This window comes from Delphinapterus leucas, chromosome 11 (assembly GCF_059928025.1).
Source record: "Delphinapterus leucas isolate spDelLeu-1000000601 "Yukka" chromosome 11, BTC_Dleu_Yukka2, whole genome shotgun sequence".
In the NCBI taxonomy this organism is placed as follows: Eukaryota; Metazoa; Chordata; class Mammalia; order Artiodactyla; family Monodontidae; genus Delphinapterus; species Delphinapterus leucas.
Window position 1 is genome coordinate 92036448 of NC_143139.1, and position 69451 is coordinate 92105898.

Genomic DNA, 69451 nt, shown 5'->3' on the forward strand with positions numbered 1-69451 from the left:
ACTTGTAGGGATTTACCCAAGAGAAGTGAAAGCATGTGTCTACACGGAGACTTGAGCATGAATTCTCACTGCAGCTTTACTTATCACACTCTGAACAGAAAACAGCCCAAATGGCCATCAACAAGTGAATGAATAAGCAAATGGTGGTATATCCCCACAATAGAATCTTACTCAGCGAGACAAAAGAATCGACTACTGATACACATGCCACAACCTGGATGAATCTCACAGGCATCATGCTAAGTCCGAGAAGCCAAAAGAAAGAAAACACGCTCTATGACTCTGTTTAAATGAAGGGTAAGAACAGGCAAAATCAGTCTCTAGTGATAGAGGTCAGGGTAGTAGCTGCCTTGGGGGAGGAGGGGTTAGTGACTGGGAGGGAACATGAAGGAGCCTTCTGGGGTGCTGAGAATATTTGATAAACATATGTAAGTCCATCAAACTATACATTTAGAATCCAGGCACTTTCTTTCCTTTTCTGGATGTAAATTATACCTCAAGTTTCTCTTAATTTAAAATAAAAAAGAAATGAGCGAATTCCCCCGGCAGTCCAGCGGTTAGGACTCAGTGCTTTCACTGCCGGGGGCCCGGGTTCAATCCCTGGTTGGGACAGCCAAAATAAATACATAAATAATAAAATAAAAAAGAAATGAAGAGATAGTACATTTGGAATATGTACTCAGACCATCTCTCACCCACCTCGGAATCAAAGAACCTGGGACCCATCCCAGCTTGACCACGGTGTGACTTTGAACCCATGGTTTAGCCTCTCTCAGCCTCAATTTTCACATCTGTAAAATGGGGGTGAGACTCTCTGTCAACCTCACCAATATGTGGAGAGGATCAGTGAGGAAATGGAGGAATGTGCCTTGAGCAGTTAAATGCTCCCTCGGATGGTCAGGGCCCAGCAGAAATGGAGGAGCATACACTTGGCCCCTGGGTCTGGGTTGCGGGGGCCTGGCTGGGCCTGCTGGAGAGGGTCAGGGGGTCTTCCCAGACAGGGCACCCACATCCTCAAGACACCAGACTAGGGCTTCCCTGGTGGCGCAGCGGTTGAGAGTCCACCTGCCGATGCAGGGGACACGGGTTCGTGCCCCGGTCCAGGAAGATCCCACATGCCGCGGAGTGGCCGGGCCCGTGAGCCATGGCCGCTGGGCCTGCGCGTCCGGAGCCTGTGCTCCGCAACGGGAGAGGCCACAACAGTGAGAGGCCCGCGTACCGCAAAAAAAAAAAAAGACTCTGGGCTACCCCATCCTGCCCTCCCAGGTGGATCACCTGGACCTCCCAACTCAGGGCCAAGCTGTACCATAACTGCTGCTCCACAATTCCTTCTGGAACATACCTGCAAGGCACAGAGCCCCGAGCTTGGAAGCTTCCTCCCTCTCTCCCCCAAACCCCTCCATGGTTGTCCAGCAGAACCTGCCTCTCCAAGGCTGGCACCACTACTGGATATAATAAAGGGGAAATAAACCCCCGAACTAGTAGGCCTCTGGAGGGCATGGGAACTGGCACTCACTGCTGGGGCTCCTTCCCCTCACCCTGTCTGGCTGTTTGGTTTGAAACAGTCACAGAACCTGGAAAAAGAGACGGATTTCACCTTGGGGTGCACAGGACTCTGCTATACCCTGTGGCAAAGACTTACAATATCCTGTCTCCCATTTACCTTAGTGACAAACACTCGCTTGGGCCCAGCCAGAAAATTCCATTTCCCAGCCTCCATTGCAGCTAGGAGAGGCCAATGAGGGAGCGAGCATAACTTGTTAGGTGGGACAGAGGGGGACGGACATTCAGCCAGTCTGTGCCCACCACACCTAGATAGTAGATGTGATAGTGGAGATCCAGCAACCTTCTTGGAGCGTGAAGTGACCTTAAAGATGAAACCCACATGCTAAAGTTGGCGGGACTAAAAGAGAGACGGAGCCCAGGTTCCTGATGACACCGTTGAGCCCCCCACTAGTCCTGGACGCTTTTCTCCTGACATCCTTTATGTAAGAGAGAGATAAGCCTAAATCTAGTTTAAGCCACTGTCGTTTCCAGTGTCTATTATCAGCAACAGGAAGCAATCCCAAACTAAAACACAAAAGCCTTGTGAGGTAGATATTACTGTGCACCCTCATTTTCCAAGTGCACCCCCAGCCTCCCTGCCTCCCTCTCAGATTTCCATTATGCCCAAAAGACTAGCATTCAAATCCCAGCTCCCAGACACTGTGAATAAGCCTTGGTCTGGGGGCTTCCCTGGTGGTGCAGTGGTTGAGAATCCGCCTGCCAATGCAGGGGACATGGGTTCGATCCCTGGTCCGGGAAGATCCCACATGCCGCGGAGCAGCTAAGCCCGTGCGCCACAACTACTGAGCCCGCGTGCCACAACTACTGAAGCCCGCGCGCCTAGAGCCTGTGCTCTGCAACAAGGGAAGCCACCGCAATGAGAAGCCCACACACTGCAACGGAGAGCAGCCCCCGCTCACCGCAGCTAAAGAAAGCCCGTGCGCAGCAACGAAGACCCAACACGGCCAAAAATAAATAAATTAAATAAATAATTTTTGTTTAAAAAAAGCCTTGGCCTGACCTGGAGGGCGCCCCACAACTCAGGGTGAGTGGTGCTCCACGCTGGTCACTGCATCTGGAGCTGTCGAGACAAGTGTAGTTGAGAAAGCAAAGCACTGGGCTGAAACTCATGCCTGTTGTAGAAATAAAGGAGAAGCTGGAGGATATTCGCAAATCACGAAGAGCAAACAAACAAAACGAATACTAGCCAGGTGGGGTAAAAGTCTCTTTTAAACTTGTCCTCCCCTGTCTCTGCCATGTGAAACTAAGGTTTGTGGGTCTCCTGCAAGAGGGGAAACCATTAAACTCACACTGAGATCACCCTACAGGGCTGTCCTACAATCCATGGCCTAGCGGCTGGGTACTAAGCAAGGGTACCAGCCAGCCTGGGCTCAAGTCCCTGCTCCATGAACTGTGTGATCTCAAGGCAAATTCCTTACCCTCTTTGTGCCTCATCTATAAAATGGGCACCATAGGTGGCTTTGAGGGTTTTCGCAGCTGACCTGGGAAAAGCTCAGTCCTGATCTGCAGGAGGAGATATTAAGTATCAGTCACTGTTGACATGTTCTGCTGAGAACTTTCTTTATCGTGTGTCTGTTACAGGAAACTGAATTTACTCACCAGTTTTGGAACATTTCATTCGCGGACTTCACACTCACCTCTCTGATCATAATTAACCCTGTGTGGAGTCTCCCGGCACCAGGAAGAGCAACGCAAAGCTTTCCCTCTTGGTTAAGTTTGTGCAAGTAAAACTAAGTGGTGATTATACATGGTTCATTTGTCAAACACAGGGTCAAAAATCTCAACTTGTCCATGTTACTAAGGCAACACCAGGAAGCACCCTATGTCCCAAACCGTGGCCCCCTCTGACACTGACTGAAATGCCACCATTAGAGCCAGAGAACCCCTAGGAAGAGAAGCAATTTAGGAACAGAGCATCTTGGAGTAAATGCACATATCCAGGTCAGAGCGAGCGAATCACAGCAAGGAAAGGGAGGGAAGGAAACACCATGGGAAAATTTTTGGAGCTTCTTTGGGGTAGGTGAACTGTGAGCTCAGTCTCACCCACCTACCCAAGTGTGTGTGCATGCGCACACACACACATGCACACATACATGGATAATCGCTTTACCCCACCAGTAGGGGCTTAAGCTGCTATCTAGGCTAGCACCACCCCCCCAAGCTGCACCAGCCACCTCTGTCCCAAGGTGAGGTTCCCAGAGGTTCAGAAAGGAAACCCTGCAGGGCTGGAAGCTGAATCCCACAGAGCCAGCAGCTACCGGTAGTAACAGACAACCTCACTCTCTGTCACACACACACACACACACACACACACACACACACACTCATGCACAGACACACGGTCAGAGACAAAACCCCAGACACAGATGCACACTGAACTGTCCTCCCAAAGGCAAGACAAATCCAGAAAGAACACGGGGAATCGTCCTGTCTCAGAGAAAGCCACAACTGTGCACTCCCAGAAACAAGGTGGACACGCACCCTGAAACACACTCACCAACAGGCCTGCTCCCCTGGGGTGTCTCTGCCCTGTGCCCCCACTCCCACCCCTAGCTAGCTCTGCCCTCCTAGTCTTCTACCCAAGAGTCAAACCCAATCAGGTTTCCCTATCCTCACCCATCCCCTTTCCCAGATATGCAGGCCCCCCAGGAATATCCACCCTCCCACGTGTCCTCCTTTAACGCAGCTCCCAGGAACAGGGCTGCAGGCAGTAGGTGCTCGGCACACCTCCCCCTCCCCCTTGCCTGGGGCTCACTCTTCATCTCCCTTCCTCCGTGGAGCTGGCGACTCTTCTCATTTTCCAGCGAGTGCGTGAAAACATAGATTAGAGCAATTAGAGAAAAATCATCGGAGGGCAAAGCAGGAGCTACCACCGCACCTAATTACCAGCTCCAGCAAGGCATGGTGAAGCACAGACTCACTCGCACAGATTACAAATTGGCACAAATTCCAAACAGGAAGGGGTGGGGGGGGCGGGGAGGGGAGGCTCCAAGTTCCATCTTAGATTCTCTTGTTTCTGTTTAAACCTCTTCTTTGCTGTTTGCAGCAGTTTTCACAGCCGTGCTCCCAAGAGAGGCAGGCAGGGCAGAAATGATTTCAGTCCCATTTTACAGAAGGGAAAACTGAGGCCCAGGGGAAGAACAGTTGTAGAAGGTCCACCTGGACTGGTCTTCCTGGCTGGAGGTGGGGATCAGTGTGGCCTCAGACCCCAGGAATGGCCTCAGACCCCAGGAAAGGCCCCCACCGACCCCCATCAGCCCTCTCCTCTCCCTGGAAAGAATCAGCAAAGGGTTGAGGTACAGGGCAGGTTCTGGATCGGCCACAGGCATGCTGTCTGGTGATCACGGTGGGCAGCATCTGCACATGGGGTAGCCTTGCCCTTCACCAAATGGCAGGATTATTTAATTGATGGCTGCTGTCCCCAGGTGCTCCTGTGGGAAAAGATGTACTGTGTGCTCTTTTCCCCTGACGGGGAGGAGGGGAAACTTCCTAGAATCTGAGTGCAGGGGGCCCATTTCTACGCCTCCTTATCCCACAAGGCTCTTCCCAAGCCTGGCCTGGTCCCCGCCCCCAGCAGCATCCCAGGCATCCTAACCTTCCTGCTGGGGCCCACCTGGCCGGTCCCTGGCCTGGGGGAGAAGCCAGCAGTGAGGCAGGAGTGCCCCCTGGTGGTAACAGCCTACACTACCCACTGGGACTCCACCCCCAGGTCTAACATCTGGGCCTGAAGACATTGGGGATGGCTCCATTCCTGTTCCAGCCGCAGGGAGCTCGGGAGGCTCCTGGGTGGCAGATGGACACTAGGTATGGTCAAGAAAGAAGGCAGGGGAGGATGCCCAGTATCAAGCATGACCCATCAGAGGAGCTCAGGCAATGTGGGATGGATGAATGAAAGAATGAGTGAACAAATGTGGAAATGAATTCATTGTTTCCTAAAAGGTGGTGTAAATATCACTAGTAATATACAAGATACCTTTTAGATAGTAGTGTACTTTTTAGATAATAATTCTTGTTTATTTTAAGAATTATGTACTTATTTTGATGTATGTTAGATATAATAGATCCGGCCCATCAAATCCGTTACATAAACTTTCTGTTTAAAACAAATGTCTTTAGGTACAAAAAAAAAACCATTAAGTAAGCAACATATGGGTACTCTCAGGACCTAGCATAGAAAGTGTCCAATTAATGCTAATAAATGAATGAGGAGACGATCAGCAGGTTATGATGTTCTTTGTAGAGCAGAAGGTAGACAGTCCCAAACTTTGCTGTAAACAAATCACCGGGGGAGCTTTTTAAAAAGAATATGTCTGGGCAGGGATGTGTCTTTGAATCTCCGGTGGCTGAGGAAGAAGCCAGTGTGTCCTGGACAGCTCCAAGAGGAGGCGAAAGACACAAACCACCCGATTTAGGTGACTTATAAGGAGCAGCATGGCTTCGCTACCATTTGAGATAGTAAAACTCATCACTGGAGGAAGCAAGCTGTGCTTGGGTGACCTGGGACTCCTTTGCTGGGTAAGAGATTGGACTGGATGAACTTGAAGTTATCGTGCAAGGAAAGAGAAGCGAGTTATTCTTTATGGGAACTAGCTTCTACACTGACACACAGTCCAAAGTTAATGTGTGTTCACTATGGTTTTAACATACTAATTAAGTATTTCCCATTTAGTCACCCTGCACATCATGTTTTATTTGACATATGTCTTTATTATCAGTTAATATAAATACTACATTCGTTGCCGTACAGAGGATATAGAATTTGCTGTCCTGAGTTGATTTACAAGTTAGTTCATTTACGGGAGTTTTCTCTCCTGAAAAAAAAAATCCCCTTCTTCTTGAAAACTGTGTCTAGTTAATTATGAACATATATTAATATAATGTAGTTAATGTGGCTACAGTCTGTTTATCTGTTTTAATTGGATCCCGGTTTGATCACATCTTTCAGTTACTTTCTTAATTAGAAGTTGGAGGAGTGAGGTGTTCGGCGTTGGCTTTGGAAAGGGATGCTGTTTGCTTCTAAATCCACACGTCATCTAAAAAGCGCAGGTTGAGTTAATATTTGATGTGTGAGTTGTTCCATTATCTTGTTAGATACCACTGATAACAGAAAAGAATTTCCCATCATGAATTTTCATGGCTATACCTCTGGGAAAATATTGATAAAAATAAATTGCATCCTATTTGGAAAGATTGGCATACCTATTGAGATTGAGTCTAATTTTTTATATCATTTTAATAGTATTAAGGAGCAGCTTTTTAAATTTGAATAGATTTTTAAAACATAAAACATGAATAGGCCTTCCCTGGTGGCGCAGTGGTTGAGAGTCCGCCTGCCGATGCAGGGGACGCGGGTTCGTGTCCCGGTCCGGGAAGATCCCACATGCCGCGGAGTGGCTGGACCCGTTAGCCATGGCCGCTGAGCCTGCGCGTCCAGAGCCTGTGCTCCGCAACGCGAGAGGCCACGGCAGTGAGAGGCCCGCGTACCGCACACACACACACAAAAAAACCATGAATAGATTTGTCATAGCACAGGGTCAAAAATCAGTTCTGTTGATGACAAGTTATTCGATATTAATTCCATTTTATGAACAAATGCAGTTGAGTTGCAAATCCCTTAACAGAGGGCAGTGTTAGGCCAATGTTTTAATCGGTATTAGGAAATGTCAGACTAGCATCCCCAAGGAAGAAGAAATCTTTGGCACAATGCCGAAAACATATGTGTTAGTTTTAAAGCTGCACCTTGCTCTCTTACATAGCTACAGGGAATATAAATCTGTACATCCTCTCTCAAGGGCAATTGGACAGTATCTACCTAAACGATAAATGCAGCTTCTCTTTAATTCACCGATCCTACTGCTAGGAATTTTTCTTTCAATATACTCACACATGTGCATAATAACATGTGTACAAGAAAATTCATTGTTGCATTGCTTGAACAGCATATGATTGGAAACAACCCGAAGAGCCATCAGCAGAGGACTGGTTAGTAAAAGAACTGTATAACTCTTTGAAATGCTACATGGCTGCAAAAAAAGAATGAGGGCTCATCTACAACAAAAAACAACCCAATTTAAAACTGGGCAAAGGACTTGAAAAGACATTTCTCCAAAGAAGACATACAAATGGCTAATAAGCACATGAAAAGATGCTCAAAATCAGTAACCCTCAGGGAAGTGTAAATCAAAACCGCAATGAGATGGTTCCCACCCACTGACGAGACCTCACACACATTAGGATGACTATTATTTTTTTAAAAAACAGAAAACAAGTGCTGGTGAGGATGTGGAAAAATTCGAACCCTTGTGCATTGCTGGTGGGAATGTAAAATGGCGCAGCTGTTGTGGAAAACAGTATGTCAGTTCCTCAAAAAAAAAATGTACACAGAATTACTATGTGATCCAGCAATTGCACTCCTGGGTATATTCCCAAAAGAATTGAAAGCAGGAATGCAAACAGATATTTGTACACCAGTGTTCATAGCAGCATTACTCACAACAGTCATAAGATGGAAGCAACCCAAGTGTCCACGGATGGATGAATGGATAAACAAAATGTGACATATACAGACAAGGGAATAGTATGCAGCCACGAAAAGGAGTGGAGTTCTGATACATGTTACAACATGGATGAAACATTACGAAGATGTTTTGGTGGTGATTGCACAACATTGCAAATACAATTAATGCCACTGAAGTACACTTAAAATGATTAAGATGGCAAATTTTATGTTTTATATATATATATTATATTTTAACACAATTTTTTATATTAATAACGTAATTTCTTAAAGGCAAGGGTGGGGCGTCTAAATCCCCTCTTTGAATATGGGCTGGCCTTGGTTGATGCTGCTGGACTTCCTAAGCTGGGTCATAGGGGGCAACCCAGCTTATACCTGGGACCCTGAGCCAGCATGTAAGAAGTCCCTCTACCCCGCAACGTCATACCAGAGAGGGCTCATAGAATGAAAGCAGCAATTTGAGTCTTCCCCAGACACGTGGAAGAGCCTTCAGATAATCATAGCCCCAGCCGGGGCCGCCCCAGCTGACACCAAGTACAACAGAGACAAGCTTTCCCACAGAATCCTTCCCAAATCTCAGATTCATGAGCAAAATAAGCGGTGTCACTGTTCTAAGTCACAAGTTTTGGGCTAGTTTGTTATGCAGCGATGGGAAATGGAATGGTAAACATCTTACTTATGTATTAGAATTTATTTCAATTTAATTTAAAAATAATCAGATACAAATACAACAGATTTGGACAACATAAATATCTCTTGCAAACCAACTGGTAGATTGGATGTTTTCACTCTCACGGTCTGTATCCTGCCTCTGTAAAGTCATTAAAGGTGCGAATATACTTTCTCCCAGATACTGAACAAAGCTGGGGTGGGGGCGGGCTCAGTGGGCTGGAGAGATGGGAACACAGGTCCATCTGGAGACTCTTTTCCCAGAAGGCCAGGTTACAGGAGAGAGAAAGGTCACTGGAGCTATGTAGCATGAAGGGACAGGTTTCTGACCCAGCAGGGCCAGACTAAAGACAAAACTTGGTCAGAAAGTCCTTGAAATAAAATCCAGAAGGTGGAGTTATGAGTGACATACATCACACAAGATGGGGCTTCAGGAGGCTTGAGAAGGAAGTTATATAGCCAAAGCTAGAGAATTTCAGACCTGGACAATTGAGGGGCTAAAGGTTTATTTTTTAAGCTTAGAAGAACTTAAAAATAAATCCATCATGTATCCTCCAAACATTCCCCCACTGTCTCCTTCCTCTGTGTGGCTCTCCTCAGTCCATCAGCTTCTAGAACTCCTGCTTATTTGTTTACTTGTTTGCTGTATCTCCCTGTATTATTAGCCAGGGCAGGCTAAGTGCTGTAACGAACATCCCCAAACCCAAGGGCTCAACTCAACACCAGTTTGCTTCTGGTTCTTCTAACACTTCAGTGCATCTGTCTGATGGACAGATTCCCACGAAGAGATTCTGGGACCTGGGCTCCTCCCATCTCCAGGCTCCTATAACGCAAAGTCCTCCCCATCCAGCCGGTGATGAGGACAGAGAGAGATCATCTCGTGGGGGGCGGATTTTATGGGCCAGGCCTGCAAGTGGGGCACATCCATCAGCCAGAACTCAGTCACATGGCCACCCTCTCACTGCAAGGGAGGCTGGAAATGTAGTCTCACTGGAGGCCAGGAGTATGGCCCTATCCCCCAGTTTACTCCCCCTGTGTGCCAGTTCTCATGCCCCTTGTTCACAGTGACTGTCACCATGCCTGGCATAAGTGTGGAGCCTATGAGTGAATGAACGGTGCTGGGGCTGCACCGCTGGAACCGGGCTGAGTAGGCATGTTCCTTATAAATGCTCTGGGAGACGGAAGGACGTAGTCACTCCCATTTCTCAGATTAGGAAACTGAGGCTCTGAAAGCTAAACAGCAGGCACAAGGCCACACAGCTAGTCGGTGCGCCAGGGCCAGGTCTCAAATCCAGGAAGCCTCTTCTGCCACGTGTCTGTCCTCTCCACTCGCCTGGCAGCCTCTCCAGTAAGCATACTCACTGACTCCGGGTCTGGTTATCTTCACGGCAGCTCTGCTTTCTAACAGTCAATGAACCATATTTGGCAAGCTGCTGGCTCCTTGGGGTGGCAGCTGTATCTCACCCATCCCTCTGCCCCCTGGCTACCAGCACAGCCCTTGAACACAGTAGGTGCTCAAACCACGGTTGGGGGATTAATTTGTTCACACTGGCTCAGGCTTCACGCTTTGCCGCTTGCACAGTATGAGGGTCGCTTACAACTTACAAAAGAAATAGAGGGGATATTTATTATCCTGCCTCTCCCTGTGCAGTCAGAGCTGTCTCCCACAGCAGGACCAGTGTCCACCCCGACACGTGCTCCTGAGGCAAAGACAAGGGCTGTGTCACTTGAGGGCCAAGGCCACAGATGTCTCACGGCCCCCATCAGGGTTAGACCATTAACTCCCGCCACATAATACATAGAATGCCCTCGCCCCATCTAGTCCCAGGAAGGAGAGTAGATAAAGGCAGCAGTGTGAGGTTCTGTCCATGGTGCTGAACGCACCTCAAATCCTTGTTCTCTAACCCAGCAGCCACATAGATCCTCTTGGGAAACCAGGTAAAAATGCAGATTCTCTGGCCCCTTCTTTGGAGACTTGCATTCTGAGGATCTAAGATGGGGCCTTGGAATCTGTTTTTACCAAGCACCTGTGATTCTAATACAGCCAGGTTTGTACTAGCCTGAGGTTGACTCACCCACCTAAATAGTCATTGGTCTTCATGAAGTGCCTGCTATGTGCCCAGCACTGTGCCAGATACTATAAGGCACAAAGCTGCATCGAGCAAGGTCTCTGTTCTGGGGGAAATTTACAAAGTCATTCAGGAGGAGATGTAGGGAGGGAAGGAGGGAGAGAACTTGTTCTGTTTTATGTGGACACGGTGCCAGGTACATACTTCACCTTTGTCCTGCAAGGTGAGATAAGTAGGCACGTGAAAACAGTAATCATAACCATAACTAACATTTATCTTTCCTTAGGGTCTCCCTAGACCCATCTTCAAGGCAATATGTGATGCACTCTGTTCCTTCTTACCTCCTCATGGCTCAAGACCCAGATCTTCCTGATTCCTGCTGCCCCTTATACCCCCTAGAATTTAGTCCTCCCTTCTTCTGTCCCACGGTCACATTTCCTCATCGATTACATGATACACCATGTTTTCAATATTGTCCCAACTGGGATTCGAGTTCCCTATTGAGGGTAGGGCTTACACTTGACTCCCCTGTGTAGCCTCTAACACCGGGACCTCCCCATGCCCCCACCAGAGGAGGTGAACAGTAAATTCTTATTGGATGGATGACTAGGGGGAGTGAGAAGTGGGCGGAGGAATCTGCCCAGTGACCGTGCCCAAGGAAAGTGCTGCTGGGTTATGAAGCAGTTGGGACAAGTGCTCAGAACCAAAAGAAGTCAGGATGGGCCTCAAGGAAACCAGAAAACAGGCAAAATGCAAATCAGGCAGGGGCCAGCTTCTGGTCAAGGCCTGCCTCTCCTTTCTCTGGGTGTTTGGGGAGAACAGGAAGTAGACTCAGGACAGCCGTGTCTGTTGAGAACAGATGCTCTCTGGGCCTGACTGTGGGGCATGGAGGAGGGGACAGGGCAGAGAGAGAAAGGAAAAGCAAAGGGGGAGGGCCATAGCTAGCAAAATGGAATATCCACAGGCCCTCTTATTTATTTAATTTTACTTTTTTTAATGGAAAATTTCAAACACACACCAAAATAAAGGGAATAGGAATAATGAACCCCCATGTGCCCATCACCCCACTTCAACAACCGTCCCCATTTTAACATCCTTATTTAATTCCTTCCCCCAAGCGTCTCTTTAAAGAAAATTCCAGACAATATATCATTTCAGAATATATTCAGAATGTATCTCTCACATATTAGAACATTTCTGAAAAAGTAACCTCATTATCACACCTAATAAAATTAACAATTTCTTAATACCATCTCATGCAAAGTCCACATTCAAATTTCCTCATTTTTATCAAAAATGTCTTTTTAACACCCGACAGGAATCTGGGTTCATTGTACTAGGGACACAAACCTTGTGGCCTTCCTATGAACAAATACCCAACACATATCCCCCTGCACCTCCACGTGGCTGCTGGGCAGGACCAGTGAGACAGGGCTCAGTACTGGAAGGAAAGCTACAGTATTCAGTGGGGGAGTTTGCCACCTACAGCCTGTCCTGTCCACACGTGGGTGAGCCATGAGTGGTCTTATAGGCATATAGGCTTTGAACCCCTCCCTTCAAAGAAAAACGAAAAACAGATTCCAACTATATGCCATTCTGGAAAAGGCAAAACAATGGAGACAATAAAAAGATCAATGGTTTCCAGGAGTTTGAGGGGAGAGGGGAGATGAATACACAGAGTACAGAAGTTTTTATGAGCAGTGAAAATACTTTGTATGACTTTATAATGATTTTATGTCAACTTTTTTTTTTTTTTTTTTTTGCGGTACGCGGGCCTCTCACTGTTGTGGCCTCTCCCATTGTGGAGCACAGGCTGCGGACGCGCAGGCTCAGTGGCCATGGCTCACGGGCCCAGCCCCTCCGCGGCATGTGGGATCTTCCCGGACCGGGGCACGAACCCGTGTCCCCTGCATCGGCAGGCGGACTCTCAACCACTGCGCCACCAGGGAAGCCCTACGTCATCATACTTTTGTCCAAACCCATGGAACGTGCAACACTATTCACTTCATAAAGTGAACCCTAAGATGAACTAGTAACTTTGGTGATTATGATGTGTCAGTGCAGTTCAGCCTTGGTTTAAAAAAAAAAAAAAAGTCTTAAAAAGAATTAACACTGAGGGTAGACGTTTCTGGCAAAACTTTTGTTTCACTTTTATATATGTATACATATTATATACGTGTGTTTGTTGGATTGTGATGTAAAATGTACTAAACAAGCTCCGTGCACTGCATTTTGTTGCTATGACTCTTAAATGTGTTTTAATCTCTAACAGTCCTTCCTCCTTCCCTTTTTTATGTCATTTTACTTGTTGAAGAAACCAGGCTCTTTGTCCTGTAGAATTGTCCTCATTGTTGATTTGGTGGATTGAGCCCTCCTGGTGTCCTTTTACATGTTCCACTGCCCGCCCCCCGCCCATTTCCTGGACACTGATATTTAGACCCAGAGGGTTGATCTGTGTAGGGTCAATTATTTTGGCAAGCAGACTTCCTGGGTGAAGCTGTGTCCTTCCTAGTGCACCATATCAGAAGCAAGTAAGGTCAGATATTCCTTTCGTGTGTGACACTAAAAATGATCAATGTTACCAGCCTGATGCTTCCATTATAAAGCTTCCCCATCACCTGGTCCCCAAGGGATTTTAGCACCTTTCGTAAAATCTTAAAACTGACAAAGCTGGAATAGCTCTGAGAAACTCATTCACTCATTTTTCAACTCATCCCACAAATATTTGTTGAGCATCTACTATGCACCAGGAAGTGAGCAGGAGTGAGAAAAACCACCACAATCCCTGGGATCACAGAGCCAACAGTCAGATGGGGGCGAACAACAAATACACGAGCAAGCAGGTACACCAACAAGAGACGTTTACAGCCATGTAAAGAGCTACCCCAGAGCAAGGTGATGGTGGTCTGGCAGCCACTTTGTGGTGGGTGATCAAGGACAGCCTCCCTAGGAGAGGACACTGGAGCTTGACAAGAGCGATCCAGTCGTGCATTCCAGGGAGAGGGAGAGCTGGGGCAGGCAGAGAAGCTGCGCAGCCATCAGCAGTAACGAGGAGGCGAGTGTGCTCAGCACCAGTGGGCAAGGGTGAGGGGGCCTGAGGGGAGGCCAGCGAGGAGGCTGCTGTGGTAACACAGGAGAGACTGACCATGACCCAGACCAGACGGCGGAGTGGAGGTGATGGCCAGTCCAGCGCCCCTTCCACCCCCTTTTACAGAACACTGAGCCTGGGGAGGGCAGGGAGACAGTGGTTATTGAGTAACTACCCGCCACAGGAGCTTTCTATGCAGCACCTCAAAACCGCCCCTGAACGCTATGTAGAGGTCATTGTGCCTATTCCACAGGTGAGGCCAGTGAATAGTAGTGAAGTCACCTGCCCAAGGGCATAGAGGCAGAGGGGGAAAGGAGGATAGAGCCCCGGCCTGAGGAGGCCCTCTGACCCTGCAGGGTCATCCCACGCTGTGATGACCGCTGTGGAGTCTCAAACCTTGGCCCTGGCACCTGAAAGCCCTGCGACCTGGACCAAGGGCCTTCTCCCTGTGCCTCAGTTTCCTAACCTGTAAAATGGAAATAATACTTGCCCAAGGTGCACAGCAAAGCCGAGACAAGGTGGTCCAACCTTGCTCCCAGTCCCTGCCTGTGGGGCCCACACAGGTCACCTTAGGAGAGCCTACAGGCAGCTTCACACCCTCCCACACGGACCCACAGAGGGTTAAACTCAGCCTCCCTCCTTCCTCCATCCCAATTCTGATCCTTGCTGACTCTACAGCAGCTATTCTGGGACAATGGAGGCAGCAGATGGCCCGAGTCCTGTTCCCTCCACCCGACCCTCAGAATCTGGGAGCAACCTGCAAATCTGCTGCTGCTTCTAAAAGCGGTCCAGCCAGCAGCCTTCCGCGTACAGGGCGGAGAGGACGGCGGCAGTGCAGCACACTGTCCCATCCCCACCGGGCTGTGGGCCCAGGGGCCGCCCCACTCGGCTCGCATCCCACAAACGCAGCATTAGGTCAACCCAGAAAGAAAGGAAGCCCTGCACCTAACACGCACAGAGCGGCCTCCCTCTGGGTCAGGCTCCTCCTTGGAAAAGAAGGTGCTAAGGCTCCAGTGCTCAGCGGTTCCATCAGCCCAGACAGAGTTGCGGCAGGGACAGGGTCCTTCGAGGGCTGGAGGACGTGCTCCAAAGGAGCCCCCAGCCCCAGCTGCCTGGGTCAGAGCCCCTTTGTCCTCCCTCCCTCCTCCCCTCAGCCCTGATCCCCACTGTGACGCCAATTACACAACATCTCTGAGCATGATGCTGGCGGGGAGCAGACAACTTCCCTTCCTAGCCCTCCCCACAGGTACCATCAGGCCTGAAATTTCACCATGATCACTTTCATTCAGTCATGCAACCTCTTTGGGACATGAAATTCTAAGGGCATTTACCTTTACTCAGCTCCTACCTGGGCTCTCAGAGTGTCCTTTTATCTGATACCAGAGGCTGAATCCCTTAGCTCCATTCAGCCTTCCTTGATTCTCTGGCCACACCAACCCAGGCCCTGAAGACAGATAAAAGGAAGAATCGTCCCCAGCAAACCAGCACCTCATAGCACACAGATATTCACATGCGTGCACATCACACACACACACAGGTGTGACACAGGCACAAACACATCCATACACCCCACATACGTCCTTAGGCACAGACGAGCGTAGAAGGGTGTACGGCACATGCGCACTCTTATGTGCCCGGCATGCAATGACACAGCACACACTACTTGCATCACTGTTCACTGAGCCACTCCTTTCTCCAGGCTGCGCCCTCTACAAACTGCATCATTTCACCTACAACCCGCGAGGTAGGTATTCCTTTTCTCATATATAAAATGAGCAAACAGGCCAGAGAGACCAAGTGGATTCCTCAAGGTCACACAGCCAGCAAGGGTAGGGCAGGGCTGTCTAGCCGAGGGACCCAAATCAACACCACTACGACAGACAGATCAAAGACCCTACCTCGGTCAGGAACGACTTTGGCTGCACGTAACAGAAAACTGAGCCAAGAGAGGCTTAAACAAATAAGGGTTTAATATTCTTACACAACCAGATGTTGGAAGGGACAGCTGTGGATGATTGTCTTGGCCTTTCCTTCATGGTAGCAAGGTGGCTGCCCTAGACCCAGACATCACACCCACATTCACAGCAGGAAGATGGGGTCTGGGGCTGCAAAACCTTCCCCAGAAGCCTCTCTATTGGCTTTGCTTTATTTGCACTAACAGACAGAGCTCTGGCTCTGGCCAGAGCTGGGTCATATAGTAGCTCCTAACAGAAAGGGAAGCTGGGAAAGTGAGCAAAAGGATCATCGTGATTGGCTAGGACCCGTTCTGATTCATCATCTGGGTCTGGACATGCGGATGCTCCAAACAAAATCGGGGGGGGAGCAGGGACCGGAGACTGGTCAGCGCTAACAGTATCTGCCACAGACCCTGGATTCTGCCCTTCTTGCACCTGCATCCCCGCGGTGGCTGGGGATCCAGCCGAGGAAGCCAGGAGTGGGTGGCCCAGCGCTTGACCCCGGGAGAGTAACTGAGGGACCAGAGGTGGGGGCTCTGACCACACCAAGGGACCCAGGTAATTCTCTGGAGAGTGAGGACTCCTGAGCCCAAGCAGCTCAAGGGCCCCTACCCTTGTTCAGTTCAGCCACCCAAGGCACATGAAGTCCAGCCCCTGAGGCCTCTCTGGCCCTCACACGGTGCACCTGGTCCTGGGCTGTCCAGCCCACCTCCCAGGGGCTTGGGATGCCTTTACCGCCAGCCACCATCCAATCCTGGGCCTGCCCACCACAGAGGCCCTGCCAGGGACTGCTGCCCACACAGGAACTGCCACGGGCCCTCAAGGCCGCCTGGGAGGCTAAGGGCAACCAAAGGCTTCAGCTCAACCTTTGCCCGGAGGTTCAGGGTTCATCGGGCAGGGTTCAGCTGTGGGCACCAGGGAGTATCCGGGTAGAGTAGACAATGCAGGGAGCGAAACCTGTGGAGAGACCAGAAATGGACAAGACGGGTCACTCCCACGGGTTCCTGGGGAGCACGTCACAGAGATGCTCTGGAGCACGGTTTTTCCACCTCAGCACGATGAACATTGGGGTCCAGATAATTCTGTTGTGCGGCTGTCCCGTGCATTGTAGGGTACTTAGCAGCATCCCTGGACTCCAGCCACTAGATGCCAGCAAGCATCCTGAGTCTTAACAATCAAAAATGCCCCCACACGCTGCCAACTGTCCCTTAGTGGGGGGCGTGGGGGGGGGGAGTTGCCAAATGGTCCCTGGTTGAGAACCGCTGGTTTATAAAGACTTCAAAAGCCAGAGAAACCATGAAGAGGCCTCAGCTGAGGCCACACCCTCTGACCGCACATATCTGAGTCCCCAGTTGGCTCCAGCCCTATTAGGTAGCAACCTTTAGATTCTAAATCTTCAGGCTTTGAGAGAATTTAACACCAATTCTTAAACGCCTTGGCAGTATAGCCATAGCTTGCACACCTCCACTGATGGGGAGCTCACTCTATTAGAAGGCAGCTCCTTTCCTCTTAGAAATTGAGCCACACTCTGTCTCCTTGTAATGCCCGACTTGTTCAACACAGCCCTGGTCCCGGCAGCCTTGGGATAGCTGTGACTCCTCTGCCCCCAGCCAGACAGCTCTGCAGAATTTCAGGGGCAGGAGTGCTGGCTCCCCTAAGGATTACCCTACAGATAAATCCGAAGTCCAGACAGAGCCCACAAGGCCTTTGGGGGCATGCGGGAGGGTGTTCCCTGCCACCTCCCCAACTGAATCTGACTCCACTCTCCTCTCTCCTCTCACATTCCAGTCACACTGGCTTCTTTTACTTCCTTAAGCAGGTCTTGCTCCCCTGCCACAGTGTGTCACAGGCTGTGCTCTGAGCTGCCCTACAGCAATCGGGGCTGGGGGTGGGACGGAGGGGGCTGGGCTGAGCAGCCCTAATGCCCCCAGGGAGTCTTTGGGGACAGAACTGGAAGGTGCCTAAGTGACATTCTAGCCCCCATTCCAACCCTCTATCCATCGAAAAGTATCATCAAAGAAACAAAGAGCCTAAGAAAGATTTTCTTTTCATTTCCCCATGACTGCCTGGAGCTCCTCCATTAGAGCATCTCCTTTGCTCAGTGAAGAGAGCTCAGTCTTTCACAGTCTCCCAGAGGATCAGGCCTGGGAGAGCCCTTCAGATCCACATAGCTCAGCCTCCTTGTGTTACAAATGGGGCAACTAATGTCCAGAGAGGGCAAGGCACCTGCCCAAGGTCACACAGCAAGCCAGTGACAGAGCGGACACTGAAATCCACTCCCTCCACTCCCAGCTCCGCTCTGTCAGTCACTGGCCTCTCTCACTTCCCTCCCTCCTGGCTCCCCCATCTTTGGATGCCTGGACGCAGGCCCCACTCCTCCCATCCTACAGTTTCAGCCTCCAGACCCACCTGGAGGAGTCCTCCTCAGGGGAGAAGGGGCCATGGAGCTTAATGACGTTGAGTTTCCCCTCAAAGACGCCATAGCTGAGGGTGACCTGCGCAGAGAGACACAGAGAAGAGAGTGAAGGGCGCAGGGCGTCCCACTGGCGACCCCACAAGGGGGCAGCATTTGGGCAGAAACAGAGAAGGCACAGAAGGCATTTTGAGGGGCACAAAAAGCATTCCTCTGCACCTGAAATTCCACCGTCAGTAATGGGTGTTCCGCTGAGGGCCTCACCCCACTCCCCTTTGACCATAATCCCATTTGTGCCGCCAACGGTCCAGTTTACTAGGGAGGCTGGAACGATTCCCTCATCTACAGATTGGGAAACTGAGGCTCAAGGCGGGAAAGCACCTTTCCAGAAAGTTGCATGCCTGAACGGAGGTTTCCTGAGACCCACTCTAGGGCCTGCGCGATCTGTCTCCACCCGGAGCCTAAGGTCACTCCACGAGAAATGAGGATACAGGATGTTGATACCCGTCAAGAGGTAGCCAAGCACAGTGGTTAAAGACTGTGGGCTTAGGGGCCACCCAAGCAGGGTTCAAATCCCTCTCTGTCCTCTACTAGCTGTGTGCCACAGTTAGTTCCACTCTCTGGGCCTCAGTTTCTCCACCTGTAGAATGGGAATAATGTTAGGACTCACCCCCACGTGAATGCTGTGGGGAAGCAGAGAGTTAAAGAAGTTAAGGCCCCAGTGTGGTGCCTGGCACAGCGGGGGATCTGAAAACCCCACCTTTAGGGTGCCCTGGTTTCGGCGGTCCAAAATCTGCCCCTCTTTCCCGGCTGTGATCCTAATGGGACCAATCTGCATCCCCGTTCTAGGTCTGGCCAATCAACTATAACTCTAGGCACTGGCAGGAGACAGGTCATGTGACCCAAGTGGGCCATGTGACCAATGAGCACCGGTCCTGAGATCTGGTGGAAGGAGGAGCTCTCTTCCCATGGGTGGGGTGGAAACCAGGGGCTGCCACCTTGCCAGCATGAGGGCTGAGCCTGCCTGAGAATGAGGCCAACAAGGGGGAGGGCACATGAGAGAGGGGACAGGGTCTGAGCACCCAGACCCTGCCAGATCTAGCAAGTCAGGCCAAGCCCTCAGCTTCTCAGGTACGCGAATTAAACAGACCTTTTCTGTTTAATTAGTCTGTTGCCTGTCACTTGCAGCCAAAAGGGCTCTGACTCACTCACACCATGAGGCAGAAGATCCCAGGGGCCTCCCAGCCAGGACGCCCTACGGGGCTGGAAACCCATGAGTTGGAGGGCGTGTCTGCAAGGCAGAGCCAGTTGGACCTCAGCAGAGTCATTCCTTGCCAGGTGGTGGGACGGGTCCCTACCCCTACCCCAGCCTGACATTACACTTGGATGTCCCTACTGAAGACCTGGTCCTTCCCAGTGACACCTGGGTGAGAAGGAAAAGCAGCAATCAGTAGACGGGTAAGCTTTGGTGAAGGAGAGGGCTGCCGATAGGCAGTTGAAAAGGACTGGCCCCTTCAGAGGGTGCGGGGAGGATGGGAGGTTGAAGAGAGGAGAGAGGGAAGGAGGTAGCATGTGGCGAGCTGGGTGGTCTGAACCTCAGGACGAGCTTCATCTCATGTGTGCAGGTCCCTCCAGCTGGCATTTGGGAACCAGATCAAATAATTTTAGCATCATAAATGCAGACCCTTGAGGGTTAGAGGCGGAGAGAGCTGAGTCACTGCATGCCCTCAAGGGGATCCTTTACCACCCTGGGCCTCAGTTTCTCCATCAATACGGGAGAGCCCCCACAAACACCTTCCCCAGTGCCACCTGCCCCAAGGCTGGCTCACCTGCCTTGGGAGCTGGGCAGCCCCCAGCAGCTGCAGGGTCTCCAGGTGGGAGTGGAAGAGAGGGCTGGGCTGCAGGTGGCCGCCCAGCTTGCACTCGACGATGTAGCCCACAGTGCAGTCGTCAGGCAGCCGGATGAGGGCAGATGTGTCCACGAAGCGGGGGCCACTGAGGGACACAGTCATGCTGCAGCCACTGGCCTAAGGCCCTCGACACCTAAAGCCCTCCCTGCCTCCCTGAAGACCCTGCCTCCGCCCAGGCCAGCTGGGAAAACAGAGCTTGGCTCTAGCATCTGCCTCTTGCATACTGTGTAGCCTTGTGCAAGTCACAAGCCTCGGGGAGCCTCAGTTTCCTCTTCTGTAAAATGGGCATGATAATGGCCCTGCCCTCACAAGGCTGTTGTGAGGATTAAGTGGAGGAAAGGTGAAATGCAGCCCTTTATAAAAATGTATCCTTTCTTTCTCTCTCTTTCTTTTAATTCATTCACTCACTCATTCATTCATTCTTGAGTTTGAGCATCTACCTGCTGCCAGCCACCATGACACAGAGGCTGAGGACAAAGAGATGAGAAAGAAATGCTTCCTGCCCTCAACAGCAGCCCCGATTCTGGAGGGAGACAGATAGATGAGCAGGTCATTTCAGAGGACTGGTACTAAGTCAGGGGGAATCACGAGGCGTGGGGACACAGGGAGGACAAGGTGGATTCCCAGAGGATGTGGCAGTCTTTTGTTTTGCTCTTTACTTAATCATGGCAGTAGCAGTGTTTAAACAGAGGATGAGCTGGAGTCAGCCAGGTGCCGAGCAGGGGAGGAGCAGTGTTCCAGGCAAGGGCGTCACCTGACTGCGTACCCCACGAACGCCGCGGGGGTGCCAGGTGGAGCAGCTTGCCCCGCTGTGCAGGATGCCTGACCGAGGGGTCGAGTGGGTGCAGAAGCCCAGCCGTTGCCCCCCTCCCCAGGCTGCACCTGCCCAGGGTGGGTACATTTTTCTAATTCACACAAATGTACCATAGAGGTGGACAGAAGCCTAGATGGGGGCAGCCCAGGCACAGGGATGACCCCGGTTGTGTGTACATGCCTGCTGTTAACAGATGCTAGGACAGCACTCCTGCTCCCAGCCAGGGCACAAACTGGCCCCGGAGGACCCCTCCCGTCCAGGGCAGGGCACGGCAGGCTGGTGTAGTGACAAAGCACGCAGGCCTTAGAGCCAAACCCAGCAGCTGAGTGACCTTGAACCAATTACTTTGCTTACCCTCTCAGCACCTCAGTTTCCTCAGCCAAGTAGAAATAAGGCCAACACCCCTTCCTCCCTGGGGACTGTGATACTCTTAGCAAAGCACAGGCCTGGCTCAGAGTCAACCCTCAATTCAAGGTAGTGACACTGATGTGGCTGCTAATAACAGCCTGCTTGGCAGACCTCAAGAGGCTAGACCTTGGCCACGTCCTCTCTAGAATATCAGTACCCCCACCAGGTACTGAGGGCTTCCACTACTCCCACGATCCCCCTCAGTCTGAGCCCTCTAGGACCATCCCAGCTCAAATTTCACCTCTTCCAGGAAGCCTTCCCTCCTTTCCCCAAGCAGAAGGCCCTACTCCCTCCTCTGAGTGCCCCTCCAGTTGGCCTTCACCTCCCCTGTGACAGTGACCAGTCAGAAGAGGGCTGAAAACAGGACCTAATGTTTGCCGGGCTCCTGCCAGGTGCCAGCCCAGACACTTTTTCATTTAACCCTTACAACAACCACTGGCCATTGTATTATCAGGTCCATTTTACAGATGGGGGCACTGAGGCTCCTGGAGATTACACAACTTGCCTGTGTGTGGCAGAGTGCACTAGGCGGTGTACCCCCAAGGGCATGGTGACAGGTGGCTTGCTCACCACTAACTGTGTAACTCTGTGATACAGCGGGAATGAGGGGTAGTTTCTCCTGAGCTCGCTCTCAAGCCCTTCCTGCTGCAAAGGCCCCACCCACACACCAGCCAACACCCCCTCTCTGCACCCCCCACCTCTTCCGCCAGTCTCTAGGTCTCTGCTTACCTGGCCCATGGGGCCATCTTCAAAGCCAGTTTGCGGTTGATGCAGAAGCCGGCGCCCCCGGTGGCAAACCAGAACTGTACCAGCCTCTGCGGGGAGAGATGGGGAGGGCCAAAACGTAGGGTGAGCCTGGGGTGGGGGCAACAGCCAGGGCCCCCCTTACCCCCAACAAGCATGGCTCAAAACTTTTTATTTCACATCTCACTAGAGTCTTCCTACAGCCTGACATTATTATGCCCATTTTATAGATAAGGAAACCGAGACCCAAAGTCACATAGCTATTTAAGAATGATGGGGACAACAATTAGACCCCAATCTGGCTGGATTTCAGTTAAAGAGGACACATATCATATTTGTCCACCCAGTGCACCTTATCCCTATCCTCAGAGAAACATCCCCATGTGGTTCAGGAGGGACTGCCCAACACAGCACCTGCTCCCATAGGTCACAGATACAGGCAGGTGCCCCAGGAATGATGGATCACAAGACCACACCTTTGACCCAGTGACTGGCTCAGCAACAGGCTCATGACTCAGCCAGCCAATCAGAGTCCTCGCCTGAGTTCCATATGCTGTGAGGGAGAGATGCTTTTACAGGGTCACCAGTAAAGATAATCCTGATGCCATTTACACCGGGCCATGAACACTGGCCTCGCCACTCCCAACTCCTGGGACCAAGAAAGCTTTTCTGCAAAAGGAGAGAATGAGGTCTCATGGAGGAAAGAGAGAAGGGCAGGCAGGCCTGTGAGCCCCTAAGGCCAGCAAACCCCTTGGCATTTCAATCTCAGCAACCAATACCACCCCTTTGGGGTGTAAACCACTTTCTGCCCTCACCCAACATCACCATGGCCCAAGGCCTCTTCTACCTCCTCTGTGAGGACCTGTGAATTCACCCATGAATTTCTTTAAGGCTTTTGAGAAACACTGAACCTCTTCAGCTGTATCATCTCTTGGACAAACAAGTGCCCTAAAGTTACCTTCTCCCAAGTACAGAGTTGGTGCTTCATTGATGCGTGTTGCATTGGGTTGGGTCACCTCCCATGATGCAGCAGTGAGAAGAGCCGTGGGCAGGGAGCTGGAAAGTGGAGGGGCCCCCGCCTCCTCCACTGCACAGCTGTGTAACCTTGAGAAAGTTCCTGCCCCTCTCTGTACCTCAGATTTGTCACCTGTGAGTACAACATTGGCTCCAGGTCTGAAATCCGGTGGTTCTCCTGGCCCAGAGGTGTCCTCCTCCTAAAGACCTCTACGAGCTTACTTCTGGAAACTCTGCCCTCTTAGAGAGAGGTCGGGCTTCAACCAGGCAGAATGAATGGTTTCTTGAGGACCTGACACACAGGAGGTGCCCAATAAATGCTTGTTTAATGAATTAATGAGGGCAGGGCTTCCACTCCCAGAGAACTGTAGCAACGTCAGCAGCGACCATGCAAGTGCCTAACCCTGAGCACTGACTATGCAGAGCCCTGTGCTGCAGGTGAGGTGACCAAGGTGCACAGCACTGAGGTCACTTGACTGAGGTCCCAGAGCCGGGACTGACTCCAAGCCTGAGCCCTTGCCCCCTTTGCTGTCCCACCCTGGGGGATGCCAGGGTCTTAACAGACCAGGACACTTTGGAGCGGAGTCCTGGGATCCCGCTGGTGGGGCGTCTGACAAGGAGGGCATTCATGCACGTTGTGAGGTCGGGGACTGGGTGTGTCCCGAACCAGCACAGGAAGAACACAGCTCAGAGATGAGGCTGTGCTGAGTCGGGTGCTGATTGATAACACTCTCTAGTGTCCACCACGTGGCAGATCCCGTTCCAAGCGCTTGGATAGATGACCGCATTTAATTCTTTTTTTGCTCACAACAGCCCTATGAGGTAGTGACTGTTTTCACTGATTTTACAGATAAGGAAACCAAGGCACAGAGAGGTGAGGTGACTTCATTCAAGGTCACAAAGCCAGGAGGTAGCAAAGCAGGGCTGGTGTGTGAACCCTGGGAGTCAGGTTCCAGAGCGGAGCTCTCAAACCCTTAGGTCAGGGGTGAGGAGGTGTGGGAGTCTGGAAGACCCCGCGGCTCACCTGGCATCAGCTCGCTCACACACGCTCCCCCAAGGCCCAGGAAGATTTAATTAGGGCTCAGAGGCTGATTACCTGCAGGTAATTAAGGTTCTGTGCTCCCTGCTCTTGGTTTCCCTAGTGAAGCAGATGGTGACCCTGGGAGGGAGAAAACCCCACAACTGGCCCAGCTCCCGCTCCAGGCACCACGTCTAGAGAGGGGGACCCATGGCCTGACTCTTCACAGGGGCCAAGGGAGCCCTAGGGGCAAAATCTGGCGACCTAAACCTGTCCATTCAGGTCTGGAGCTGAAGCCGGTGCTGGGAACCCTGTTGTACCAGGTGTCAACTCAGTTGCTGGTTAGTGAAATCTGGAAAAAGGAGGGGTGTCTAGAGGAGAGGAGGGGAGGGGAGGGTTCAGGGGCTCCCGGCAGCCACAATTTACTACCCGGCCCAGCGGATTCAGCATTTTAACAATCCGTACAACTACATGGTGATGCCAGGTGGCTAGGAGCCCCGCCGTGGAGTCAGGAAGCCTCAACTCACCGCCCCCGTGCTCACTGTGTGACCAGGACGAGCCACTGCTCCTCCGTGGCCGAGGCCCTACTAAGCGCCAGTCTCTGTGCCTTACCTGCATTGTCTCAATCTCCCCATTTCATAAAGGAGGAGACTGAGCATCACAGGCGAAGCCACCAGCCCTGACACACCCGGATGCAGCCAAATCTGAAACCCAGAAAACCCATCGGACCCCTCCACAGCCCCGCCCCCGCATGGCCCCGCCCCGCATGGCCCCGCCCCCGGGGCCAGCGGCCAATGCACAAAGGAGGCAGCGAGGGAACCGACCGTGCGGTTGTTCGGCTGCGGCTCAGAAGCGTGGATAGGCCGGTTCAGGCTGGGCCGGCCGATGTAGACGTCGCGGGTCCACGGGAAGCTTTTTAGCAGCTTCAGCAGCGCCCTCGGGTTCAGATAGTTGTCGTCATCCACATGACAGAACCACCTGTGGGGATGGAACGCGGGACAGTGAACTTGGAGGGGGTTCCCAAGGGCTGCCAGCCAGCCAGACTCCGCCCTGCGCCCTCATAATAAGTCAACAGACTTATGGGGTGGGGGAGGCTAACACTGAAGGCACTGGTGTGTTCTGTGCCAGGCAGCGTCTGGTGTAAGCTCATGAGGAAGTTGTGCCCACTTCACAGGTGGGAACCAAGACTCAGGAAGGTTAAGACACTTGCCCAAGGTCACACAGCCAGTGAACAGCAGAATTTGAATCCCATCTGTCTGTCCAGAGACAGATCCCAGCAGGCCCTACATGTGATTAAATTCACAGGGCCCGGACAACCTTACTTTTTTCACAAGACACCTCATTTAGGAACTGGCCCGAGGCAAAGGTCACGCCTGCCCCCAAAGACCAAGGTGAACTCACCTCAGTCCGCTGGCCAAGAAGGCATCAAACTCAGCAGCCATCTTGCAGGACAGGGCAGGGTGGCTGTGCTCTGCAGAGCAGTTGGTGACCACGAGGTGGGACCCTGAAGAAGGGAGGACAGGTCAGGGGCCCCTGCCCAGCTCCTCCCAACAGCCCTACACAGTGTGAGAATGCAGAGGAAGGCAGGGCCTCAGAAAGCCTGGAGCAGTGCATCCAGTCCCATTTTACACATGGGGAAGCTGAGGTCAGGGGGGGCTGACCTGCCCAGGACCCTGGAGCTAATGGACAGTAGGCCGGGCTGGGACCCAGGTGTCCAGGGTCTTGTCTAGCACAGTCCCTCCCCACACCCATACCCGTTTCCAGGGAAGAAGCCTGCTCCCGTCCTGGGCAAAAGGGGAATCCCCCTGTGACAAGGGTGGGCAGCCGTGTTTCCTGGGGAACCCCAGGCCAGGGGACAGCCACCCCAGCTTTCCCTGGCAACAGCCGAGGGGCCCCCAACCCACCCAGAGTTACCCAGTCTCTCCTGGAGGCCTTCATCCAGGCTGTCGGTGAAGATGAACGTCTAGGAAGGAGAAAGGAATCAGGACTGGGGTTGGCCAAGGAGAGTCCCGGGCAGCCCACAGCCCACCACAGCCAAGTCCAGGTGGATACACACATGGCAGACCTCTGTCCTCCTTCAGTGATGGACACACACCCCTCTCACAGTCACACGCTCCTTTAGGACAACATGACTTTCTCAACTACCCAACCCACCCCCCCATACAACACACACAACCCAGCTTTTGTACAACTTCGCGGTACACACCAGCCCATCAGTCTCACACTTAGCCCCCTTACAGACCAGCACCCACCGGGTCCCTACCAGAGTCACACACCCTTAGCAGAATCACACCTTCATCAACCACACACACACATCACATCAAACACACATCACACATAACACACATCACACATCACATCACACACACACATCACTCACACACACATCACAGTCCCGCTTGGCCCCTCCACATATACAGAACCCTAAACACTTGTTCAGTAGACAGACCCACACACTAGGACACCAAACTACTTAGAGAGACGGTCACGACTTTCACAGCCACGCAAACTCCCTGTGCAAGTGTCGGGGCCCCTACACATCTGCCAGGTAGGAGAGGTGACCCACCAACAGCATTCATACACCTGGTCCCCCATGACCTCACTAAACCTCCAGACAGGTGTTATGATCTGTCCGCTTCGCAGATGGCAAAACGGAAGCTAAGTGATGGAGCAAGGCGGTTCGGTTGGCAGGAGGAGAGCTAGGATTTGAACCTAGCCTGGACCTCTCCCTGCCCTCAACTCCCACTACAGCCAGACTTTTCCCTGGGGGTCTAGCAGGCACCTCAGACTGAGGGCGACAACACCAAGCACCCAAGCACCCCCGGACCTGGGCTCCTCTCACTCTTCCCCATCTTGCTGGAACCCAACACCTTGGGGTCACCGTGCCTCCTCTCTTTCTCTCACACCCACATCCAGTCTGTCAACAAATTCTGTCCACCCAACTTTCAAACTGCCCAGGGTGCACCCTCTCCCTCCAGCCTCCACGGCCAGCCCTCGGTCCAGCCCACCCTCGTCACCTCCTGCCCGTTTTGCTGCAGTCACCTTTTCCCTGCTCTCCCTGCTCTGTCCTGCCTTACCCCAAGTCTGTTTTCAACACAGCCCCCGGGGGAGCCTGTAAAATAAGTCCGACCTTTCTTGCCCTGCTCCCTGGCAAACTTTTGCCACCAAACAGTCACCCAGATAGCGGAACTCTCTCAAGTCTGGAGCGTGGGCCAAATGGGCCAGGGAATGCCTGTGAATGAAGCGGTGGGGGGAGACGGAAGGGAGCAGGGCCCGGGGGCTGAGCAGGGTGCATGAGGCTGGTGTTTCGGTCCCTGGGAATCCTGAGGTTGGCACAGAGCGGCGGGTAGTTTCCTTGAGCTGAAGGTTGCATTTGATTTGTTCAAGGAGGGACTCTGACAATGGTTAAAACCTCGCGGGAGAACAAAGGGACAGACAGCCTGCTGGGGTCAGGGGAGGGGTGGCCGGGGGCCATCTGCTGCAGAGGAGGGGAGATGTGGGGCCATTGTTCCTCCCCCATCCCCCACCCGCCCTCCTCGAGGACTGTGGGGAAGAGGAAGACCCCCCCTGAATCACAAAACGTGCCTCCCCCGAGCCCACCCCCTTTGCCTGGGACAAAGGCCCCACACGAGCCCCAGCTCGCTACCACAAAGGCCCACCTGCCACCCGGCTGCCTTAACCAGCTGGGGCGGGTGCCCAGCCCTGGAGTTAACCAGCTCAGGACCGTTGCTGATAGCAGAGCTGAAAGAGGCTCCGAGACCCTCCTGCCCTGTGTGGCTGGGGAAGCTGAGGCTGAACGGTGGAAGGCCTTGGCCAAGGTCACAGGAAGAGATGAGCCAAAGGGTGGAAACGAAGGGGGCCCAGATGCAGTGGCAAGAGTGGGTCTCTCTGTCTCCTCTCCTCTTCCTCTGAGTATCTTTCCTTTTTTCAACCCTCCCTTAAAGGACAAGATTTCTAGACTCTGCCCCTTGTGCTAGGGGCAGGGGTGGGGTGGGGGGTGGGGTGAGACCGTCCAACTGAGTGAATTCATCTCCTACCTCTGCTTAACCTTGCTCAGTTTCCTCACCTGTAAACTGAGAATGTCAATACCTACCACTCGGGTTATTGTGAAGGTTCCATAAAGCGATGAACCCGATATGCTGTCACTTAGATGCTGAGCTGCCGGCAGGCACTCCCTCTGGCTGCCTGGTTAGCATCTGGGATTGAGCTCAGGGCACAGCGGGGGGCTGCTTGCCTCTCCTCTACCGGCCTGGTCCTGCCAGGCCCAGACACCCAGGCTGGAGGCCCAAGTGACTAGGCAGCTCTGGGATCCCGGGTCTCAGCAGAGAAGGAGGGGCCCCAGCGGGAGATGGCAGCCGGCTCCTACTGGGCTCTGCCCCCTCAGGCCTTCGGGGCAAGCACTTCCTCCTCTCTGGCCTCAGTTTCCTCATCCGGAGCAAGCACACCACCATAGTGATCAAGACGAGACAGGAAAGGGCCTCTGACCACGTGAGGCCATGCTCCCGGGTACACACAGACACAGCACCATAAACAGGAAGGTCTGCGGGGAGGGCCAGGCTTGGCGACTTCCGCAAGTGGAACCAGAATCTGCCCAAGATGAGAAGCTGTGCAGAGCCCCAGGGAAGAGCCTGGGGTGCTGGGGGTACAGCAAGGAAAGGGTTAATCCAGGGTGCTAGGAAATCAGGGCAGGGGTGCCCCCTCCCCAGGGGGCCCTGGCCTCTTCCAGGCACCACCTCCCCGCTCCTTGGTCTCCAGGAGCCCCCAACCCCCTCCGAAGGCTCGTCACTTCCACTGAGCCGAAGTGGGGACAGTGTGTGTGTGTGTGTGTGTGTGTGTGTGTGTGTGTGTGTGTGTGAGAATCTCCCTCCCCCAGGGATGACTCCCAGCACCCCCGAATCACTGACTTTGCTTGAGGAGGGCACTGGATGTGAGGAGGGCAAGAGCCAGAAGGGACTCGGCGTGTCACAGCCACCGCCCCAGAACGACAGAAGCCACGCAGCCCTGTGGCACACACGCCTCTTGTCACGGCACATCTAACACTGACACTGGCTCCGTGCAGGTGAGCATGCACGCGGGTGTACACACACACACACAATCCCACACGCCAGGCAGACCTCTGCCCTGACCTCTCGCCCACCACTACCTCAGCCGCCACCATCACAGCGCACACCCCGCCTCCCTTGCTTCGAAAGTGCCCCGCAGGAAACGGAGCACAGGAGATGAGGTGCCACCGCCCTGGGCACACCCTGGGCCGCAGAGGCGTGGGGGCAGGGCTCTCAGGAGTTCTGAAAGGATGCCCCCCTGCCGCTCTCCCTGAACAGCCCCCCCGCCCCCTCCCCGAGACTGTCCCCTCTTCAGCGGCTCAGTCCCTGTGCTCCACGCTCACAGCCAGGGCAGAAGGACAGCACCCAGGGCCTGGACAGGGGGCGGGCTGGCCTGGGCGCATGTCAGAGTCAGGACCTCTCGGGGGCCTCTGTCGCAGCTGCCCAACACCCCCCATTGCCCCCGATGCCAGGCTGGGCCAGGGTGGGCAGAAACGGAATCTGTGCCAGGACAACCAGGGAATAGAGGGACCACCCCCCAGAAGGGACCCAGGAGCCCGGGGTACGGGCCCAGCCTGGCCCCAAAAGAAACGAAGCAGTGGGCCTGAGAAGCACCTGGCTCTGGGGCCAGCAAGGGACACAGTCAGGGCCGCAGGAGCCCCCGATCCTCCCAGGAAGGAGCGAGAACACAGCCCAGGTGGGGCAGGTGGGTGAGCAGCTTCTCCCTCGAGGCCGCCAGGGACCCCAGCTCGGTAGAAGGTCCTCTGTGAGTCCCTCAGACCAGAGGCCACTCCTGCGGCCCGCAGTCACCCGCTTGTCACCTGTTCCCTGGTCCTGGAGACCCACGTGTCGAGCAGCAGCTCCAGGCGGGAGCGATGGAAGGCCCGGGTTGTCTTGACTGCGATGAAGACATCGTGCAGCTGCAGCTCCGGGGGCCGAGGGCTTGGCGGGCTCAGCCCGGGGGTCTCCGGCACGCCCTGCGGGGATGGGCTTGAGTAGTACCGTAGGGAGAGGAGCCCCATGCACAGAAGAGTGAGGAGGACTCCAGCCAGGCCCCGGAGGAGCCGGCACTGCATTGGCCCTGGGACCCCAGACGGCTCAGCCCCCAAATCCCAACCAGACGGGGAGGGGAGGCTGGTCAGGCGGGAGCCCCGGCAAAGGCAAAGGTCTGCCAGGCATGGGGGGCAGGCCAGGAGGGGAGAGTTGGGAGTCGGTGCTCTGGACCCGGAGGCCGAGCCATGGCAGCCCCGCTGCCGCTGCCGCCAGCCCTCCACCTGCTCCCGGGCCCGCCCTCCCACTGCCGGCTCTGGGGCGCCTGGCCCCGCCCCTGCCTCCAGGGCAGCCCAGGGGCGGGGCCGGCCCAGGGGAGCCCAGAGGTGGCTGAAAAAGTGTCACCGGCGGAAGGGACAGCCCGGCCCTGCCCGCTGCTGCAGGGGGGGTGGGGGCAACAACAACCCCTCCATGCCATGGACATATATACACTACCAAACGTAAGGTAGATAGCTAGTGGGAAGCAGCCGCATAGCACAGGGAGATCAGCTCGGTGCTTTGTGATCGCCTGGAGGGGTGGGATAGGGAGGGTGGGAGGGAGGGAGACGCAAGAGGGAAGAGATATGGGAATATATGCATATGTATAACTGATTCATTTTGTTGTAAAGCAGAAACTAACACACCATTGTAAGGCAATTATACTCCAATAAAGATGTTAAAATAAATAAATAAAAATAAAAAAATTTAAAAATAAAAAAAAGCAACCCCTCCATGCCAGATGGAAGGGAGGGGCCCTCCAGCCTTCCCACTCCCCAGAGACCCCCGGCTAAGCTCACTCAATACCCAGTATCTTCTGGTGTCCAGCCTCCCAGCTTTTGCTCACACTGTCCCTCGCCCTGGATGCTCTTCGCCAGCCCCCACCATCCTCACCCACGTTCCTTCCACCAGGCTTAATTCTATTTGGACTTCAAGGCTCAGCTCAAGGGTTCCCTCCTCCAGGAAGCCTCCCAGCCTCTGGGGCTCCCACAGTAGTTAGCTCAGTTCCTCTGGTCTTCACAACAGCGTTAGAATTATTTCCAGTTCATAGCTGGGCACATAAGGCTGAGAATGATCTAAGATGATCCAGCAGCTCAGCCACAGAGCCAGGTAGAACCCAGGTCGCTGGCCCTCGTCTGGCCCACCAGAGGCCCCTGAGGGTGCCTGTCCTGCTGTGGCCCACTGCAGCCCATCTTGCTCAGCAGTCTTTATTGCTGCCTCTCTCCCAGCCAGGCCGGTGGACAGAGGACCTTCTGCAGCTACCACCTCCGTCTTGTTTTGTACAAGGTCACTCATATCTTGTCCTCCCTCCGCTAGAACCCTGATGGCTCCCATCTCCCTCAGAACAAAAGTCAAAGATCAGACACCAGCCTACAGGCCCTGTGTAAGGGGGGCCCTGTTACCTGCAAACCCATATCCTACCATCTTCCCCTTGCTTCCTCACTCCAGACCCAGTGGGCTTCTGGCCAGTTCAGGGACACACCCACCTCAGGACCTTTGCACATGCTGTTCCTGCCTGGGTCTCTCCCTAGAGATCCATACACCTCACCCTCACCTCTTTCAAGTTTACACAAAAATGTCTTCTATGTGAAGCCTTCCCAGACCACTTTATTTAAATTGGAATCCCTTCTCCCCCGTCCTTCGCAGCAGGCCCCTTTTTCTGCTGTGTTTTCTCCATAGCACTCTTCATCTTCCAACATCCTGTACATTTTATTTATTGTCTGTCTTCCTCATGAGAATATCAGGGCAGGGATTTCTGTTTATTCACTGAATCCCCAGTGCCTAGAACAGTGCCTGGCACATGGTAGGAGCTCAATCAATATTTGTTAATTAAACACAAGAAAGTACCAGATGGCTGGTGAATTGCATTAGCCCCACAAAGGAAGAGGAAAGGAAAAGCAACCCTTTTGAGTCACCCTTCTATGGGCCAGCCCCGTGCCAGGCCCCTTCACAGTCTGTCTTCTCAGAATGGCATCACCAAGGGATGAGCCCGCGCTTCATGCCACACAAACCAGGGTTCAAATCCTGATTGGGGCACTCCCTAGCTGTGTGACTCTGGGCAAGTTACTTCACCTCTCTGAACTTTACTTTCAGTTGTCAGATGGGGACAAAAATAAGACTTGGTGACGATTAAAGAATTGGTGGGCTTCTCCACCCCCATAGAAAGGGCACCTAAGATGGGACCAGCTGCTGGGCTCCTGCATCTTCACCCAGACTCATATGTCCATAGACCAAGCACTAGGCCAGGCACACAGCAAGGAAGTGGGGAGGTTTGTTTACCCAAATGAGCATGACCCAGTCTCCATGGCCAGGGAGCCCAGAGCCACCCACAGAGACCCACCATCCTGCCACAAAGCAGAGCCTGGCATGGCCCAGGAGAATTCCCAAGGGCTGGGAGAATCAGGCAGGCTTTGCGGAGTTGGTGTCTGAGCCTGGCCTCCAATTTAAGCAGCCCCCGACCCCTGGACTTGGACTTCTCAGCCTCATTTCCCACCACTCCCCAGGTGGCCAATCTCAACCCATTTTCTGCCTCTGAGCCTTTGCTCTTGAGGTTCCCTCCACCTAGTACACCCACTCCCCAAAAACCTCCTAGGAGCCTGCCCAAATTCATCACTGCGACTGAGGAGTCACAGGAGGACCAAGAACATATAGGCATGTAAGTCCAATAGGTGCTTCCTGAAGAAAGGAATCCCACAATGCAAGCTCAAGCAGCACCTCCTGCAGCAAGGCCACCTAGATTTCTCCCATTGGAGGTGATCATCCCGTCCAGTGAAGCAGTTTCAGGGACCTGGTAATACACTGAGGGTTTGCCCTTAGTCAGCAGCTGGGCCCCTTAGCCTAAGACCACACCCTGCTGGCTTGGCATCCCCACTCCAGGGGACACTCCTTTGATGATCAGACACGAGCAGAGCTGAGCGCAGGGGTGGCCCATCTGTGGGGCAGGTAAGGTGATGCCAGCACAGATGGCAGGCAGCTCCGGGATGAGTCAGGAGCGAAATCTGACCCTCCCCACGGGAGAGTGGGAACCTGAAAGGTGGTATCAACCTGAGCTCGTGGTGGCAACAAGTGCGGGGGATGGAAAGGGGGCCCCGGGCCAGGGATGCAAGCAAGCAAAATGCCACCAGCTTCTATGACAAACTGTTTAATGCTCCATGATGTGCAGCTTCTAAGTGAAAAAGGCCCGTTAAAAAATCTACGAGCTGTACATTCTGGTAACGGGGCAGCCGGCCCCCTCCCCGGCCGTCCCTCCGGGAGGCAGGGCCGGGTACAGGCGCGGTGAGAACATGGTCCTGGGCGTGCTCACCAGGAACACACGCGGGTCAGTGCCCAAGGGTCACGGGGGTGGGGGCATGATATTTACACAGGGGAGAACCACGGACACACGTGTGACAGGAAGACACGAGGGGCACAGGAGACAGTGGACCCGGGAAGCCACAACGCCCCCGTGGAGGTATACACAAGAGATGTGAGCTGGACGGGTGGGCACCACGCATGACGGGCTCAGGGCTCCTGTGAGCAGAAGAGGCTGTGGAGCCCGGAGACCTCGTGTGCCAGGGGGAGGGGCAGACGCGAGCCGGCCCCATGGGAACTTGGGTGTGCAAACCAGTGCACAGGGGTGAGAACGCAGATGCTCCAAGGTGAGCGACAAGGGAGAGGACACAGACGTGTGCATGAGACCCATGAGATGGGTCCGTGGAGACATGGGGCCAAGGGAAGGCCCAGAGCAGCAAGTACAGGGATGGGAGGGAGCTCTGCCCCGGGGGCTCCTCCGGGTGAGAGAGCCCGGAGCCCAGAGCCAAGGGCCCCACGCCGAGCGTCTCAGGGTCTAGGAAGGCTCAGGATGGGGAGGACCCAGCTCCACTGCACACACCAGGGTCCCCGCCGGGGGCCGTTTCTGAAGTGCTCGAGGAACGCACAGGCATCGGAGGGGACGCCTCAGGCCTCGCTGCTGCTGCCGCTGCCGCCTCTGCCGCTGCCATGCTCCACCCACACGAGGCGGGCCTGCTCCTGCAGGATGCGGCCACGCACCACCTTGGCCAGCTCCTCTGAGTGGCCCCACTCGTGGGACGCCACCTGCACCCAGGAGCAGGGCAGCCCCCAGAGCACCTGCTCCGAGCCTCGGCATTGCCGCAGCAGCTCTGAGTCCCGCCAGCCCGGCCGGCCCAGCAGACCCCTGCCGAGAGAGAGGAAGGTGGGCGGTGGTCAGAGTGGGGGATAAAGATAGACAGTGAGACAGAGAGAGAGGGACAGACTAAGATAGGAGAGTCAGAGGGAGAGGATGGACAGCGGGAGACAGAGAGAGAGACAGAAGGCAAGCAAAGAGATGGAGAAGAGGAAGAGATGGAGAGAGAAGGACAGAGACAGAGACACAGGCACCCAAAGAGGGGGAAGCGCTGGGGTCCTTCCCATCCTCCCGGTCCATCTCACCTGACTTCCCGGACATTCTTGTCAGTCACCTCCACGTGGATGACGATGGGGTAGATCTCGTTCTGGACCAGCTCCCGCACGCCCCGAGCACCCAGCTCCAACAGGCAGTGCTTCTTCTCCGGGGGTCAAGGCTACATTTTACTCTCAGGCCAGAGACCCTAAGCTCCCTGCCCCCTGACTGGGCCCCATAACACAGCCCCCTACAGGGTCCTGCTTCTGCATCCAGGGGGACCTTGGCAACAAGGAAAGAACTGGAGGGGAAGGGCCAAGACCCAGGGAAATAAGTCACTTCCCCCCACTGGACCTCAGCCTCCCTATCTGTAGGATGGAGCTGACCCCGGCAGCCCCAGCTCCCAGGGAAGAGGCAAGTTTGAAGGCAAAGACAAACAGGTGAAATGTATCAGCCAAATTCTCCAGGGTGACCCACATGAGGTCGACTGCCCCAGGCCACCCATCTCACAGGTGAGGAAACAGGCCCACGGAAGGAAAGGGACTTGCCCAGGGTCACTCTGCAACTGAGCGGCACAGGCGTGCACTCAGGCTCTGCTCTTGGGCCCAGAGGGCACCCCCCCGCCCCACCCCAAGCACCTACCTTCCCGACAGACTCCTGGATGGCACGGATCCTGCTGCCCAGCCCAGGGGTGGCAGGTCGGGCCTTGGGGGCTCCGGGCGCTGACGATGTGCACTGTTCCTCCCCAGAGAGGCTTTCTGCAGGCAGGGAAAGGTAGGAACGAAGGGCCAGTGGGCCTGGCTGCCCCAGGGTGCCACCCAGCCCTCCCCTCTCCGGGCGTGCAGGCTCACCTGCTGGGCACACTTGAAAGTCCAGCCGGGAACTGGGCAGGTCTAGGAGGTTGCGGATGAGCCTGGGCGCCAGGCACTCAGGCAAGAGCACCACGGGCCGCAGGGCAGAAACCAGCAGGGGCCGTACCAGGCTATAGGGTTTGAGGCTCCGCTCTGGCTCTGGGCAGGGAAGGCAGTGTGAAGAGATGGGGGTGCAGGCAGGGCCCCAGCTCCTCTTTCCTGGGGCAGCCAGTCCCCTTGATACTCTCAAGGCCCCTAACTTTTTTCCCTTCCTAAGCCCTGCTGCTCCTCCTACACACAGCAGAGCTGCCCCCTCCCTCGCTGGGACCTGGGACGCTCGCAGGAGGCTCCACCCCATCCCCTGCCTCACCCTTGTCCCCTACAGGCCATTATCCTCTCAGCAGCTACAGGGACGCTTTAAAACTGAGGTCAGATCCTGTAACTCCCCTGCTTTCAACGTACCAGTGACTCCCACAACTCTCAGGAAGAAAGCCACATCCTCCACGTGGGTGAGCCAGACCTGCCGGGGCCTGGAGAAGCAGCGAGCCACGTGCCCCCTCACAACAGACTCCATTCCTGCCTCACAGCTCAGCAGCTCTATAGTCACAGGGCCTTTGCATGCCCTGGGGTGGCCCAGTTAACTCTCCTTTCAGAGCCCAGGTCATGCTTTCCCAGGTCCCCGGGTGGGCGGGGACCCCTCCCCCCTCCCCCCTCCCCTCTCCCCTCTCTCCTCCTCACTGCCACACACATGACAGAGTTATGCACTTGCTGTACTTAGTATCCTCCAAACACAGTACACGCAGCCATGCCTCTGAGCCTTCACACAAGCTGTGCCTTCTGCCTGGCACAGACTCCTCTTCATCAGTGAAGGCCCCAGTTCAAACAACCTCCCTCCCAGGAAGTCTTCCCTAACCACCCTCTCCTCCTTGCCCCTCAGAATTGCTATTCCCTCATCTGGGCTCCCCCAGCCCCTCTTCCCTTCTCTGGCCCAAGGCCTCACCCTCCTGCCTCCAGAAACTCCCTCTGGGGTCGTCACGGCACCTGCCACCACACACAGGCAAGAAACACAGCTACGCATGCTTTGCAGGATAAGGAGAGGCCCGTGCTCGTGCGTGCCCTAAACTCACCCAGACCCACAGTCACACCTGGACATAGACAGCTCCCTCAACCCTGGTGGCCCATCTCCCACCAGGCCCCTGGCATGCGCCCTGCCCCCCACCGGAACCCAGGCCCTTCCAGGCCAAAGGGCCCACCAAGGCCGAGGACACCCCGATGTGCACCCCGTGAGCAGTGCAGGCTGCACCTTCACACCTGCGCACGCACCTGAGCAGGGCTCCAGCAGCAGCTGTTCCGGGGAGTCCCCAGCAGGACTCCCCACATGCTTGGGCTTCACCAGCCGCAGCTGGTCCAGGGCTCGCTTCTTCAGCTGGGGAACGGGTAGGGAAAGAGGGGCACCTGAGAGCTCAGCTGCATCCCACCCTCAGGGAGAGAGGGCCCCGCTGCCACTACTGTCCAGGCTCATGGGTCAGCACAAGAGCCCCCTCCCCACCAGGCTTTCCCCTGCCCCCACCCGGCCCAGCACAGCCCCCGAGGCAGGGAAGGGCAACCATCACTACGGACCAAGGGAAGCAAGACTGTCAGACCCAGTTAGAGCTAGAGGAGCCTTAGGTCTGCCCCCACTTTAGAGACTGAGAAACCGAGGTCCAGAATAAGACATAAGAGACAAACTCTGGGGTCTCTTCCAATGAATTAGCAATGTGACCTTGGGTAGGTAGATTACAGAAACCAATATGGACAGCACTAATTATACCAATAGCTGACAGGTGTTGAAAGCCTACAACGTGACAGACACTAACTAGATCCCACGTGCACGAACCCAAGAGGCAGGCAGCATAATCCCCCCATTTTACAGATGAGGAAACAGAGCCTCAAGGGAGGGTCCCGTGGTTGTCCAAGGTCACAGGCTGAGAAGGAGCAGAGCAGGGATGCAAATCTGGGTGGCCTGGCTCCAGAGCCCAGGCTCTCCACCTTCTCTCTAGCACCGTGGGCTCTTGAGACCGCTTTAACCTCTCTGAGCCTCACTCAGCCCAGGCGCACGGTGGGGGCCATCACCCAGCCCAGCCCTGCTCCAGGGATTAGAGAAGGGGTGTGACTGTTGTTCCGTTAAGTGCTCACCACGTGCCACACATGCTCCCGGGCAGCGGGCACACTACCTCACCTCCCCCTCTCAACTACCCAGACGGGAGCCCTGTTGTTCTCTTTGCTGGACACATCGGAGAGGATCAACCAGTCTGGGTGGAGAAGAAACCAAGGAGCTCACCAAGAAGATGAGCCACCAAGCGTGGGTGGGGTCTCCTCCCCCAGCTCCCGGATAATGGAGCCTGTCCTCTCCCTTTTGGGGGCCCCCTCAGTACCCCTTCCCCAGGCCCTCGCCCTGCCCCCCCAGCCCTGCTTACATTACTGCGGGGCCCCCGGTGTCGGCTGGAGGGCAGGCATTTCTCCTGAACTTCTAGGAGCTGCTGGGCTCTGTGTAAGGGGGTCGTGTCACGCGTTTGTAGGGAGAAGGGGAGCCCCTCACCTTCTCTCCTCCAGTCCCCCATTCCTGTCCCAGAGGATGGCGAGGAACTGAAGGAGGGAGAAAGAGTCCCCCATCCCAGTCCCAGCTCCCAGGGCTGCTGGAAGTGTCACCTCTGATAATTGGGCACAGTGCCCCGATCCAGGTCCCGCAGCGTGAGGGGGTCAACCCGCGTGCAGAACCACTCCTGCCGCCGCTTGTACGCCGGGTCCACCAGCCGCAGGATCTCCTGCGCTTTCACGCACAGGGCATGGGGGTCGGTCCGCTCAGGCAGGGTGAGGTTGGCTCGAATGTAGAAGGGCTCGGCCCCCGGCCTCTTCACCCAGGCGTCTAGGGCCTCATGGAAGGACTGGCACGCTGGGCGTGGACAGGCAGGGGGCAGCAAGGAGGACAAGGAGAGGGGAAAGTCAGGCATCAGCCTCAGAGAGGCCACAGATGTGGCCCTCTCGAGGCCTGAGCGGCCAGGACCCCACCTTCCCCTTCTTTTTTTTTTTTTTTTTTTAATATTTATTCATTTATTCGGCTGCGCCAGGTCTTAGTTGCAGCATGCGGGATCTTTACTTGTGGCATGCGGATCCAGCTCCCCGAGCAGCAATCGAACCCAGGCCCGCTGCATTGGGAGCGAGGAGTCCCAGCCACTGGCCCACCAGGGAAGTCCCCACCTTCCCCTTCTTAAAGTGAGAGTCCAAGGCTCAGAGAGGGTGGGGCCCTTTGGGCCTTGGGGCCCAAAGCCACCAAGCCCACTCGGGACAGAACCAGGACCCGAACCCAGGTCTCTGGACTCCTATCCAGTGCTCCTTGCACTGTAAGCTGTTTACTGAGGAGAAGACAGAGGAAGGGCACAAGGACAACCGGCAAGAAGGCAGGGGCGTGGGAGGGAAGGGAACTGCCAGGGGTCAGGAGGCGGAGCATCCCCCTCTCAGGCCTTGGCTGTCCCACCCACACTATGGACCAGATGAGCCTTCTCTTGGGCCCTCAGTTCTGACCTTCTAGGACTCCCGAGTCCTCAGTCCCTCCCCCCAGGCCAGATTTACCCTTGAAGTCCATCAGAGGGAGTGTGGATGTCTGGTTCCAGGGCAAGTTTCTCTGCTGGGCCTCGCCTTCCAGGACTGCCCGCTCCAAGCCAGTAGCCTCTGCCCTTGGCTGGGAGAAAACCCAGGCAGGGAGGGAATTGAGTTTCCCAGGGCTTCCGGAGACAGCCCTGGGGCTGGAGGACATCGGGTGTGGGGGTGACCATGTCTCAAAATTCAGCTGCCCCCACCTCACAGGGTGGTGCCCAGTCAGACACTGCTCTTGGCAACTGCCCTCCTCACCCAGCCTGTCTCAGTCTGGTCTTTCCCACGTGTAAGGGTGGGGATGTGTCCAGGTTCAGTCAATCTGCCCCACCTCCCAGCCCCTGCCCAATCAGATTTCATTTGATGCTGGCTGAGGCGGGGCAACCAGCCGCTAGTCACTGAGCCCGCCTCAGCTTCGGCCAATCCGTAGAAACTCCGCCCAGTGACCTAGATCCACCAATCAGAGGGTATCCATCCCCAACTAAAGCACTGACTCCGCCCCCAGCTCAGAGGGGCGGGGCCTCACCTCTCTTGGTTCCACCCTGGCCGATCCTGGCCCAGAGAGCACCCTCCGAACGACAGCCCCAGACCAGCTGTCCCCGAGGAATGACAGGCCATCTAGGCCCTTGTCCTGGGGCTCAGGTCCCCCCGGGGGGCTCCAGCCAGACACTCGGATGGCCAGAGACCTGAGAAGAGAGAAAGGAGATGGGAATTAGCGTTCAGTATTTTGATTCAGTTCAACATTCTTGGAGAACCATAGTGATTCCCCAAGGATGCCATGACTCCCACCCCGGGCCACTGCACCTGCAGGGAATGCCCACCCCCTTCTTCTCTGCCTGGCAAATTCTGCTCATCCTTCAAAGCTCAGGTCAAAAGCGACCTCTCCCTCCCCAACCCCTGCACATGGTGAGGCGGAGCTTCCTGCTGAAGCCCCGCGTTTTTGTATTTTCCCATTTGTTGCCTCGCTCAGAAAGAACGCCCTGAGAATAAGCCTGCTGTCATGTTCAGCTTCAGATCCCTACCACCAAACACAGTGTCTGGCACATAGCAGATCACTAATATAAGCTTGTTATGCTCATAGTCTAGGGCGGGAGGTCACCTTTAGATCACAACAGATCAGAGATGGTTACTGCTGGCAGTGGCAGCACACAGGGGAGGGACTTCCCAGAGGAAGCAGCAGCTGGGCTACATACATCATGGTGAAAACTAGAAGCACTTCGGGACCCAACAGAGAGCACACGGCTCCAGGCTGAAGAGCTGGCATGGGCAAAGGTGTGGAGGACAGGATACAGTGTGGAAGAACTTAATAACAACAATAATAATAGTAGCAGGAAACCCTGGGTGCTTCCCACGTGCCAGACACCGTGCTAAGCTCCTTGCCCTAATTAACTCCCAGAAAAGGCAAGCTGGAGCCAGCCTATGGAGGGCTCGGAATGAAGGCACCTGGCCTTCCTCTCATGGGCAGTGAGTCACCAAACCCCCATCATGGCAGGGCTCTGCCTGTCCCTGGATGAGAAGTGGTGAGGCCCTGTGGCCAGACTAAGTGACAACTGACCACAAGTCTCCCCATGGGCCCCCACAGTTCTGGGGAAGAAGAGAGACCAGGGTCCATGGGTGTGCCCCAGCTGGAGAGGGGGCCCAGGAAGAACCCAAGCGTTCACTCGCCTCCCCACCCACCCTGGCAGCTGCAGCCACAGGGCCACACTGCCCCCTGCTGCCAGCCCGGGGTGGGCAAGGCTGCAAAGACCTTAACCCAATCAGCACCCATGCAGGGGGGGAACCCTGGCCCTGGGGAGTCCGACTTGGCTCCTGCCCCCTCAGTCCAAACAGAGAGCCAGGCCCCAGGGGCTGGGGCTAGACATGGGTGCTAGAGGCATCAGGGCTGATTTGACAGGCTCCTTCAGCCCCAGGACTGTCCTGGCCACATCAGTGTGGCACAGAAAGGCCTCAGCAGAGACAGGAGGCCTGAGGCCAGGCCTGGCTATGCTGCGCAATGGCCCGATGGCTGAAGCCACACAGTCCAGCTCCAACCCCAGCATTCGCTGTGGCCTAGCCTTGGACAAGTGAGCTGGCCACTTGATTCTGTCCCTGCATCCCTAAAGCAAGAACGATGATGGCACCCGTCTCCCACTGTGGGTGTGAGGGTCAAATATAGAGATAATGCAGGTAGAGGTGGAAACCAGAGGGCTGCAGGGCCTTCCAACTAAATGGGTTGTGAAATTCACTGGGTCATGACCAGCACTGTTTTTTAATGGAATGGAATAGAAAACAGAAGCCTGCCTCCCTTCAAGTAAATCCAACTATCTTCCTGTAACCCTTTTGTTTCAGGCACATGTACTGGGTTTCTCGCGTGGAGGGCTGTGGTCAGAAGAGTTTGAGAAAAGTGGCATGGAGGGCACCAGCAGGAACTCCGGGGCCAGGCGGCCAGGTTGCTTGCCTCGTTCTCAGCAGTCCCACCTGCATCTACCTACCTCATTGTACAACTCAATGAGTTAAAACATGGGACATGGGACTTCCCCGGTGGCGCAGTGGTTAAGAATCCGCCCGCCAGTGCAGGGGACACAGGTTCGATGCTTGGTCTGGGAAGATCCCACATGCCGCGGAACAACTAAGCCCGCGCACCACAACTACTGAGCCTGTGCTCTAGAGCCCGTGAGCCACAACGACTGAGACCGTGTGCCTAGAGCCCGTGTTCCGCAACAAGAGAAGCCACCACAATGAGAAGCCCGCACACCGCCACAAAGAGTAGCCCCCACTCGTCACAACTAGAGAAAGCCCGTGCACGGCAACAAAGACCCAACGCAGCCCATCAATCAATCAATCAATCAATAAAATAAAATTACTTAAAAAAAAAAAATGGGACGTTGTTGGAACAGTGCCCAGTGAATCTAAGTGCTCAATAATAGATACTCACTGTCATCAGGTGTGAGTCAGGACCAGTCACCTCCCTGTGGCCCCATTTCCCCACCCATTTCAAACCCACAGACAACTGACCATCACAGCTTCCCCAGTCGAGGGCCCAGCGGGCAGCCCGCATCCAGGCCCTCCAGGACCGACCTGCTCACCACCCACCCCTGCCTAAGCACGCCCCCTCCCCTCCCTGTAATTCCAGGATCAGGGCAATTTCTCAGCCACCCCAGGTTTTCAGGCTTTTCTTGCCAATTCCTGCTGCTCTGAGACCCAGCTCAGGCACTGAGACCCAGCTCAGGCATCTCCTCCTTCAGGACGCCCTTGCCCACCTCCCCAAGGGACCAAGTGACTTCTCTGAGCCTCCACAGCCCCAGGCTACTACCTGGCGGTTCATTGGGGGCAGGGTCCAGGCCAGGTCCCTCAGCCCCAGGCCTCAGCAGACAAGTGGGTTCGGAAGAGAAAGGAATGCGTAGGGGGCAGGGGCTGCCTGCTCCAGCCTCTCAGGACTCCTGGGTCTCGGGCAGCACACTCTGATTGACCCCAACCCTGCCTGTGGGGGGTGGAAAGGATGGGGTCCCAGGACACTTCCCCAGTGTCAGGTCAGGAGTTGGGTCACAGGGGAATGGGGCCAAGTCCTTCACTCTGCCAGCCCTGAGCAGTGATGGGCTAAGTGGCCTGGATGAGTGTTGCCCCACCCCAGGGCACTGTGGGAAGATCCCTAGGCAGGCCAGGGACCTTTGAAGTTGACACTTAAGCATGTCACACAGATTGCCTCACTGAATCCTCCCGACAACCCTCAGGAGCCACCTGTTATTCCCCCCACATTAGAGAAGAGGGAAACTGAGGCCCTGGGGAAGTTATAACTTGACAAGGGTTACACACGTGGTGAGTGGTGGAGTCAGGTGATGACCTATCCAAACCCTCCCTGTGCAAGGTCGGCCAGTGCTGGAGACCCAATGTCTACGTGACAAGGTCGGACAGGGGTGGCCCTGCCCGGGAGACAGCACCCCAATACTCTCCCAGTGCCCTCCCCATTCAGCACCTCACTTTCACTCTTTTTCTGCCTGTCCATCCATGTCCCCCATCCTGCCCTGCCCCAAGGCCCTGGGAGCCAAGAGGGGCAGGTGAGAGCAGAGGGCTGAAATGCCCAGAGCACAGTGGGCACTTAACACGGGTGCGAGGTTAAAGTAGCTTCGACGGGAGGAAGGGACAACAGAATCCCCAGCTCCACCACCAAGTGGCCATGGGACACATTCCCGACTCTGAGTCTCATTTTCCTCATCTGTATAATGGGGCTTGCAGGGCTACCCTGAGGGTTAAGCCACAACAACACCAATAATAATAGCTAAGAGCTAGCTTCCCGCTCACCGCGAGCCAGGCATGTGCTAAGCACTCGAGTAGGAGGACCGGAACCCCCAACAATGACCCCAGGGGACAGGCACTATTGTGAACCCATTTTACAGAGCAGGAAACTGAGGCACTGAGAAATTAAATGACTTGCCCAAGGCCCCACAGTAGCGAGTGACAGAGCCTGGACTTCAGCTGGCTCCCAAGTCTGTTCTTCCCCCTGTGCTCTGAGCTGTAACCCTGCCTCCAGCCCAGGACACATGCAAACAGCACTCGCCAGCCCGTTAGGGCACTCGAGTCCCTGACCTCCCATCGCTCCACCCCCTTCTCTCCCGGTCCACCTCAGTCTTCGTTCTTCCCCCATCTCCCTCCTCCCCAGGAACTTCGTGGGCAGCAGAGGTGGCCCCACGTGATCATGGGGCCCAGGTGGGGGCTGGGCCAGAACCTCCAGCTCCCTCTGCTGCATCCCAGCGCCCCCTGGACAGCAGCCAGGACCCCTGCTGCAGGCCTGAGCAGAGGAAGGGAGGAAGGGCCGAGGCAGGCAGGAAGGGAGGTGCCTCCGCCCCTTCCCCCAGAAGCACGTCCTGCACAGTGAGAAACAATGTCGCACTGGGCCCTGTGCCGGAGGGTGAGAGTGGGGGCAGGGACCTGGCCAAGCTGCTTCCAGGAGGCAGGAGGCCCCTGGCTCTGCTGTGCCCTGATTTCTTGTGTGACCTGCACTCTGTGATCAGCATCCCCCGCATTCCAGCTCTGACACCAGCGCTTCCAAAACCCAAATCTGATCAGGTCACTCTGCACCTTGGCCCTGGCACGTCCCAGCTGTGTGACCTCAGGCAAGTCAGTTAACCTCTCTGAGCCTCGGTTTCCTCTTCTACAAAACAGGGGTAATCATAATAATGCCTGCCTCCCAGGACAGAGGGAATGCTGTAAGGCAGCCAACAGCCGGCCCTGCATTTAGTAATAGCTAAGCTCCCCCAGCCACCACCAGGTCTCCCAGGGTGCACAAGCCAAAATCCACACTTCCCCATCCTGACTCACAAAGCCTGCCCTAGCCTTTCGCCTTTCCCCTCCCCCACCCTCACACTCCAGTCACCACCAAACTCCAGGTCCATCCCTGAACAGATTCTGTTCTCTCTTCTTCCACGTCACCCAGCGGCACCCCCATGCCTGCTCCTGAGTTCAAAGGCCACATTCTCAGACCGGCCTCCTCCATCTCCTGCCCTCCTGAGATCACGGACAGTCTTGAGCAGGGAGACCACGCATCCACCGAAACGGACAGAGCACATGGCCTGCAGCATGCTCTGGGCCGAGGTGATTCATGACTTCAGTTGTGGGCCTGGGGCCAGCCCAGCTGCAGGGGCCCCACCCCACCCTCAGCGTGAACTTTGCTGGGAGGCTCAGTCCTGCTGGGAACCCCAAGCCGGGAGGACAGGCAAGCAGCACGAGTAACAGCTACCATCTACCCACCACCCGCCTGGCAAAGTGGGGGGCTTTGCTGTCACGAGTCCTAAACCTCCGAACACCACCTGTGGAAGACATCACTGTGGCCCTTTAGCCAGTGAGCAAGCTGAGGCCCAGGGAGGTGAAGTGACCAGCCCAAGTCTCCCAGACGATAAGCGGTGGTGACGGCATATGAATCCTACGTGTGACTCTGTCTAAAGACCTCAATGGTGTGACAGCCGTGAGGCGAAGGCTTCGCCCCTGCTCGCCCCTCTCTGGGAACCCGAACCAGCCTCCCAGCTCCACCCCCACCCACCCCCCCGGGCAGCTGCAGTACCTGTTGAGGAGATCCAGGCCACAGCCTCTGGCCAGAAGGCCCTCCGGCTTTCCCAAAGGCCACACGCTGTCGGAGGACGAGGACGAGGAGAGGCCAGGGGACCAGGGCTTAAGCGTCACACTCCCTGGAGAGGAGGAGTGAGGTTTAGGGGTGCCAGACTGAGCAATGGGGTAGGGCCCGGGCTTGAGCCCCTCAAGCCCTGGGATGGCCCATGGCCCAGAGGCCTGGGGATTTGGCAGGTTTGAGGCCCCTGGAACACGTTGGACTCACGGGGCTCAGGGCTGGGCCCGGGCTGGCCAGGGTGACCCTTCAGTTTCCCAGAAGAGCGTGGAGGACAGGCTGGAATTGAGGAGCCTCATAGAGCACAGCCGGGACCAGGAGAGAGGACCAGGGTGGGCTCGGGGTGAGAGGTGGGAAGCAACTCCCCCAGGGCCTCCCAAGCAGAGCCTCCCTGCCCGGCCAGAGGACAGCAAAGCCTCAGGGAGGGGGATGCAGGCCAAGGGCAGAGCAGGCAGCATAGCCCCCAGATGAGCCCTCCCCACGGAGTCCCCGGGCCTTTACCTGTGATGTCCGACATGCTGCTAAAGGACCTGCGCAGAGAGAGGGCGAGAGGGGCCCGCACTGAGCACGGCGCTCCGGTGCCTCCCAAATGTCCTGCAACCCCCAAGCGCGTGCAGGCTAGACCCCGGGAGGGGCCTTGGGCACAGTGCACTCGTGCCACCCAGTCCCCTAAACACACAGAAGAAGTTAACACCCTGACCTCTGTCCAGCTCTTCCACCTAGAATGCCCTAGCCTGTCCTTTAATGCCACCCCCTCCCAGAAGGCTGCCCTGACTTCTCACGCCTCATCTCAGCCTCGCTTTCTACCTTCGTCATTCGTGACTCTGGGCTCTGCCTCCCTCCAACACTAGACCATGATCTCCCCATCACACACCTGTCGTGGCAAGTTCATCCATCGGACCAAGCCCATGACGGGGGACACATGCCAGGAGGCGTCTCCTGCCCTTGGTCTTGCCATCAGTGATACGGTTCAGTTTTTCTGGCCCCCATTTTCTGCTGCTGCTTGAATCTGGGGCCTGACTTTCTTGCTTGAGGTCCCTGACCCCTGGGAACTTCCGCCATGTCTCCTAGCCCTGAACCACCCAGGCTTCCCCCTGGATTAAGGATCTTTGAGGCTTGACCTCCAGTGACTTTCATGTCAAGGTGCTCAGCAGGGACTGAGCCCACTCTGCCCTTTGACCTTGTCTTAACCCCTGACCTCATTCATGCCCATGACTCCTGCAACCTGGGTTTCCAGAGCTCCAGCCATTTAAGGGCAGTAAAGGGAGGTGACAGCCTGGACCTGACTCTGGCATCAGGGATCCTGGGAGGAAGCTGTTTACCTCTTAGGGGGTGCGGGATCCTCCTCCCGCTGCCGGCGGAGGATGGAGCCGGCGCTGGGGGGGAAGGGCAGGATGGAGAGCCGGTTGATTTCCTTCTCGCTGTCCGTGGCCTCCTCCTGCAAAGCCACAGCAGGGCCTGATCACCCCCACGGGACCTGCCCACAACTCATCATACCTAGTTTGTGCCCATTTCACAGATGGGAACTAGGGCCCAGAGCCGAGGGGTAGGCTCTGCAAGGTTATGGGCATGTGAGTGGCTCCCCAGGTCTCCTGGCACCCAGGCCCAGGCCCAGCACTGAGCTGGCTCTGCGTGCGCTTAAACAAGGCACTTGGCCTTCGTGGGCCTCGACAGATGGGAACTAGGGCCCAGAGCCGAGGGGTAGGCTCTGCAAGGTTATGGGCATGTGAGTGGCTCCCCAGGTCTCCCGGCACCCAGGCCCAGGCCCAGCACTGAGCTGGCTCTGCGTGCGCTTAAACAAGGCACTTGGCCTTCGTGGGCCTCGATTTCCTCTCGTGTGAAACCGAACTGTCAGCAAACTGGAGAGTACTCTACGTGTCAGTAATTCTACGATGGCCATCCATACCCGCCATGTCCGGGCTAGGGCAGGTGTCTTACCGAGGTGTGGGGCTCAGATCCCCCTGTGACAGCCGCCTCCCCAGCTGTTTCAGGGCCTCCCAGAGGGGAGGGGAACTCGCTCAGGCTCCAGGTGCTGCTGAGGTTGGAGCACAGGGAATGGGAAGAGGCACAGGCCTGGGAGAGGAAGGGGGTGGGGAGAGGTCAGCAGCCCTGGGCCAGGGCCAGCCCCTGCCATTTTCTCAACACCTGCTGGGAACAGGGATGTGGTGGGGAAGGAGGGCTGGATCTCTGCCCTTGTGGAGCTCACACCCTAGTGGAGGAGATAAGCTATAAACAAGCAGATAGATGAAGGAAGTAAGGCTCAGCGGCCAGGAGGGCCAGGCAGGAAGGTAGCCAGGGTGGGGAAGGGACTCAAAGGCCCCACCCAGCCGGGGGCATAAGAGCGCTTTCCAGAGAAAGTGTGGTTGGAACTGAGAACTCAAGGATAAGGAGGTGTGAAAGTTGGGGCGGATGGTCTAGGCAGATGAAACAGTATGTGCAAAGGCTCTGAGGCAGCACTGTGACACATTCCAGGAATTAAAAGGCTGAGACCGAGAGAACCAGGCTCAGGGGCGGAGGGGCACCCTGTAGGGCCTCTAGGGCACGGTAAGGGGTTTTGCCTTTACCTAAAAGCCACTGAGGATTTTTAAAAGTCAGAAATCACAGATTCACACTTCCTTTGTTCTATTTCTTCAAGCATTAAACTCAACTGATCATCTTTAAGCAAACCCAAGATAGGAAAAGGCAGAGTTCCAGGCAGAGATCTGAGAGCCAGTGTCTGGTTTATAAGGCATCTGGGGGCTCAGCTCCACTGTTGGCTGGCTGTGTGATCTCGGGCAAGCCTCTGACCCTCTCTGGGCCCTGTGCAATGAGGGAACTGGACTAGCTGGTCTCTGAGGGACTTCTAGGGCCCACATTTTGCATTCTAAGATGCTCACAGGCCCTCAGGCAGCCAGGCTTCTCCAAGTATATGCTAAGCCAGGCTTCAAACTATTCTTTGTGCCCCAGGTGCAACTCCAGAAACTCAGAGACTCCCATGCTCCTGTCTTGTTCCCTGATACACCAACCCACAACTACCCGAGCGACATTTTGTTCACCCTGGCCAACAGGGCCCTCCAAGACTGCCATGTTCTTGACCTTGGGTGAGGGCTCCAGCCAAGACCCATGTATTTCCTCCCAGAACCTGCATCTTCCCAGGCCCAGCTGAGGACTCCCAATGGGTCCCCCCTGTCCCCACCCCCGGCTGAGTTCTCCCACCAGGTCCCACCCTGGCCAAGAGCTCCAGCTTGGGTTCCTGACCCTGCTCACCTTGAGGTAGGGGCCACCCTGGACCCGCTGCAGCTGCGCCTCCAGCAGGACCTTGGCACCCTCCAGGCTGGTGAGCGCAGTCAGCAGCTCATCCCGCTCGGCCTCCAGGCCCCGGACCTGCTTCCGGTACTGGTCCTTCTCGATGAGGCTCTGTGAGTACTGCAGCTGGATCCGGTCTCGGCTCTGGATGGCCTGGTGAGAGAGGGCAGGGAGGGTGTTGGGCCAGCAGCTGAAGGAGCCACATCGGCTCAGCTGTCCTGGCCTCTGACCTCTCAGATGCGGGGGTGGCAACAGGAACAGCAGCTAACGTTTCTTAAGGACTTCCTGGGTGCCAGGCCCTCTGTGTTAAGTATCAGCTCATTTAATCTTCACAGTAACTCTCTGACTTAGAGACTCTCACTCTTCTCATTTTACAGACGTGGACACCAAGCCAGCAGGGACAGAGCTGCAGAGTCCAGGCTCGTACCGTTTCCCCGAAACAACTTAGAACTCTTCTGTGGGACCCACTGGGTGCAGGGGTCTTTATTCCCAGCCTTCACGGTTCAAATCCAGCCCAGTGCCCCCGAAGTGCCTTTCCCCACAGTGAAGACCAGGGTCCCTGAGAGCTGGGCCCATGGCCAGGACCTGCTACCCATTGTCTCAGAGGGAGCTGGGGCCAGAGGCCCACAGGCTGGGAGCAGGCAGGTGAAGCGCACATTCCTGAGCCCACCCCAGACCACACGAATCAGAATGTCTGGGGACGAAGCCTCAAATCTGAGCTTTCACCAGGCCCTCCAGGGGATTCTGAGGCCCATTCTCACGTGTACACTTCAACTCCTCTAGTGGGATTCAAACGTGGTCCAAGGACAAAACCTCCTGCCCTTCCCGCTGCATGGGGAGCCTCACGCAAGGAGGGCTGCGGGCCCGGAGGAACTGGCCCGAGGTCCTCAGCCTACCCTATGGCCTCAGGAGATGAGGGCTATGGTACCCAGGGCCTGGGAGCCAGAACTTTTGAGGATTTCTTCACCAGCAAATATCTGTAAGTACCTCCCACTGTGTAGGCCTTGCCCTTGAGGCAGGGAGAACAAGGGATTCAGATGCAAAGGCCGCCAGGACCAACTTTGTACCTGTCACAAGAGCCCAGTGAGGCAGGTGTGTTGAGGGGATGGGCTGGCACATCTCAGGCCCCCTGACTGTTTCTCCTGGCCTACTTGTCCCCTCCTAAACTGATAAGGGTACTGCTCATCTCTGTCTACAATTCCAGTCCTGTCTGCCTCTCGTCATCTTCCCCTGGACGAAAACCAGGGCCGGGCACACCGCAGGCCGGGCTCACCTGGTCCCGCTCCTTCTCGATCTCCTCCAGCTGGGCCAGGACGGTGGCCATGCGGTGCTTATACAGGTCACAGTCTTTCTGCAGTGTACGGTGCTTCAGCCGCAGGTCCTCCATCTCCTGCAGGTACTGTGGGCAGGCGGAGCGGGGTGGGACACGCCCAGGCCGGACCCCAGGGCTGGGGACAGGGGCAGCTAACCAGCTGGTGTCCAGCAGGTCCAGGGAGAGAGGCCTGAGCCCCAATAATGAGTGCCCACCTCCCCAGCTGGGTGGCCTGGGCCACTGACTGACATCACCTCACTGGGCCTCAGCTGCCTGATCTGTAAAATGGGGATAACAACCCCGTCCCAGCCAACCTGGGCCTCCCCATTTCAAGTGCAATCTGCCCCCTTACCCCGCTCTACTTGTTCCACAGCACTCATCGCCCTCTGTGACATGAGGTAACGGACTGCGGATTACGTGTATGGAGTCCTGTTTGTCTCCCCTGCTAGAATCTGCCCTCCCCAGGAGCAGGGACCTTTGTTCCGTTCACCGATCGATCTCAATACATATTTGAGGGCAAATGAATGCACAGTTCTTGGCACAGGACTTGGCGTACAGCGGATGCTGGGGGAAGGCTGGCTGAAGTAAACTGGTGATGCCCTCCCCAGGCGGTTAGCAAGAAGGCAGGTGGGAGGGTGGGAGGGAGGGAAACGCCAGAGGGAAGAGATATGGGGATATATGTATATGTATAACTGATTCACTTTGTTATAAAGCAGAAACTAACACACCATTGTAAAGCAATTATAAAGATGTTAAAAAAGAAGAAGGCAGGTGGGGGCAAGGCAGGTGCGAGGGGAGGGGGGAGATGTGGACATTACCTTGTCCCGCAGCTCCTCGGCCCACTGCAGCTCCCCCTGCACGGTGTGCAGCTTCTGACACAGCTCCTGCCTGCTGTCCTGCGCCTCCCGCCAGTCATGCTCCAGGATGTCTAGGAGGATGCGCTCTGAGCCTGGGGCCCCTGGCCGGCTTGCCTCCTGTGGGGTCAGAGTTCAGGGCTGCCTCAGCCCCTGGCTCAGGGCCCACCCTGAGTGTGGGGTAAGGGGGACAAACAGCCCTCAGCCCTCAGCCCCACCCTACTAGCTCTGCCACCTTGGCCAAGGGCCTTGACCTCTCTGGACCTCGGCTTCCCCCTCTGTAGAGTGTGTGTGGCGCCAACAGCCCTGCCCACCCTCCAGGGAGCATCTGGGGGTACAAATGAGGTAAGTGGATGTGGGCGTGCTCAGACAAGTTGGACCAGGACCTTATTCTTCAACAAGAACCAGGCCTGTTCTCTCTTGCTCTGGGCCCTACCTGCCACCCAGGACAGCAGACGGGTAATATTTCCAAGGCCTATTCCCCCCACCCCGACAATGGGTCTTCACAGGGTCTGAGCCTGGCCCAGGGAGGTAGACCGAAGGCTTAAGATCCAGCCCACAGACCCACACCCCAGCCGGCACGCCCAACCCTGTGAAATACACCAGAGCCCCGGCTCCCTCCCCCACTTCCCACAGGAGCAGTGGCCAGGTGGTAGGCCCACACTGCCCCCGACCTGCCACAGGACCCTGAGCAAGCTCCAGGGCCACCCAGGGGTCTCAAGCTTTCCAGGGTCAGACTCCTCTACAAAGCCAAGGAAAGCTGAGGCCCTCTCCCCGGAAAAATGCTCACACACAAAATCAGGTACCCAGTTTCAGGGAGTTTAGAGGCTTCCTGCCCCACCTGACCACCCCCCCCCGACCCCCGCAGACCCCAGACTCAACACCCAGCACAAGCTGAGCACTGAAGGCCCTCCACTCAGAGCTTAAGACAAGGGGCCAGCCAGGACTCCATCCAGATCTTAGATCCCCGGATCTAGAATCCTCATTCTCCAGGCCTCAGGGGGACGAGTGAGCAGCAGGAGGGTCTGGCCTCCCCCCGCCCCCCGGCACTGCCCCCACTCGCCCCCACCCCCGACCCCGTACCTGCTGCAGGCCCTCCTGCAGCTCCTGCAGCGATGCCACCAGCCGCTGGTTCTCTGCGCGCAGCTCGGAAACCAGGTCCGCGCTGTCAGGCTCTTTCTCCTTCTCCTCGGCCGCAGGGAGCGGCCCCCTGGCCCTGTGCAGCAGTGTGCACTCTTCTTCCAGCCGGCTCACCTTGAGCTTCAGCTGGTCCACCTGGGGCCCAGGACAGGGGTCAGCTCGGGGAGGGAGTACCAGCCAGCCCAGAGAGGAGGGGTCCTGTCCCACACTCCTGGGTGCCTCCCCGATTCCCAGAGAGGCCCAAGCAGGTGTCCTCCCCAGACGTGTCTAGGAAGAAGGGACAGGCTGGACAAATACAATAAGGAAGGAAGGGAGGCAGCAAGGCCAAGCCACCCTCCCAGGGGAATCTGCCTCAAGGACTTGTGGGTGGAGGGGCCGTATATAACACGCTCTTCTGTCCCACACTTCTGACACTGCGCACAGGACCAGCATAACGGAGGGGAAGGAGGGCTGCACCAAGAATAGGAGGACCCAGGGGCTGGGCCCAGCTCGGCCTCTAACTCAGTGTGGCCTTGGGCAAGTCACAGCCCCTCTCTGTGCCTCAATCTCCTCATCTCCTTGTGGGGGGAAGAAGGAGGAGGAGGATTCTGAGGGTTTCACCCAGCCCAGGGGCCAGGATGTCCCCCTCTCACCCAGCCTCCCCACTCAACATACACTCATGGAACACATGTGAGTCTCACCCTCCCTTAAAGATATTCCTACCAGAGCCTCCACTTGGGAAGATTATGAGATTGGTTCACTCCAACATGAATTCCAAGTCCGGGATCCATATTTCAATTGTACCATTTTACCCTCTGTCATCCTGAGCAAGTCACTTACCTCCTCTGAGCCTCAGTTTTCCCATCAGGAAACTGGGCCCATTCAATCCCCCTGCTCCACCACCTGCCTCCCAAAGTCATTGCAGGAATCAAACAAGACAGCAGGTGGACGGAGGCCTTTAAACTATGGAGCTGCTGAGGGTGTGACAGCGGCTATCTTTACAGCTTTAAATAAAATCCTAGGACCCCAACTGTCACCGGTTCAGTGTGGGCAGCAGAAACTGGCCAAGGGTGCTGGGTGGGCGGCTGGGTGGTGGCCGCCTGGCAGACAGCAGATATGCACGGCCAGTTTGCTGGATTATGAATGCACTCAGCCAGAGTGAATTTCCAAATTCATGCGGGGTCTGGTGTGCAGCAGGTCCAGGTGGCTAGACCTGTGATGGCTAGACAGTGACAAGAGGAGAAGCAGGTGGCAGGCCACAAAATGAAGTCACTGTTGGAAAAAGGGCACAATGACCTCTGGGGCTATACTCAGGCATGCTGACATCTGGTGCCCTAGGAGTGCCCTGACCTCGCTTGGAAAGGACTTGCAGCCGCACACCCCCAGAGCCTGACATGGCACCCCCCTCCTCCCCCCGCCCACGACACACACACACGCAAGGGTCTGGAGGCTGGGTCAGGCCGTTCCACGAATTAACACCCCCACTCCTCCTCCGCAGAGGACTCAGAAAGAAATTCATGACTCTCACATTCCTTTCCCCTCACAAAACACGCTTTGTGAACTGCCAGAGAAAGACAGCTAGTTACAAGGGCAAATGTGGTCACACCCTCTCCAGCAAACCGCAGCCACACACCATGGCCTCCCACCCAACCCACGGCCAGCAGGCTCCCCCGATGAGCTCAGGGGACGGGGCACTTGGGACTCTCCGCTGAACGCCAAGAAATACGGATGCATTTAATCCTGGTGTACAAACTCACTTAGCACAAAATTATAGCGTTCGTTCCTTTAAGTTTATGTTGCTTAGGAATAACAGCTCATTACATTTGCACCTTATAAAACACAGTGTTAAATCACAGCCACTACACACCTGTCCACAGGGGGAGGGAACCCAAGCTGCCGAGAAAAGCCTTTCCATCGGCAAAGCCTTTGTTAATTTGTCGCCAAAAAGCTCCAGTAAGTTAAGGCAAATGTAGGGTAGCTACATTTAAAGAAAAGCTTATCTATTAATTGAATTTCATCCCTTACCCTCCATCGCTAAACTGGGAAAAAGCAGCTATTATCTGCCTACTGGCAGATCTCCATACCCCTAGGGCCATACTGTGTGCACCTACAGCTGAACCGCAGACACACAGAGAACCTCCGACACCTCTTCTACATCCCCCTACCCAACCCCAGGAGACTCCAGGCAGCTGCACACACACACAGGGCATCCCCCACCCCAGTCACAAAGGTGAGACCAACCGTGCAGGCCACAGCCCCTCCCAACACCCAGGGGGGCCGGTGGCCATCGTGCTGTCCTCTCTGAGCAGGCTCTCCCCACCGGCCCCCACCCCAGCCCACCCCACCCCACTCCCAGCAGTGCCCAGAGCAAAGTCAGAAATGCTCAATCTTCGAACCTTGGGAAAGCACTCCAACCAACCTCTCTGTGCCTCAGTTTCCTCATCCATAAATGGGGATAATAACAGAGTTCCCTCCCAACCCCCATTCCAATGGAGGTGCTGGGAAATTAAAGGAGTTGATGGACGGCAAGCCCAGAGGGCCATGCCTGCTGCACAGGAGGTGCTGTCTTGCTGTGACGTCATCTGCATCCATGACCTTGCGCTTCAAGGATGAGGAAGCTGAGGCTAAAGTAGGCCTGGCAGCCTGGGCCCGTCAACCTGTGGCCTCAACACCCCCAATCAGGACTCCCTTCCCCAGACATCAAGCCCCCAGCACGCACGGCCGCAGGCTCCAGCGCACCAGTGCACCGCACTGACAGCCTCACACGTGCCACCCATCATCCACGGGCACCTGCCACCCCCTGGGGAGCTCCAGCCACAGCTGAGGCTCATGGGGTCAGGGGGCTTCAAATCCCACAGTCAGAATCCCCCCTGTGGAACCTCTCTGGGTATGACTGGGGAGAGCCTACTGTGTGCCGCGGGCACTGTCAAATCCTTGGGACAGCTCTCTGCAGCAAGGAACCAAGAAAGACAGGCTCAGTTTCTCAGCCTGTAAGAGGCATGGCCTCACTCGTTGATGGAAAAGCATCAGGTGAGATTTCACCTGGACAGGAGCAAACAGAACAGCATCATGGGGCGGAGGCCAGCGCCGGAGCCAGGTGGACCTGGTTCAAACCCAGGCTGTGCCATTTCCCAATCTGCAGCCTTGAGCAAATCCCTTTACAATCCTAAACCTGTATCTATTTCAAAATGAGAACCTGGTGCACGGTGCCTTAGTGAGATTACATGACAGGATGCACGTAACCTGTGTGGCATCGAGTAGCACTTAATAATGATATCAATAACAACGGCTAACGATAATCCAGGTTTTGAGCACTAACTCTGTACCAGGCACTGTACATGTCTTAAATCCTGTGACTTAAACTCAAGGAATCCTCGTAACCCAAGGTTGCTCTGGCTCAGCACTTGCTGACATTTTGGGCTGGACAATTCTTGGTTGTGGAGGGCCGTCCTGTGCAATTAGGATGTTTAGCAGCATCCTGGGCCTCTACCTACTAGATGTCAACAGCACACTCCTGGTTGTGGCAACCAAAAATGTTTCCAGACATGGCCAAATGTTTTTGGTTTTTTTTTGCGGGAGGAGGGAGGCAAAATCGCTCCCAGTTGAAACCACAGTCATAATTCAATGAAATAAATGCTCCCGTAATAAGTCAACACTCCCACGTTACAGATGAGAAAACTGAGGCACAGGGCCGGGAAGGGACTTGCCCACAGTCCAATATGCAACAGATGGTGGCTTTGGGACACCGGCTGTCTACGATATGACCGTCATCTTTTGCAAAGCTGCCCCTTTCCCACAGCACCCCCCATCTCCCCAGGGCCTACCGCCAGCTGCAAGTCCCGGCTGCGCAGCACGGCCGAGTTCTTCTCCTCACTGAGCTGTGCTAGACGCATGGCAATCATGTAGTTCTCGTCCTTAAGCCGCAGCAGCTCCAGGCTCCCCGCCTCCCAGTCCTCCCGCAGCCGCTGGCAGCGCTCCTGAGCCTGCTGTTGCTCCCGAAGCCGCTGCTCCAGCCCTGCCCGCTCTTCCTCCAGCACCCGGCCCCGGGCCTGCAGCTGCTGCTCCCGCTGCAGCTGGCTCTTGCGAGCCTCCCTCAGCCGCCGCACCTCTGTCATCAGGAATTGGGTCAGGCCCTCGGGCCCTTCCTCATCTGCCAGGGGCAGGGGAGAGAAAAGACATAAAATAAAATCCAAGGGGATTTTATAAAATTGAAAAGTCAATACATAAAATCCAAGGGGATGACAGACTGCACAGAAAAACCCAAACCGGAAGAACACTAGAAGGAAAACTGGAACCAATTTTTACAATTTGGGGACAGGGAAAGCCTTCCTAAACAAGGCACAAAATCAAAGAGCTCTAAGAGATTTCTAAACGATGACAGATATAAGAAACAAAGTTAAAAGACAAGTAACAGAGTGGGAGAAAATATAACAAATGTAACAAATGACTCAGAGCCACAACATATAAAAAGCTCCTACAAATCAATAAGCAAACAACCAAATAAAAATGTGGACAAAAACTATCAATAGGCAAATCCCAAAACAAAAATGGCTGGTAAACATAGGAAAATACGTTCCAACTCACTAGCAATAATAATAACAATAATAGTAGTACCACTAACAATTGACTTTATTCTTTGGCCTACAAACATATATTAATTTATTTAATCTTCACAACAACACTTAAGATAGGTACTATTTATTGTACGCATTTTAAAGCCAGAAAAACCGAGGCACAGAAATGTCAAGCCATTTGCCCAAGGTTGACTAACTAGTAAGCTGTGAACATCTCTCAACAAAGTACAAACTTAAAACAACAACATTATTCTTCACATATCTGACTGCATAAAATGTTTTTAAATGATCCCCAGGATGAATGAGGGTACAGCAAAATGGGCACTCATACACTGCTGGAGGGATGTATGCTGATTTAACTTTTAAAATACACATTCTCTAAGAAATTTGACTTCTCAGAACCTCTCCTCCTGAGACACACATTTGCACAAAGATGCACCTAGAAGGATGTTCCCAGCATTGTTTGTAATGGTGCAAACTGGAAACAACCTAGATGTCCATCAACAGGGGATGGGTTAAATGACTGGCACGTCACTAATAAACACTGCGCAGTCATTTAAAACAAGTGTAACAGATGTGGAAGAAACACAAACATCAGTTGTTCTGAAAAAAAGTGAAACACAGAGCAAGACATGTAAGATGATTCCCTGTGTGTGTGTCTGTGTGTATAACTGCAAAGAGAAAGGAAACTCACCACACTGATACCGGCAGAGCAGAGCTGAAGGAAGAAGTAAAGATCTTTCCTATTTACTTTCAAGTCTCCTGGAGTGTTTGAATTTTTTACAGAAGAAACTGTAAACTGGCACATGCCTGACACATCTTTGGGGGAAACAGCTGCATTAAGTGTGTGGGCTCTGAACTTAGACTATAACTGCATTAGAATCGCAGTCCCACACTCAGCCTGCTGGGGGGACCTTGGGCAAACCGGTACCGTTCTCTCTGTGCCTCAGTTTCCCTATCTGTTCAACAGCGACAATGGGAGTGCCTCCCTGACAGGGACGGGGTAAGGAACCTCTGCACTGGTGTCCGAGGCGCTGGCACCCACTGCGGACCCACTCACCGAGGATCATGGAGCAGCGCTGGGCAGGTTCTTGGCCCGTGAGCAGCGTGAAGTGCTCGGGGTAGTAGAACTCCAGGGCTTCCAGGAAGGCCTCGTAGCCCCTCTTCCCGCGGCAACGCAAGATGTCCATCAGGCGCCCTGGGAAGTGGGGCGGGGGCGGTGCCCAAGGGTCAAGGTGAGGGCTTCTCCCCGTGCCTAGTTGCTTTCTCCCCCTTTCCCCACACCCCGCCATACTCCAGGGCCCACGTTCCCCAGATTTCTGAACCGGTGACACACACAGGGGCCTGATTCAACACATCAGCGGGGAGAGCCCGTCTGCCACGGCCAGGAAAGCCAGGACCCACCCCCTCTATGGCACCCCAAGACGCTGCCTGCGGCCCCCACAGATATAGGGCCAGCAAACGCAGCCTGCCTTTTCAATGGCACAGGGAAGCCCTCTCCATCCCCAAACGCAAAGAAAAATATTTCTCTCGTTGACCAACGCCTGAAATTCCACCATTAGACCCTCATCCCTTTGCCAGCTCTGTTCAAAGGCACAACTTATGGGAGAAGGCACCCTCAGAAAGCTGAGATGGGTCTTGAGCACTTGAGGAAAACGCTCCCAGGAGTGTGTAGCACACAGAAGTGGGGGGCGGGGGGGGGAGCAGAGAGAACAGAAGAGATCAAAGGACACAGGAAAGCTGCCAAATCCACCAGCTGTGATCGGGAGGTCCCAAGCCCAGCCCGCACCGGCAACTACAGCCAACCCCTTGTTCTAAGGGGGGCCCAGGAAATGGGAGAAAAATCCAGACGCGGTCTAGGCACCGCGGACACGCTGGGTCACGCTGTGGTTCAGGAGGAGGGAGGATGGTGGGCACACCAACCATCCCACTCTACCGATGTGGAGACCGAAGCCCCGGGGATCGGAGCCCTTGGCCCGACGGTCCCGAAGAAGGCCCCAGGGAAGGCCGGCACCGCCTGCTCAGGCCCGACCCCGCGCCCCACACGGCTCACCGGTGCGGTTGACGCGGCACGGGAAGCGGTAGGTGCTCAGCACCTCCTCCTCGTCCTGCTCGTCGATGACCCGGCATTGGCGCAGATACGGTGTGAGCTTGGCCGGGTTGAGAGCGCGCGTCAGCCGGTGCCGGACGCCCTCGATCCGCTCCCACAGCGCGTCCTCCTCCGCCTCGGACCCGGAGCCGGCCCCAGCCTCCTCCTCGGCCTCCCCTGCCTCGGCCCCGCCCGGCATGACCGCGTCTTCGGGGTCTGCGGGCCAGAGGCGAGCGGGGGTCAGCGCGGGCGCCGGGGGCGGGGTGCGCCGGCCGATCCCAGCACTGGGCGTCGCCCGCTGGACCAGCCGCCCGTCGCCGCCGGAACCCCCTCCTCCCGCGCCCGGTCCGCCCGGCGGGTGCCCGGCCCCCGCGTCCCCGGGACTCACCCCGCACGCCGGAGCCGTCTCGGACTCCCGGGTCAGCGCTCTGGCGGCGGCTCCGCCGGCGCAGGGGGGCGGGGTCCGCGGCGCCCCTGGCCCCGCCCCCGGCCCCGGCCCCGCCGCCGCCCGGGCTGCCCCGGCCTCCCCACATCGCCGCCCGGGCCCGGGCCGAGGAGCGTCCGGCCGGCCAACCACCCGCACGTCCGCCAGCACGCCCGGCTCCCCGCCGTCCGGCCGCCGCGCGCCTCCCCCCGCTTCCTGTTTCCCGCCGGCTCTCCCGGCCCTGGCTCGGCGGGGTCCCGATGGCCCGCCCACACCTGCCTGGCCTCGGGGCCCGGCGGCGCGGGCGGGACATGCAAGCTCTCACCCTCTCGCGTGCGCGCGGGGCACGCGGCGTCGGCTCCCACGGCGCACCGCGCGACCCCCGCGCCCTGCCCGCGGCTCCCACCTGGCACCTGGCGCCCATCTCGACACACAGCCTGCACGGTGGCCAAACGGCGCACACATCACATCAGCAAGAGGAACACCGGTCACACCGGCACGCGCACACATCACATCAGCAAGAGGCACACCGGTCACACCGGCACACCGGTCACACCGGCACACGACGTCACACCAGCGCAGTGTACTCAGGACTCAAAGGTCCCAGACAACCCACGTGTCACACCAACCCTGTGCAGATGCCAGGCACCCGGTCACAATCTTATCTCCTCCGTCTCTCAGGAAATGACCATGCAGTGTGGGGCAGGGCTCCCATGCTTCTGAGAACTCCCCCAGATCTCTCCCCCAGAGCTGTCCCAGGGTCAGAGCACTTCTGTGGCCCAGCTCAGCTGTGGGCGTACTGGGGCCCTTCGTGTGAGAGCACTGCCTGGGAGCAGGAGATCCTATCCCAGCCAGGCCTCTGACCTGCTCCTGACCCGGGCGAGTGCTTGCCCTCCCAGACCTCAGTGTCCCCAGGTAGACTGCCAGCTCTCGCACCTTCCCTCAAACTAAAACGCAGCCCCTGGGTGGGCCGCAAAAGACGGAAGTATGGCTGTGTTCTCAGAGATGGGAGTCTGAACTCTCAGGGCACCCCTGCCAGATCCCCTTCTACCTAAAGTCTCATGGCAGAACACGAAGACCAGGGATCCATTCCCCCAAAAGAGTGTTCCTCCAGATGCTAGACCCAGAAATGCTTGGGAGTGGTTCTGTGGTCAAGTCAAGAAAGTTTGAGAAACGCTGCCTCCATATTCCCCCTGCCACCTTGGGAAACTCGTAGTCACTCATCATGATAAAGTGTGCACCCATATCTGCTGGCACCGTGACAGCGTCTCTCCGTGGGTTAGAAACTGCCAGTGGGGCCTGCTGGAAGTGAAGAGCGGAAGGAAAGGGTTCTAAGCTCCCCAAACTCCTTCCATACCATCTGACTTAAATGCCATGTGCATTTGTGTTATTTATCCAAAGAAATAAACGTTTTCAACAAATGAAGGCCCTGAAAAGCCCTGCAATAAAGAAACTGGTTTAACTGTATAAATCCTAGTGTTCTTTCCCAAACTTAATTAACCATTTTTTGTTTTGTTTTGGAGATCACCAGTTTACATGGGGGGAAATGCTTTGGAAGTACTGGATTCCAGTGCAAATTCCTCAGTTCACAGAGGAGGCAGCAGATGCCCAGTAGGGCAAGGAACTTGCCCAAATTCACACAGTGAGGAAGAAATGGGACCAGGCCAGAGCCCAGCCCCTGGCCCCTCTTGTCTCCTCAGCCAGGCTCTGAGCCCAGGCACACACCAGGCCTTCCTCCCAGTGGCCCCAGGTACCCTCGGCTTCCTGTAATCCTCCCGCCAGCAGCCCTGTTCATTGTCAATATTTTTAACTTGGCCAGGATAATGCGATGAAAGTCTTTGAAAATCTTTCTGTGGTTAATTATTTCCTCATCAAGAAGCCTAAGCAGGGCCTGGAGAGAAGGCACAGAAACCAAGGGGCCTGCAGGTAAGTAGACAGAGAAGTGATGGGACACTAACCTGAGCAGGGGGTCGCTGGATGCCCAGCAGTCCTGGAGAACCTGCAATTCCCATGGGCACCGTGCTCACATATTCACATGCAGTTATACACGCTCACAGGCACACTCACACACACTCACCCACAGAGGGCATCCAGCCAGGTGGGAGACAAGGGGGCACACACCTGCCCTCCCCACAAGGCAGAGCTTCCTTGAGCGTCCACAGCACCGAGGGTGGAAGAGTGCAATTAAACATCACCTCCTCAGGATTTCCCTGGTGGTGCAGTGGTTAAGACTCCATGCTCCCAATGGTGGAGGGGGGGTGGGGGCCGGGTTTGATCCCTGGTCAGGGAACTAGAGCCCACGTGCATGCCGCAACTAAGAAGCACACATACCACAACTAAGGAGCCAGCGAGCCACTACTAAGGAGCCCATCTGCTGCAACTAAGACCCGAAGCAACCAAATAAATAAATTAAATAAATATTTTTTTAAAAGATCACCTTATGTCCTCTTGTGGATTCTGCTACATTCATCTCTCTACAGCCACACCAGGAAGGCAGGAACTGAGGCAGGGAGACAGAGGGTCTAGACCTCGCATCAGGGGCCCTGGGTCTTAACCCAGGCTGACTGCCACGAGTGCTGTTCTGAGCCTCAATTTCCTTGTCTGAAAAGGCAGGTGATGAGTAATTCCAGCCACACCTAGAGAGGAAGACTGTCTAGGAGCAGAGAAAGTGCCCTAGGGACTTTAGGGCACATTTGACCTTAGTTATGTCTCCTTGGACAAATTCCTTCCCTTCCCAATTTCTACATCTGTAGAATGGACATAATGGTCACCCTATGCAGGGACTGCCTCTGAGCTACAGTTCCTTTATATGTGAAATGGGCACTGGGCAGTCAGTCCTCTTCCTGCTTCAGAGCAAAGCATGTCCCCATATCACAAACCAATCCATGTCCCACCACCTCTGACCCTGCTGGTCCAAGCCACTAACCTGCCCACCCACAGGGCGCTGGACTACAGTGCACTCTGTAGCCAGAGGGATGGCTTTAAAAACAGTTAATACCCTCCAGAGGTTTCCCACCAAACGGGAATATAAAGCAAGTTGCCCCCCAGACCCTGCCAGCTGCCCCGCCCCATCTCCTCCCACTGCCCCCCTCACTCACCAGCCTCATTCTGTTCCTGGAACCGGTCAGCTCTTCTCACCTCAGTGCTTTTATTCAGCCTGTTCCCTCTGCCTGAAACGCTTGTCCCTCAGCTCCTGGCATGGAGGGCTCCTTCTAGCTATTCAAGTCTCAGATCAAAGGTCACCTCCCTTGGGACTTCCTCGGCAGTCTAGTGGTTAGGACTTCGTCTTCCAGTGCAGGGGCTGTGGGTTCAATCTCTGGTTGGGGAGCTGGGATCCCACATGCCTCGCGGCCAAAAAACCGAGACATGAAACAGAAGCAATATTGTAACAAATTCGATTAAAACTTTTAAATTGGTCCACATCAAAAAAAAAATCTTAAAAGAAAAATTGGGCTTCACTGGTGGTGCAGTGGTTAAGAATCCACCTGCCAATGCAAGGGACACGGGTTGGAGCTCTGGTCCAGGAAGATCCCACATGCTGTGGAGCAATCAAGCCCGTGCGCCACCACTACTGAGCCTGTGCTCTAGAGCCCGTGAGCCACAACTACTGAAACCCTCACACTCTAGGGCCCGTGTGCCGCAACTACTGAGCCCGCGTGCTGCAACTACTGAAGCCCGCATACCTAGAGCCCGTGCTCGGCAACAAAGAGAAGCCACTGCAATGAGAAGCCCGCGCACCACAACGAAGAGTAGCCTCCGCTCACCGCACCTAGAGAAAGCCTGTGCGCAGCAACGAAGACCCAACGCAGCTAAAAATAAATTAATTAATACATAAAATTTAGTTTTAAAAAAAGTCACCTCCCTTGGGACAGGAGCATCCACACAGGCAGAGCTCCCCCTGCACGGTTCCCATGCACGCCCTCAAGCCGCCCTGTGCTGTTTCCTCCATTATCAGACACTTCCCCATTCTTCGATTACTTTACCTGTTTGTTGCCTGCTTCTGCTCCAAGAACAGAAATGTCTTGGTCAACAGGAGTGGGCTGGAGTGTTCCAAGAACAGTGAGGATGAGATGTGGAGTCGGACAGGAGAGGAGATTGGAGAAGGCAGGAGGACAGGGGAAAGGATACAGAGCAGAAGGCCATACAGGTTATTGTCAAGATTTTGGCTTTCCCTTTTATCAGTAGTAATACTGGGGGCCCTTGAACAACACAGGTTTGAACGGCACAGGTCCACTTATTTGCGGATTTTTTTCAGTAAATATGTACTACGGTATCATCCTTGGTTGGTTGAATCCAAGGATGCGAAACCTGGGATACGGAGGGCCAGCTGCAAAGTTATAAGAGGATTTTCAACTACACGGGGGTTGGCGTCCCTAACCCCCATGTTGTTCAAGGATCAACTGTACCAGATTATTATTGTCTCCCCCAAGCCAGCCTCAAGGCCCACAGAGGCGGGCATCTACTTTTTCGTTCACCCCTTCGGGGAGGCCCCCAACACTGGCGCCTTCTCTGTTCCTCTTAGGCGGCCTCTGATTGCATCCCAGGAATCAGAGCCTTGATTTCTCTCTCCTCTAGACTGGAAATGTGGATGCATGGTGGACCTGGGCTCCCCGACCCCAGCCCCCAGGCTGATCTCACCTTGTCTGGCCATCTCTTCACCAAGAGCAGGGCCTGGGTCCCATAGGTGCATATGTGACAGCACCCAGCATGGGACCTGGCACACAGTAGGTGTTCAGTAAGAGACTGGTGAATGGACCTGGCACTGGAGAGAATTCCTTTTGATGGGATGCACGACACCAAAACCAGACCGCCCCAGGGTTCAAATCCCAGTATAACGCTCGCTTGTGACCCTGGGCAAGTCACAATTTAAGCTTTCTCTACCCTTCATCTGACGGGCCTAAATGCACATGATCAATTGAGTTCATCTGACAACATCTCTTTCTGTCCCACTGTCCAGTATCCCCCTAGGGTCACCCTGTGCAGTAGGCCAGGGGGGACCTGCTTCCCTGGGACCTGTTCCACGGAGATGGGGAAGGAAGGAGGAGCCTGGGGAGTCTTCTGTGGCCAATCGCAGGAGTCTAGGCCAGAAGGGCCTTTAGGACTATCACCTTTCATTAGCTGTGAAAAGGAAGGAAATCCTACCATTTGCAACACCGTGGATGGACCTGGAGGGCATCACGCTAAGTGAAATAAGTCAGACAGGGAACACAAGTACTGTATGATCTCACTTATATGTGGAATCCGAAATAACCGAACTCATCGAAACAGGACAGATTGGTGGTTGCCAGGGATGGGGGCTAGGGGCATGGGAAATGGGTGAAGGGAGTCAAAACGTACGAACTTCCAGTTACAAGATAAGTGCTGGGGATGTAATGTACAGCAGGGTGATTATAGTTAACAATACCGTATTGTATATTTGAAAATTGCTGAGACAGTAGGTCTCTAAAGTTCTCATGGCAAGAAGAAAACAATTTGTAGCTATGTGAGGTGATGGATGTGAACTAAACATATCGCGGTAATCGTTCACAATATACACATGTATCAAATCATTGTGCTGTACGCCTTCAACTACTGCAGCATTTGTATATCAATTACATCTGAATGACACTGGGGAAATAAGAGTACCATTTTACAGAAATTGGGGCAACTGAGGCCCGAGGCTTTGGTGGCCTGGGTGAGTCCTGGGTTCCCCAAAGCAGGAACAGCTGGGCACCCTCCAGCATCACATGATTGAGCTAGAGACTCCACAGGGGTCAGGAGGAGAATGGGTGGCCGTGTCCCCCCTTCTCTTTCCCCCGTGACTGCCTTTAGCAGCCTCGGCAGCAGCAGAGCAGAAAGGCGACTCGCCCTCATTCCAGTTCAGATCAATTACGGAGAGATTTGTGCCTGTCTGACCTTGGGCTCCCAGGGGCTGGGAGCTGGGCTGGGCTGAGGGGTCCCATTCAGGAGGTCCAGGGCTGGGCTGAGAAAAGACAGAAGAAGCAGCCGGAAATTGAAGCTGAGCTTCTCTGGCCCACCCCTACCCCCACCCATGGCTGTAGCACCCTGCCACATCACAGGTCCTCTCTGCCTCGGTTTGCCCCTCTGCACCACAAGGTAATTGGAGGGAGATGTCCATCCCAGCAAGTCACTGACCCTCCTCCTGAGAGAAGATGGAGACCCCAAGGGGGACACACCTGAGGGACACACCCGAGGCTGCCATGGGAACATGAGCCGCCTGCCAGCTCTCCAGGGAGTGCATCCAGGAGAAGGCAGCCACTCAGGAACGTTGCCTGGGGGCCCTGAATTCCACAGAAAAGCCCGCGGAATTGCCTGGGCTGAGTCAGTAGGAAAGGGCGGGCCAGGGGACCTGCCAGCTCTGAGTCACTGGGGCCCCACTGGCTTGCGTGCCTTCCTCTGCCTCCTGCCAGGACCAAACGCAGGATCCTACAGACCCAGGTTCAAAGTCCAGCCCAGACACTTCAGTGAGGTCATGACCCTGGTCAGTGGAGACAATAATGGTTGTATGTCATTAAATGAATGGCTTTATGGAACGTGCTTGGCACAGAGTTGGCGCTCAATAACAACAATAGCCAACAGTTTTGAGCACTCGTATATGGGACATATTATGTACAAACAGTTTCCAAAATTAGCTCCTTAAAATCTTAACAGGGACTTCCCTGATGGCGCAGCGGTTAAGAATCCGCCTGCCAGTGCAGGGGACACGGGTTCGAGCCCTGGTTCGGGAAGATCCCACATGCCGCAGAGCAGCTAAGCCCGTGCGCCACAACTACTGAGCCTGAGCTCTAGAGCCCGCGAGCCACAACTACTGAGCCCACGAGCCACAACTACTGAAGCCTGCGTGCCTAGAGCCCGTGCTCTGCAACAAGAGAAGCCACCGCAGTGAGAAGCCCGCGCACTGCAACGAAGAGTAGCCCCCGCTCGCCGCAACTAGAGAAAGCCCGCGAGCAGCAACAAAGACCCAACATAGCCAAAAATAAATAGAATAAAATAAATAAATTTATTTTTTTTAAAAAATCTTAACAAACAGCTAGACATGTGGAGTCACATGGGTGATGTTGTTGGTGCTGTGCTGAGTATGGAGGGGAGAAATCTGCCCCCCCCACCTCCGTGTGACCTTCCTTTCCCCCTCCCCCAGGCCCACCTACCAGCACAGTTCCCTGCACAGTCTCCCTGCACAGCCCTGTTTGGTGCCCTGGGTCAACCACTTTAGGTTAAGTTGCTCTCAGTGGTAAAAAGAGGGAGTCCTCTGCCCAGGGGCATCAAAAACTAAAGCTGAGGAAGAGGCAAGAGAAGGAAGGGCAGTTCAGGCAGAAGGAATAGCCATTACAAAGGCCCAGGGGCAGGAAATCTCACATTCTGCTCCCAAAGGGCCCCTCGTTTCCCTCACCTGCTGGGACTTGCACCTTTCTGAGCCATCGGTGCTGCTCACCATAGGTCCCATGACTCAGACACCACCCCAGGGCGGGGAGGTGAGCTGTGGGGCGGTCCTGCCGGCAGGCTGGTGAATAATCATCCCACTGGCGTAGAACTCAGACCCAGGCAGGGCGCTGAACTCCTCCGTCTCACACAAGCCCAGGGGGCAGGGCCTGTTGATATCCCAGGCCGGGTGAGGAAGCCAAGGCTCAGGTAAGACCACAGACAGAGTTGCCTGTCCCAACCAGGAACTTGCTGACTCCAACACGCTCTTGGGAGAATGAGCAGCCTCAGTGTGGACAAGAAAACCCGTCTGCCTCTCATTTGTTACCAGACTTTGGGGAGCCAGAACCTCCCTTCTTGGCCTCATTTTCTACCATCTGTGCAGCGGGGGTGGCCTGATGAAATGAACCTGCGGCATGGCGCAGGCTCTGGAGCCAGATCTCCTGCATTTAAACCGCTCTCGGTGCCTCAGTCTCCTCATCTGTAAAATGGGGAGGAGAATAGTACCTATCGGATAGGGCAGTTCTGAGGATGAAGTAAGTTAATATACGTAAAGTGCCCTGCACATAGTAGGCTTTCAGGGTAGTGATGGCTGTTGCAATCCATGAGGGCTCTATCTGCTGGGAAGATCCTGCCTGCCTCCCTCCTGCCCCACCTCCACACTCATCCTGCCCCAGGTCCTGGCACACTTGGACCCCACAGAAGCCTCTGCACTGGTCCTATGTCTGGCTGGAAGGCTTTTCCCTCCCCTTTTCTTGTAACTGGCTCCTCCGCGTCCTTTGATTCTGGCTCACATGACCCTTCCTCAGAGAGGTTCCTTTGTCCACTCTGTGGAAAGGAGGTCATCCGCCACCGCTGTGTGCTCTCATGAAGATCTGTCAACTCTTTGATGTATTTGTCCACTTCCATCCTCCATAGAATGTAAGGCCCTGAGGACAAAGGTGGCGTCCACCTCCTTCATCACTGAATCCCTAGTGCCTAACTCTGTACCTGGCACACAACTGGTATTCCAGAGATATGGGCAGGATGAATGAATGAATGAATGATCCATATTAGGTTTCAATGCATCTTACACACTGAGGAAACTCCCAGAGCTCCAAGATGATAGGACCCCGAGGCACCGGACCGTTCTGCGTACTTTCCATAGATCAATCCCTTTAATCCTCACGACAGACCTGGGAAGTAGCCACGATTACTACCCCATTTTATAGATGAGGACAGTAAGGTTCCAGTTAAGTACCTTGCCCAAGGGCACCCAGCTGGGAAGTGGGAGCTCTGAAATTTGAACCCACACACAGTCTGGTCCTGGAGTCAGCTTGTTTTGTTTTGTTTTGTTAATAGACTTTATTTTTTTAGAGCAGTTTTAAGTTCACAGCAAAATTGAGTGGAAGGCACAGACACTTCCCATATAACCTCTGCCCCAGCACAGGCATAGCCTCCCTCATTGTCACCATCCCCCACCATCAGCTTGCTTATAAACACTTGCTTATAAACTGTCCAACATTGCAAACAGGAAGGCTTCCTGGAAGAGGCAGGGCAGAAGCTGTGTCTGGAAGCGGGGAGCGGATGCCTGCACCGCAGACAGGGAGCTGGTGCGTGCAGTAGGGAACTGAGTGCACCCAGATGTGACTGGGTGAGTGGCAGAGGGAGGGCCTGGAGAAAGCCCTGGGGAATAAAGTTACCAGATGTTCCACTTACCTAATGACGCGTATCAATCCGCCCCAAAACGCAGCACACAACGACAACCACCACTTATGTAGCTCATGAATCTGCACTTGGGTGGCTCGTCTCTGCTCACATGGCGTCAGTGGGGATCAAAGAGCATCTAGCGGCTGAGAGCTGGGGCTCCTCAGGCACCTCACTCTATCTTTTAGCGGCCTCACTGCATGGTCTCTAAGCATCACGGCCTCAGGGCAGCCAGCTTCCAACATGGCATATACAAAGAGAGCCAGAGGACTCCATCGCCCTTTATGACCTGGCCTTGGAAGTCAGCCAGTGTCACTTCTGTCACATGCTATTGGTCAAAACAGTCACAGGCTCGCCCAGGTTGGGGGTGGCCACGGGAGCATGGGCTGTACCTCTTGATGGAGGAGTGGCAAAGTTCTGCAAGAGCATGTGTGGGGTGATAAATACCGTGCTAGACATTTTTGAAAATGTATTCTGTCACAGCAGGTGACTGGGGCTGGATCAAGGTGTCAGCCAAGGAGCCTGCTCTGTCTGTGCATGGCAGACTCAGCTCTAAGTCCTGGGTCAAGTGACTGTATGCCTCAGACCTTTTTTTAAAGCTTTTAAAAAAGGTTAAAAAGGTTTACTTAGGTATAAAACACAATGAAGTGCACAGATCTTTTTTTTTTTTAATTTTATTTATTTTTGGCTGCATTGGGTCTTCTTTTTTATTTTTGCAGTACACGGGCCTCTCACTGCTGTGGCCTCTCCCATTGCGGAGCACAGGCTCCGGACGCGCAGGCTCAGCGGCCATGGCTCACAGGCCCAGCCACTCCGCGGCACGTGGGATCCTCCCGGACCGGGGCACGAACCCACGTCCCCTGCATCGGCAGGTGGACTCTCAACCACTGCACCACCAGGGAAGCCTCTGTATTGGGTCTTCATTGCTGCGTGCGGGCTTTCTCCAGTTGCGGTGAGTGGGGGCTACTCTTCATTGCGGTGCGCGGGCTTCTCATTGTGGTGGCTTCTCTTGTTGCGGAGCACGGGCTCTAGGCGCACGGGCTTCAGTAGTCGCAGCACTTGGGCTCAGTAGTTGTGGCGCACGGGCTTCGCGGCATGTGGGATCTTCCCGGACCAGGGCTTGAACCCGTGTCTCCTGCGTTGGCAGGCAGATCCTTAACCGCTGCGCCACCTGGGAAGTCCAAGTGTACAGATCCTAAGTGGGAGCTCAGTGAATTTTGACCAATGTCTGCACCCAGGTGACCACCACCCAGATCAAGACACTGACCATTTCCAGCACCCAGTCAAGACCTCCTCCAGAGGCAACTACTCTTCTGTCCTCTGTCGCCATGGATTAGTTTCACCTATTTTTGTTCTTCATAGAAATGGAATCATCCAGCATGTGCTCCTTGGTCTCTGGAGTCTTTCATTCACCACGTCAGTGAGGTTCTTCCACGTAGGTACGTATATCTGTAGACTGTTGTGTATTTGTAGATTATCCAGT

The 69451-nt window shown here is 55.1% G+C and overlaps 2 protein-coding genes and 1 pseudogene across 9 annotated transcripts; 1 reads left to right on the forward strand and 2 right to left on the reverse strand.

Moving 5' to 3' along the window:
• Positions 1 to 12114: 12114 nt before the first annotated feature.
• Positions 12115 to 12206, forward strand: LOC115802386 (small nucleolar RNA SNORA11; annotated as a pseudogene).
• A 3650-nt stretch (positions 12207 to 15856) lies between these two features.
• Positions 15857 to 30434, reverse strand: MFNG (MFNG O-fucosylpeptide 3-beta-N-acetylglucosaminyltransferase). 4 transcript variants are annotated; one of them, XM_022596517.3, is made up of 9 exons: positions 30049 to 30434; positions 26100 to 26148; positions 25587 to 25689; positions 25010 to 25163; positions 22139 to 22224; positions 20628 to 20710; positions 20107 to 20272; positions 18274 to 18359; positions 15857 to 16821 (listed from the first exon to the last, which is right to left on the reverse strand). In XM_022596517.3, the coding sequence occupies exons 1-9, from the start codon at positions 30301 to 30303 to the stop codon at positions 16766 to 16768; spliced, it is 1038 nt and encodes a 345-aa protein (XP_022452225.1). In that variant the 5' UTR covers positions 30304 to 30434; the 3' UTR covers positions 15857 to 16765. The 4 variants fall into 4 exon arrangements, with proteins under 4 accessions (XP_022452225.1, XP_022452227.1, XP_022452226.1 ...); XM_022596519.3 differs by having other exon boundaries at positions 26090 to 26148; positions 30049 to 30258; XM_022596518.2 differs by lacking the exon at positions 20628 to 20710 and having other exon boundaries at positions 30049 to 30433.
• Positions 30435 to 30572: 138 nt separating this feature from the next.
• CARD10 (caspase recruitment domain family member 10) lies at positions 30573 to 59400 on the reverse strand. 5 transcript variants are annotated; one of them, XM_022596958.2, is made up of 21 exons: positions 58828 to 59400; positions 58404 to 58655; positions 57411 to 57548; positions 55601 to 55926; positions 51741 to 51932; positions 50622 to 50777; positions 49765 to 49890; positions 48453 to 48644; positions 47145 to 47279; positions 46529 to 46644; positions 45708 to 45736; positions 45147 to 45270; positions 39639 to 39798; positions 39092 to 39200; positions 38171 to 38414; positions 37939 to 38008; positions 36806 to 36908; positions 35483 to 35641; positions 35274 to 35389; positions 34682 to 34797; positions 30573 to 34427 (listed from the first exon to the last, which is right to left on the reverse strand). In XM_022596958.2, exons 1-21 carry the CDS (start codon positions 59285 to 59287, stop codon positions 34190 to 34192), a joined length of 3561 nt encoding a protein of 1186 aa, XP_022452666.2. In that variant the 5' UTR covers positions 59288 to 59400; the 3' UTR covers positions 30573 to 34189. The 5 variants fall into 5 exon arrangements, with proteins under 5 accessions (XP_022452666.2, XP_089777419.1, XP_022452667.1 ...); XM_089921293.1 differs by having other exon boundaries at positions 34682 to 34794; positions 39044 to 39200; XM_022596959.3 differs by lacking the exon at positions 58828 to 59400 and having other exon boundaries at positions 34682 to 34794; positions 58404 to 58653.
• Between the last annotated feature and the right edge of the window lie 10051 nt (positions 59401 to 69451).

What these genes read in the sequence shown, in the direction of transcription:
- MFNG (XM_022596517.3), bottom strand. Translation starts at nt 30,303, where the DNA reads ATGCAGTGCCGGCTCCTCCGGGGCCTGGCTGGAGTCCTCCTCACTCTT. An exon ending in TTCTTGGCCAGCGGACTGAG is followed by an intron (nt 25,164 to 25,586) that starts GTGAGTTCACCT and finishes CCATCCCCACAG; the next exon opens with GTGGTTCTGTCATGTGGATG. An exon ending in CCTGAGGAGGACTCCTCCAG is followed by an intron (nt 16,822 to 18,273) that starts GTGGGTCTGGAG and finishes GTCTCTCCACAG; the next exon opens with GTTTCGCTCCCTGCATTGTC.
- CARD10 (XM_089921293.1), bottom strand. Translation starts at nt 59,287, where the DNA reads ATGGGCGCCAGGTGCCAGGTGGGAGCCGCGGGCAGGGCGCGGGGGTCG. An exon ending in GCGCTGCTCCATGATCCTCG is followed by an intron (nt 55,927 to 57,410) that starts GTGAGTGGGTCC and finishes TGCCCCTGGCAG; the next exon opens with ATGAGGAAGGGCCCGAGGGC. An exon ending in AGGGTGGCCCCTACCTCAAG is followed by an intron (nt 47,280 to 48,452) that starts GTGAGCAGGGTC and finishes TTCCTCTCCCAG; the next exon opens with GCCTGTGCCTCTTCCCATTC.